Raw genomic sequence first — 64,470 nt, 5'->3', positions numbered from 1 at the left:
TCATGAGACAGACTTACGTTTTGACTGTGTTGAGCCCATGGTGACCGAACCTAGCTGGAATTGGCACCACATTTGAGTGCACCCGGGTCAAACCTACTTGGATTAAGTAGGTTAGGTGAGTTTGACCAGTCTAGTAATTGCTTCCTTGAAAATGATTTTTTTCTTTAAGGAGGATCTGGTTAAAGAAGAGAGAGAGACATAAATGTCTCTCTTTTCCTAGGTTTCTCCTTTATTTCTTCTTGAAAATGACTTTTCTTCAATTAATTTGAGAGAAAATATTTATTTATTATTTTTTTGACATGGAGGGGGGCATGGCCCCTGGGAGGGCTCTTGACCACACGGGCTAGGTGGGGCCCACACGTGGGTCCCACGTAGCATTTTAGACTGAATTAGATCCAATTCTTGGATCTAAGTCAAAATTTGCATTTTGCAATTGGATTTGGATTTCAAATGACATTTGCAATTGAATTTGGACTCGTAATCCTGCATTGGGATTCGTGTATCGGGTTAAATTCACGATTTGAATCTAATTGTTCTTTAGATTCGAAATTGGCTTTGAAATTGCAAATTTTCACAATTCTTTTGTGAAATTTTCACATTGCTTCAATTTTGATGTGGAAAAATTTGGGGTGTTAACAGATGCCCCTCTTTGTTGTTAAGCAAATTGAATAATTTGCTTAATAGCAAAGATTCACGCACCAAATTTTTGCAAATCGTTTGGAAAATCCATTTTTCAAATGATGTTGAACCATCCTCGCTCGAGGGGAAATGCTAGGCATAGACCTGAAATAAGAAGATTTCTCCATCTCATTGGAGACTTTGTAGAGGAATTAATGTTGGTTGAAAAATTTTGTAATTGTGAAAGTTTTTGCATTTGATGCTTTGAGAAATTTGCCTTCGATGCCTTCTAAACCATTGGCAAGTGCTTTTTCTCTTCTTTTACTTAGTTTTTCACATACTCTCTTTTGCTTTTGAATTTTGATTTTCTTTTTGAGCCACCCTTCACTCTTGGGAGAAATTCCTCACCACCCCAAAAGCTACTACGGAGTTCCACCGCTTTGGCGGTTTTGTGTAGTTTGCTTTGTGTAATATCAAGTCTATCGGGCTTTCTTCTGAACCCTTGTAACAAGCTTTGGGCCGGTAACTCCTAGACCAGTTGGCCTCAGGGTACCAAATGTAAAACACTCCCCGGGCTTACTTGCTCGAATTCAGAAGGCTTTAGGAGACTTAATATAAGCAAAATGTTCATGGATTGCTTTTTAGCTTCACGGCGTAAGCATAGGTCATATGCCCACCCGCGCCTGCTGAGCTTTGAACCAGAGGAACAACTACACTCACCCCGAGCTCATTGCTCAACTCATTTCGCTTGATAGCTTTTCTAGCATCTTGCCAAGGTCTTTTAGGTGACAAGACTTTTTCTTATGGCATCTCATGCTAGACCTTTACAAATGCCGATTGTCGGGACCAACATTAATTACTATCTATAAGTCCCTCAATGTCTGTGAAATTTCTTGCCTATTTCAAGACGATGCCCTTGCAATTGTCTTCAAGACATGGGTTGAGTTTGAAAATTTTGATGCATTTTTGAAACTTTTCCCTAAGGATACCATGCCCCTTAGTTGGTTTGAAAATTGTTACAAACGTGCTTATCAAAGCACAACTATTTGAATTTTTTTTTTTTGAATTGCAAATTCAAGTATTAGAATTTTTTGAGATGCAAAGCATTAATTGGATCGGGGATTTCAACCCCATCGGCATCAATCAGTCGATAAGAATTGTGAGGTAGAACCTCTTTGACAACATATGGTCCTTCCCAGTTCGGCGCCCATTTTCCTTTGGGTCTACTCCTGAGTGGAACTATGGATCTTAAAACAAGATCATTTACCTGAAATTTTCTTTCAATGACTGATTTGGCATAATGTCGGGCGACTCTCTTACGATAGACTTCGGCATGCTCTGCCGCTTGTAGTCTTTTCTCGTCTAAGAGGTCTAATTGAGCAAGTCTCTTTTTTTGATATTTGTTAATTGGGAGTTCAATGAGAGCAGCAAATTTCATTGCTGGTTTTTGGACATGTAATGGAAGGACAATTTCCGTTCCATATACTAATTCTGCTGGTGTAGCATTGGTGAGTGTCCGAATTGTGGTTCGATACGCCCAAAGTGCATTGTGCATTTTCTCGTGCCAATCTCGGCCTGTTTCAACTGTCCTTTCTAAGACACGAATCAAAATCTTGTTGGTTGCTTCTGCCTGACCATTACCTTGAGGGTAATATGGGGCAGAAAAGTGATGTTGTATTTTGTGTTTATGACAAAGATTGCGCATTTTCTCATTTTGAAATGAGTACCGTTATCAGAAACGATATCATGCGGGATGCCAAATCTACACAAAAGATTTTTATGAATGAAGGACACTACGTGTTGTCCTTCGACTGTTTTTAAAGTGATCGCTTCCACCCATTTGGTGAAGTAATCTGTAGCTGCAAGAAAATACCTGTGTCCATTTGAGGCAGGTGGATTGATTGGACCGACTACGTCGAAGGCCCACATGGAGAATGGCCATGGTGAGCTGACCGAATGAAGGTACGCTGCTGGAGCATGAATTGATGGTGCATGCAACTGACATTTGATGCATTTCTTGACAAATTGGTGACAGTCTCTTTGCATTGTGGGCCAATAGTACCCTGCTCTGACTATCTGCTTGACGAGGGTCTGATACCCTACATGTCCCCCATAAATTCCTTCATGGGCTTCTTGAATGACTTCTAGTGCCTCATTTGCATCGAGACATCTAGCATATTCTGTGCTGAATCCTCTTCTGTATAGGATGTCGGCTAGAATGAAATATCTTGAAGACATGTGTCTCAAAACTCTTTGCTCTTTTCGAGACATTTCTGGTGGAAGTGTTCCAGTTTGGAGAAAATCCTTGATGTTCTGATACCATGGTGTTTCTCTACTTTCTGCTTGCAACACCTGCTCTGGTATGACAAAAGATGGTTGTTCGAGTCTTCCAACTTCAAAAGATCTGATAGATTCTCCAGGTTTGAAGGCAATGGTAGAGCCTAAACTGGCTAAACCGTTTGCTATTGGGTTAAATTCTCTTTTGACATGTAAGAGTTGACATTCCTCGAACTGTCTTAAGAGGGAAGCTGCTAACTCTTGATATGGATCAATTTTTGATCTTTGACTTGCCAATCTCCATTGACCTGACTGACAGCTAAGAGAGAATCTCCAAAATTGCGAACTCTCTGCACTTTAAATTTGAGCAACATTTTGAGTCCTTGGATTAGGGCCTCGTACTCTGCCATATTATGCGTGCAGGAAAAATTCAATTTGAGAGAGTAAGGAATCATTTCCCTTTCTGGTGTAATGAAAAGTATCCCAATGCCTGCCCCAGCTGTGCTCTTAGATCCATCAAAGTACATCTCCCAAATCGGCTCTGGTTCAGTTGTCAGGATTTGCTCATCTGGAAAATCATCATTTGTTCTAATTTCTTCATATAGAGGAAAATCTGCCAATTGGTCTGCAATGGCTTGCCCCTTGATTGATTTTTGTGACACATATTCCAAATCATATTGCATCAGCAAAACCTGCCACTTTGCTATCCTTCCATTCAGAAATGGCTGTTCGAGGATATATTTGAGTGGATTAAGTTTGGATAAAATTTTAACTTCACAAGCCAATAGATAATGCCTTAATTTTTGACACATCCACACCAAGGCTAAGCAAGTTTTTTCCATGTGCGAGTAATTCTTTTCATACTGCACAAATGTCTTACTGATGTAATAAATGGCATGTTCTATTCGGCATCCTTCTTCATATTGAGCCAGAAATCCACCACAGGCTGAATCGTTAACTGTGATGTAAAGGAGTAGAGGTTCCCCTAAAATTGGAGGTTTTAAAATTGGTGGGCAAAGAAGATACTTCTTGATCTTTTCGAATGAGGCTTGACATTCATGCCCCCATTCAAATTTGACTCCTTTCTGCAGTAAATGGTTGAAGGGTTCGCATCTCATGGCGAGATTAGATATAAACCTTCTGATTGATTGAATTCTGCCTTGCAAGCTGCGTAGCTCCTAAAGATTTGTTGGGGGTGACATTTCGATGATCGCCTTTGCTTTGGAAGGATCCATCTCGATTCCCTTTTGGCTGACCATAAATCCCAAAAGCTTACCGGATTCCACACCAAATACACATTTTTGTGGATTCAATCTAAGTTTGTATTGTAAGAGTCTATCAAAAACTTGAGAGAGAATGTTGATGTGATTCTCCCTTGTTTTTGACTTAATTAGTAGATCATCTACATATGCATCCATGATTTGATGCATTTGGTCATGAAAAATAGCTGCCATAGCCCTTTGATATGTTGCCCCAGCGTTCTTCAAACCAAATGGCATTACTGTATAGCAGAAGGTACCCCATGGGGTTGTAAATGATGTTTTGGCTTGATCTTGAGCTGCCAACTTAATTTGGTTATAACCAGAATATCCATCCATAAAGGAGAACATAGCGTGACCTGCGGTACTGTCTACCAACAAGTCAATGTTTGGAAGTGGGTAGTCATCCTTTGGTGTAGCCTTATTCAAATCTCTGAAATCGATGCAGAGCCGAATTTTGCTATTTTTCTTTGGGACTACCACAATGTTTGCTAACCATTCAGGATAGTCGATTGTTCGGATGAACCCTGCCTTTAGTAGGTCTTCCAGGCCTTCCTTAACTTGCCCCTCAAGATGAGGGTCTAGTTTCCTCAATTTTTGTTTGATTGGCTTGCATTCTGGTTTCAATGGTAGTCGATGCTCGACTAATTTTGTATCAAGCCCTGGCATGTCCTCATAAGTCCACGCAAAGGCTTCTTGATGCTTTTTGAGGAAGTCTATCAACTCTTTTCTTTCTTCTGCTGAGAGACTTGTTCCAATTTGCAAAATCTTTGGACTCTCTTCCGTGCCAATGTTAATTTCCTCAATCGGATCATTAATCAGAGGTGACGGTTGATCTTGCTTTCTCATTTGGATGAACTCTGGACATTCGGCCTCAGTGAGTTCTGGATTTATCTCCTTAAAAGCTTTTGATGTTTGATCCTCAAATGCCATCCTAAAGATTGTAAAGAAGTTAGATGAAATTTGAGACATTGTATATGGAAGTAATTTGCATTTGTCATTGTATTTTTGAAGGTATTACAAAATGAAGACACTTGGTCTATTTGAGTACAATGACGACAAAATGACAAAATGATGGCGGATTTGTTGATTCAAATTGATGGTGAACATCCGCCTATGGTATTGCTCTTGACGAAAGGTACTGGCTTGAATTCTTCCTCAACATCCACTTTTTCATAGCTTTGGCACCCCAAGGCTTGAGTGCCTCGTTGTCCTGTCAAGGTAACTGGTTCCAAGATTCCATTTTCATGTTTGCCAAGGCCAGTAAATGGCTGGTAGCCATGGCGTATGAGTAAATCCAATCCTTTCTCATTCTGGCAGAATTTCTTGAACAACGGATGACTTTTGTAACTTGTTTCAAGTTTGGTACCCCTTTTCACCCATACCTGTTTCTTTGGTTTCTGAATGGCCAACCTGCTAAGACTTTGAGATATTTCTTCTCCTTTGCAGACTCGAATACTGGGTACCTCAATTGTATATGTTGGTACCGGAATCATTGGGTGTACAAGCCGACTTTCCCTATCCTCTGCATAGATGGTTATAGAATTCCCGTTGTAAGTCCATTTGACACACTGATGTAGAGTGGAGGGAACTGCATTGGTAGCATGGATCCATGGCCTGCCAAGCAACAAGTTGAAGGAGGGTTCTATATCCACCACATGAAATAAAACCCAATGATACGTCTCAGAAATATTTAAATCCAGACATATGCATCCTAGGCATGGTTGTCCTGTCCCGTCATATCCATGGATGAAAATTTTGGATGGAGTATAGTCAGCCTGTCTTATGCCCAACTCACGAGCTGTTTGTTGTGGACAGATGTTCAGGCTTGCTCCACCATCAATTAAAACGTGGGAAACTCTGGTGCCCCTTGTCTCTATCACTATGTGCAAGGCGTCATTGTGCGATGCACCTCCAGTTGGTAGATCTTTATCAGAGAATATGATCGGACTATTTTCACATAATTCAAAAGCCCATTCATTCCCCCTGTTAGGGCTAAACCCTCCCTTCTTGACTTCAGGTAAGGGGTCCAATTCATTGAAAATGGATTCCAATGGTTCAGGGTCGCACACTTGTGACTTCTGATCAATCTCTGTCAGATGGTCTTGTTTAACCAGTCCGGTTTGTGCATTGATGGATCCTTTATCATGTTTGAAAAGCAATCCAAAGAAATCCAGGGACGCTGTATCCCTTTTGTTTGTCACCATAATTTGACGACCTGTTGAAAATCTGACCATCGAAACTATTCCTTTGCCATGTTTAGGAAAAGGATTCTTGAGAATGTCCGGCTGTTCACTGACCTCTTTGATTATTTCTTTGTCAACTGCATCTTGCACAATATTTTTAAGTACAAGGCAGTCTTCTGTATCATGTCCTGGAGCGCGATGAAATTTGCAGAATTGCTCTTTGTTTTTCCCCATCATTGGTGGGGGGTTGGAGACTTTTGGGAGAAACAGAGTACCTCTTTCGATTAGCATATGCATGACCTCTTCATAACTTTGTTGTAATGGGGTAAATTTTCTATCGTACCCCCATCCAGGATGTTTGTTTTTGGTGCCACTACTACTGCCACTAGCTTTGTCCATTACCCCTTTATTCTTAGGATATTCGGACTTTTCTTTCTTGAAGGCTGCAGCGTTGGCCACGATGTTGGCTGGAGCATTCTGACTTCTGCTATTCTTTTTTGTATCTTCCCTTACTTTTACCGAGATGACAGCATCAAAAGCTCCATTCTCAATTCCTGCTTCAATGCATTCTGCCCTCTCAGTGAGATCGATGAAAGACTTGATTGGAGCATTGGAAATGAGGCTCCTTAATGGTTGTGTCAAATTGTTTACGATCAATCCCAGTGCATGGGATTGAGAGATTGGGTCTCTCATCTTGTTGCAAGAAGACCTCCACCTCTGAATAAAATCTCTCACCTTTTCACCTGGCCTCTGTTTTAGATAGCATAATGTGGTGATCGTTGGTGCAGTTTCAACGTTTTGAATGAACCTTTCGATGAAAAGGTTGATTAACATGTCAAAATTTTTCAATTCCACTGGGTTGATGTGTTCCCGATACCATTGTGCTGCAATTCCTTCTAGGCTTCTAGGGAAACATCGAAAGAGGGCCCTATGATTGTGGCGGAATTTGTAGCATTCAGCAAAGAACATGGCCAAATGTGCCTTTGGGTCTCCATGGCCATCAAATTTGATAAATTTCTTGGGCAAGTTTTTATGTGTTTGTCATTTTCGAAGCTTTCGTAGAAATCTTCGCAAGTGAAATTCCTCTTGTTCTTGCCTTTAAGTTGTACTGCATTTAACTTTTTTTCAACTTCCTGGATTTTTGTTTTCCAGGATTCTCCCTTCTTCTTTTTCTTGGGAGTTTTCGGTTCTTCCTCACTACTAGATTCTGTTGTAGCGTCTTCAGAAGAGTCTGAACTGCTTGATGAGTACTTTCTTGTTTTCTTCCCTTTCTTTTTGGCTTTTTCTGCCTGCGCTTGTTCTTCATTGAACATGATCATGTATTTCCGGAATCTTCTGTATTCCTCAAATTCTGGGTCATTTATTTCCAGCTTGGGAGGTGTTTCTGAGGAGGATTCTTCTCCCCTGTCTCCTATAAAAGGTTGATCAAGCTCCATTTCACTCCTTCTCCTGATTTGGCTTCTGGTTTCAACCATAAAGCGGATGTTCACCTTGCAAGAAGAAAAATTGAAAATGTTAGGATGTGAATTGATGAGAGGTGACAAATTTTGATTACATATTAAAAGAAAGATGAGAATGACAAAACTTGACAAAGTTTAACATAACTTGACAAAACTTGACAAATTTTGGCTTAATGACAATGAACTAGACATGACAATCTAGGACAGAAGGATAGATGGGCGAACTTCATCCCACCATTTTACATATTCGGAACCCATTCCTGGACCAAGGACAAGATACAAGTGAGCAAATGATTCCCAACATTGCTGGGCATAGGTGTATATCCCGGACCACTCTTCAGTGTCTAGTTCACACTCCACAATGGCTCCTTCCGACTCAATTGGATATGCCTTCCTCTGACGCAGTGAGAATTGCCTGAGGCAACGCTCTGGATGATATTCAATTATGAAAAACGGTCCCAATAGAAGACTTCCTCTGACTGGGTTGTAAGTGTATCTTGACTTGATGACCTCTCGATCAAAGAAGTCCCAAATGATGGTGGAGTCATCAACTTCCTCCATCTTTCTGCGGTAGTGCTCCATACTAGATAACTGACCGTCTGTGTTTTGAAAATGACATGATTGTGGCCCCACATGTTTGTAGAACCATGCTTGCAGTGCAAAGACACATCCTTCTATCGAGTCTGCATCTCCAATTGAAAATTTGGCCAACCCTCTGTAAAGGAATGCCAAGGCTGCCATTGCTATGGAAATGTGACGGACTTGGACATGCCCCCATTTTCTGAAGAGGCGAGCTATGCGGAAATCCATTATGTGTTCTTCATTATTGAAGAAGATAAGACCCACGGTACAAGTCACTATGGAGTTTTTGTACTTGTCTGCAACAGTTCTAGATAGTGACGCAGGGTTGACAAATTGGGAGTATGTTTCACCAAGCTCTTGTAGTTGAAGATATTGATGTCCATCTTTCTCTAGAAAATGCCAACTCCTTTTCCCTGTGAGTTTACGAATCACTTCTAGAGTTTTGACTTGACCTTGGTTTACAAGGAACTGGTCTTCAATTGGACCTCTTGGGTCACCTTTTGGTTCTGGCAAACCCATAATGTTGGAGAACTCATCAAGAGTGATTGTCATTTCACCCCATGGAAACCAGAATGTGTTGGTCCTTGGGTTCCATCTTTCAGCAATTGCATGGATTAGATTGCCATTGATAGGCTGTATGGCAAGACTGACTGCTTCTTCAAGACCGCAATCCTCTAAGTGATCCGGGAACATACACCGAAAAGTTGGGTACCATGAAAGATACCACTGAGGTAGGTAGACTCCACTTGGGATGATGCGAAGTCCGGATCGGCCTTGACATGACCCGAATAGGATGTGGTCATATGGGAAGATACTTTCTGAGTCCATCTAGACAAGAGAAGGTATTAGACTTTGACATGAATTGACCCAATAGAGACTCGAGAAGAGTTTTGACATTGGGTTTGGACATGGACTTAGGGGCAAAGTAAAACATCACATGCGTCCAAACAAGCATTTAATGAAAAATTGATAATGCAATTCCTAGGACTCTTGCCTATATGCATTATTTTGAAAATTGGTCTTGGAACCTATGGAAAATAAATGGGTAAATGATTCTTTATTTATCCAAAATTTATGGTATACCTATATACCAAATTTATGGTACTAGCATTGACTCCTCCAAGGGTTTTCTAGATTTGGGCTCTCCATTTCTCCTTGTTCACCCATCGATATACCGGGACTATTGTCCGTTTCGGTACTAATGGGGGACTTCTCAGTCCAATTGGGTGGTCCAGTTGTAAGGCTATATCTTGGACTAATGTCCTAGAAATAGCCCGGCAACATGATGACCGTGATATGATATAGGTAAGGATTTGTTTTTCAAAATTCATGAGAAGATGCAAAATAGATGGCTCTATTGCATACATTCCTAAGAGATAGATTTGAAATTTTGAGAGCATACATGGGCTGCATACAATCCTTAAATTGAGGAGGGGTAGGATAAATTGAAATGAATGAGGTTCATGAAATCTCCTCAATGTACACTACATGATGTCGGTATGCATTTTTGTGAGTTTAATTTTTTTTTTTTTTTTTGTGCAATTGATGTCCGACATTGGTGAAAATAACCCATATATGATCCAAATAAGTCTTTAGACAAACAATGACGGGTCCCACCGGGCGTGCCATCTGTTCGCACCCCACTCCCTTTTCAAGAAGGTCGAAATGCGAGTCAGCAAAATTCTTTTAAAATTGGGGTTTTGAGAAAATTTTCAAGAGAAAGGGATCCGTTCGTCGGTACGAGGTCCAACCGTTCCTGCTGCCTTTAACAGGGGTAATTAGACCAAGGACTAAAGATCATTTGGATCATATACGAGTTATTGATGTAAGTCCTATATGCTTATGCATTGAGGTTTTGGATTCAAGAAACGAAATTCATTTTTTTGAATAAATGAATTTGAATATTGGGGGTTTTCAAGTTGGTTTAAAATCCTTTGTTTTGGTGTTATTTGAAACACATAATTCTTGAGGATTTTTGAAGATTTGGAATTGAGTTCTTTGTTGTGAACTCTAGATGATGATGATCATCTTATGATAAAAATTGATTTTGAACTCTTCTTTTGTCAAATCATGTGATTTGTAGAATTCATTCTTTTGAAAGAACATAGGTTCCAAATTGTTAGAAAACATGTTGTTTTTCAAATGCACTTTGGCCAAAAGATTATGAATGCATTGCTTGTGTTTTCTTTTGAAGTTAAGTGAAGTTTACAAATTCTCATTGCAATATGACTTGGTCACTTTTTGCAACTTAAATTTGAATCACTTAATTTCTTGAGAATGTGCATGTGGTGCCATTGATTTTGAGTGAAAGTGAATGCATGAAACGAGAATAGAAACTATATGGAACATTCATTCTTCTCTCTCTCGTAATCCATCAAGATTCATTCATATGAAACATACATTCTTCACTCCCTCATAATCTCTCAAAGTCCGTATTGCACGTCATACAATCTATACATGAAGATTGATTAAAATGTAGGACTTTCTCTATATGTGCTCATTATATGATTAAGCACATGAATTAGAGATGTAGTCCATAAGCTTGAGGCTTGACATAAAATTATCAAAATGATGAAAATATATAAATGATGTCAAGTTCAATCTTTGAAACGGATGGGAGACATGGATGACGTCCACTTTTGTCTCAAAATAGCTAAAAATCAGACCTTGTGTTGATTTAAATAGCTGAAAATTGTGGACATTGATTCCAATAAGGACTTGTTTCTTAGATAGAAACAATGAGTTTTTCAAATCTATTCAAATTCCAGATTTCGTAGTAATGAAATCATCAACTCCTTTGGATGATTCTAGGATGGTTGGTATTTCAAATACGTAAATTTTGATATTCTTAAACCAATTCCTATAAAACATGGTCTGATTTCAACAACATACATACATCTTACGTATGGGTTTGCTGAAATTAAGTAAAAATGAAATGAAAGTAATTTATAATCTTGCACTAGAAAAATCAATAAAATGGCCCATTTCCTTAAAGACCGGTTTGGAAACATGTTCCAACCTGATTTTAAGGGAGGAATGTAATTTTTGACAAGAAATCAGATGCATATATGTACATATATAACAATGTATACATATACGTACTTTACTTTTCAAAATGAAATTTTATCAAGGGACCGCATGACTCATGAATCATGATGATTCATGGCTGGGTTCTTTTATGTAGGAAGATTGAGAACTTGTTTCAAATCTTCCCTACTACCCTTGATTAATTAAATTGAAAGACATGAATCAAAATGACTGTGAATAAGAAAGAAAATAAAACAATACTCAAGCTTATTCGTCCATCATTTTGCCATGCAAGGGTGGATCACATTCATAAAAACGTATCCATCCCTTATAGGCATTTTCATCATACGTGATGTAGCAAAATCACTTTCTCACCGTGGGATTCTCTCATGGTAGGGAGTTCAAAATGGTATTAAGTTGGTTCCTTTGAAAGGGACGTGGCCTTGGGGCCCATTTCGAAATTTGATACTTGGGTTCATATTTAAGAAAAACCGACATATGCATGTATTATGCATTAACATGTACATTGAAGCATAGGTTTCCCTTAGCTGGACATCATTCCCAGCCGTAAGCAAATGAAAATAAACCCTCCCACGAATTTTTGGAATTAAAATAAATCAACAATAAGCTAAAGTAGAAGAGAAGTGAGTTAAGATCACCTACCTTGCGGTCGGTCTTGATGTTTGTCCTTCGTCTTCACTTGTTTTCTAACCCAAGCAATCCTAAGCAAGAATCCAACCGTGGATTCAAGCTTAGCAAAGCTAGAATAAGAAATAGCTTGCTTGCTGGAATTTGGAGTGGTAAAGAGGGCTTCTCACCACGAAAATCCTAAGTAAGGGTTCACTTAAGCACCCTAACTTAGCAAAATCAATGGGGAGAATAGAAGAAAGTGAAGAAGAGAATGGGAGAAAAAGGGGAAGGGGGCTTGGACGAACCTCTTCTCTCTTCCTTGGCTTCTCCCTCCTAGCTCCTTGGCTGCAGCAATTTGATAGAATGCTCCAAAATTTCGTCCCCCCCCTTAGTGGCCAAGGGGAGGTTTATATAGAGGAGGAGGTGGGTTCAACCACCTTCTTAACTCACCTTGGGAACTTACTTAAGACCTTGAGGACTTGTAAAATGAGTTAAATAGACTTTAAAGGCTCTAATTGACCATTTCTCAGCCCATTTCCACGAGCTAGGTGGGCTGGGCTAGGTTTGGTCAACTTGGGTTCAGACCTAGGTGACCATTTTGACTAAAATTTTGGACGAAAATGCCCTTGCACAGGGTTTTGCCCTTATTTTGTACTATTTATTTATTTTTTTGTTTGAAATCGAGCTTATAAGGTTAAAACCTAGTTACTAAGCTCCAAATGCCATTGAATTATGATAATTAAATTTAAATTTTAATAAAATTTAAAAATTTTATCAAATTTGGTTCGAAAAGGGTATTTTCGTCCAAAACTTGATTGAAAATGGATTTCAACTGAATCAAACTTTCACTTGAGAAATTCAATTTAAATTTGGTATTTGATTCATGCATTTGACAAATTCAAATGTTTATTTGTCTTTCATAAACCATTTTAGGCTTTTTAATCTTAAGTTGACCGTAGAAGGGCAAAATTGTCCAAATTGATCAATTTCGACCAATTGACCAAAGTCAAAGCTCATTTGCAAGTAGTTTGACTTTATTTGAGGTAATTTGATAAATTTGGGTCAAGAAAGCTGTTAATTGAGCTAAATTGTACTTTGACTGAGTTTAGTCAAAGTGGGTTTGGTTCGGTCAAAGTCTATTTTCGTCCATTAATTGGATCATGAGACAGACTTACGTTTTGACTGTGTTGAGCCCATGGTGACCGAACCTAGCTGGAATTGGCACAACATTTGAGTGCACCCGGGTCAAACCTACTTGGATTAAGTAGGTTAGGTGAGTTTGACCAGTCTAGTAATTGCTTCCTTGAAAATGATTTTTTTCTTTAAGGAGGACCTGGTTAAAGAAGAGAGAGAGACATAAATGTCTCTCTTTTCCTAGGTTTCTCCTTTATTTCTTCTTGAAAATGACTTTTCTTCAATTAATTTGAGAGAAAATATTTATTTATTATTTTTTTTGACATGGAGGGGGCATGGCCCCTGGGGGGCTCTTGACCACACGAGCTAGGTGGGGCCCACACGTAGGTCCCACGTAGCATTTTAGACTGAATTAGATCCAATTCTTGGATCTAAGTCAAAATTTGTATTTTGCAATTGGATTTGGATTTCAAATGACATTTACAATTGAATTTGGACTCGTAATCCTGCATTGGGATTCGTGTATCGGGTTAAATTCACGATTTGAATCTAATTGTTCTTTAAATTCGAAATTGGCTTTGAAATTGCAAATTTTCACAATTCTTTTGTGAAATTTTCACATTGCTTCAATTTTGATGTGGAAAAATTTGGGGTGTTAACAATAGGTAATGTGAACAAATTGCAAACATTTTTCTGCAATAAATCCTTTAGTAATTGAATCTTTAGGTTGACTTTTATTGCATACAAAGCCTTTTAACTTCAACAAATACCTAACATAAGAGTATGAAAATTGCTACAGATCATTCTCTTCAGATTTTGAAAGCATAGTGTATTAAAGATATAGAATTCATATGTAGACATACTGTTCAATTGGATACATACATCAAAATTGCACATGACCTTCCATGTGCACCTTATTACAAAGGTGTATTGTCAAACACACCATAACATACAAAAAACTTAGTGGAAATATTTTTTTTATTTGACATAAAATGATACTTATACATACTTGTAATAACCTTAATTCACTAGGAATCACTGTTATCAAATACAATTCTTTAAAAAATTTGCAAAACTTGATTAACATTGAAGCCACTTGACTAGGCAATGATATCCTTAATGCTAATGGAAGAATCTAGTGAAGCAGCATGTGCATGTGATAATTATGGCTTTTAAAACTGATAGTTGATGTTCTTTTAGATTGACATGATGAGAAATACTAATGCAAAACCATCCAAGACTTTCAAACCTTTCAATTCTTTATAAAACACAATTTTTTCTTCTTTGTTCAATCAAAAGGATGCAGCTGGTAAATATACTTTTCCTTCTTCATTTTGTGGATGAAATGTATGACTAACATTCAATTCTTTTATGCCCATACAAGCATTAAGGTGATTTTTTTTACTTTCCTTCAATATTTAGTAATGTTCCAATAATACTGTCACACACATTCTTTTCTATATGCAAGGCATCCAAATTATGTCACAACATTAGATCTTTCCGATATGATACTTCAAACAATATGCTCTTTTTTTTAATTATATATTAGACAATTCACCAATATCATCAATGGTGAATTCATTTATTAGATTTCTTTGGTTCAATACATCAATGTCAGATAAGAATAAAGGTGCATTTGCAACTCTATGCTCCCATTGAAAGATGATCTATCTATTCTAAATCTATAATAAGAAGGTAAGAAATGTCAATGCCTCATGTAGTACAATTTTCTACAGCATTTCAAATACATAGTGTGTGTGTCTTTGTGACAAACTGGACATGCTGATTTCCTTTCATGCTCCAGCCAGACAAATCTCCATAAGCAAGAATGTCATTTATTGTTCATAATAATGTTGCATGCATTTTAAAGTATTCATGCTTTAATGCATCATATGTTCTTACTCATTCATTTCATAACACTTTTAATTCATCAATCAATAGCTGCAAAAGAACACCAATTTTCATTCCAAGAGATTTTGGTCCAAAGGTCAATAATCTCAATATTATTGAAGGTTGGTGCATACATATCCAAGGAGGCAAATTGTATGCAACCATTAATACATGCCAGGATGCACTTAGGTTTTTTGAAAGGGTTCATCAATTACCAAACCAAGTATAACATTTTGACTATCTGTTACAAAGTTTGAATGTAAATCGTCAAATGATTTTCAAGCTTGGCCATTTGCAGGATGTCTTAAACTATCATCCCTTGTACGATCCTCGTCATGCCTTCTCATATCAGTAGCACTCATTATTAACATGAACAACCTTTTAAGTCTTGGTATTAAAGGAAAATGATGCAATATGTTTGCAGAAACTTTCTGACCTTTGGACTTGTTTTCACCTTCTCTCCATCTTGATGTCCCCCAAATGTCACATTTCTCTTTTTTTGCATGCCCTTTCCAAAACAATATACGGTTACTTGGACGAACGTCTATTTGTAGTCAACGCCTAATTCTGAAATAGCCTTCTTTGATTTATAATATGATTTAGTTAATTGAGATGTTTTGAAAATGCTTCAATTAATATCTACAACTGCATGTCAAAAGATTTAATTCTCCAACTTTTCAGACACTTAATATGAATTAAATGTAGTAACGATGACGACTTTGTATATTGTTGACATCAAAGATATAATTATCCATCATTGAAATTTTGAGGCGAGTTATCTCTATTCATATCATCCACTTTATTATTCATTCCAAGTTGCCAAAATCACCTAAAACAACTGCAAGCAATTCGCCGACCTCATCAAGTTGCTCTTCTTTCTCGTTAACAACATGATTGACTGTTGGCATCAATGTCTCACCATGATGGTACCAACATGTATATGTCTTTGATAAACGATGGCATATTATAGATCAAACACATTTGACGGTGTGTGTGAAATGATATTTGAGCATTTTTAACAAGGACACTTTAGTCTACCATCAACAATTGTTTTGTTTTCTTCAATGAACTTGAAGAAACTCTTTACACCATTTATGATACACATAAAACTCAGATTATGTCATAATTTAGAAATCCCGATTGCACTAGAATAATCAAGGAAAATATGGTTATGATATGAAACAAGTGACTTATGGGATATCAATTGAATTTTGAACAAGTGGAACTAGTATGACTCCAATAGTTACCAACTCATTGTTGACAAAATTACCATTAGAAATCAAAGAAAACAGTTAAATTTACTATTAATGTACGCCATGGGTAATGGTGATGCTTCAAAGCACCCCCTGGTAAGACGTATTGGTGGGTGAATATTGCATAATCTGAACCCTCGATTGCTTTTCATACTCCCCATTTTGGATGGTAGCTAATGTGGGGGTATTTTTCTTTCCATATATGCTTGTGATGGTTTTTAATATAAAAATAATAAATAAATGCTTTAGAATATTTAGTAGAAAAATGCTTAACATTGTAATATGTTAGTTGATCATAACTGCTTTAGTTTGCATTTGATAATTATAATGTTTATTGGCCAATAAGATATACAGTGTTTGAATGCAGTCCAGAGTTTATGTCTACAGAGCAAGGCCATTGAGTGGTCTCATCCTTGACCGAGGCTTTTTCAGTTCTTTGAAAACAAAATCTTAGATGTAAACAATGTTGTAAAAATCAGTTTGTGAATTGGGAAAAATATTTAAGAATTTTATTTTGAAAAAATAAATAAAAACACATAATAATTGATTTAAAATATAAAAATTAAAGTATTGTAAAAAGATTTGACATATGGTACCTTTGAATCGGCCACAGATTCAAAACATATAGTTTGCCATCCATAAACTACTGGCCAATCTAAAATGAATAGAAAAAATAAACTTTGCTAGTCAAACTTTCAACTTTAAATAATAATAATAATAAGAATATTCAAACTAAAGAAGTGTCGCAACCCTTACTGACATTCAATTCTTTTATAACCCAAAAAAAAAAAAGACTTTGTTTAACTATCGCAACAACAAAATGTTATAAGAATGATGGTAGTACCTAAGAAAGTATAGTGGTAAAAAAATATTTGCTTCTCGAACTTACCAGCATAATATGCTAAAGCTATGTGCTGGACTATAAATCCAAACAGAAGTATTGCTGTAAGGTAGGAGCAAAGTTCCTTCACGGCTTCCCCAATAGCCCATCGAGAACTTCAAACCACAATCAATCAAAAGGTGTTGTTGGAAAGTAGCTACCAGATAAAGTCATTGCCTTTATCTATTGTGCACAACTCGTTTGGATTAGGACAATACGTTAGCAGGGATTGGCTACAAACAACCACGATCTTCTAATTCTTTATATTGTATTAAGTTGAAAGAAATGTGAGACGGAGTCACAGACTGCAGAAATTAATCAACAACTACAACAAGTATTCATCAAGAACAAGACTGAAGTTAGAGGAGACTAGAGAAATAATTTCACTGGCAGTGTGAATCAATTCAATTTATAAGCGCAACCAGATTTTGTCTTCACCACAGTAAAATATTGACAAACAATGAGCTTTACAAATGAACTCCGATCAACAATAATGAGCTGGCTCAATATGGTGTGACAAGTACAAAAAATTGCATGTTCACCTGAACTCATTATGCTGTTTAATTTAAATGTTTTAGTTAATAAGCTTGTCTGCCTTGTAATCATTAATAAAAGAACCATATGTATATGCAAGGAACAAGCCTTGGCTACCATTGTATGTCAGAGATCTTTTGTTTGAAGCCCATATTTTTAAGTTTGAAAATGTATCATGGACGTATCATCTTTGTCAATAAACTAACTCAAAATCTTGTGTTCTTATCTGCAAATATGGTTTCATGAGTCAAAAAGGTTCATAGGTTTTTGAACTCTTAAAGGCATCAAGATTTGAGTCAACTTTTGGTCAGCTCATTACGCTGACAGAATATGTGAATTAAAAGTCTTAGTTTTTAACAATTGAGAGACTTATTATTATTATTTTTTTCAATTTGTAATATTGAATTGAGACATCAAATCGTTATAAATAGCTGACCTATCTTTTCACTTACTTTATTTCTCATTTATTGTTGTAGTTTTTTTCAACTTGTAATATTGATTTGCTAGATGAAATTTTTATAAATATGTAGTCGTCGCTTTCTTTCTTTCTCATTTATTGTTGCTTCCATGTTTCTCATATATTCTTATTATTGAGTACCTCAATAATTTGAGCTTCTGTGTATATCAAGTTGAGTTTTTAAGATTCTTATTGAAACATTTGTGCAATTGATGGTTAAAGTTTGAAAAAAAAAATGCCACAAACAAACCTAGCTTAACAGTATCAATTATTGCAACGAAGTTTTTAGAGGCGGTATAGCAAGAACCAATTGTACAATGCTATGTAAAAGACGTTAGGACAGGTCAATTTGACAAGAAATTCTTTACGTGTAAAAATTATTAAGACTTCACATGTATTTTAAATTGTTTTCATCATGATTTTGTTTTAGTTGTTTATTTGTGAACGTTAGTATTACATGACAATTGAGGATTTGATTTATTTTATATTCATTGTACACTTGAACCATGCGTAGAAGCCTTGGCTAGGACAAGTTGCGGCAATTGACGTTTTGGATTATTTTATTATCAATTGTACACTTGAACTACACTAAAATTGTATTTTGGGCAAACTGAATTGACGAGATTTTCATGCTAGGACCGATCGACTTGGAAACGAATTGCTTGCAATATGATTTTTTAATTGTCTATATTTATTTTATATTCTATTGTACATACAACTTGATACTATGGACAAAAATTATTAACAAGAGCTCATCTTACTTTTCAACTCGTTGCCTGTTATTTTATTTTTTATTAAAAGACTTTTTCATTGCTTTCTATAAAATATTTATATATTTCATCATTCTGATCATAGAACTTGTACTTCAACGCCTTAAGGCCTATGCGAAACATCAGACAAAATTGGAAGGAACGCCTGATAATAGACTCAATGCCTCCGCGCCTCATAATAGACTGAATGTCTCATATACATTATTTCTATCGAAATTTTAGCAGGTATTTCTTGTGCATGACGGAGGGAAAAAAGCGGCAACAAAATTGTATAACTAAATAAAGCAGAGAAGACTAGCGCCATCCGATTACATGCTTGTGCTCACAAGTTGCCATTCCAAGGCACTGCAAGAAAAGGCACAAAGAACAGAAAAAATCCCAACAAGAACACGGGTTTTATACAAACGATTCCAAAAACAATGAATTGGCTATCAACCCAATTTTCACTCTGTAATCCCTACATTTGCATTTTCAACGTCAATCTCTCCCATTCCTGTATCTTCCTCGTCTTCATCATCTCCATCGACCTCTTCATTATCCAAAGCCAACTTCGTGAATTGCTCCAGATGCCGCTTATCCTCATGTTCACTCACCTATTGGAAAGAAGATATCATGGCTTTGTTTTGTTAAGAGGCAAATGGCTAATTAAAGACATGGAAAGATAAACGGAACGAATGAAGAACTTAAAACTGCAGAACCTCCACCTTAAACATGAGAATATTTAATCAGAGAAATGTCTTAGACATCCTACAATTCCCATAGCAAAACTAAAAAAAACATAGAACAAGAGTCCTCATGCATTGACACGACTTTTGTCAGAAAATTAGAAAGCATGCAGAGATTAGACGCACTTGAGTTATGGCTTCAGTAACAAGCTATGTCACTTGAGTGTGGGGTGCAGCAAATTCCAAAAAAATTTCAGTAAAGGTGTGGATATATATATATATATATATATATATATATATATATAGTCTCCCCTTACGACAAGCTATTTGCGTATGATGGTAAGGGGAGGTGCCATCACCTCCCTGGCAGCTCCAGTGATGCCCGCTGGGGCCTCACCAGCAGCCAGGCACTCGATGGTGGGTGCCTTGCCTCCAGAGAGGCCCCAGCAAACATCGCCGGAGCCGCCATGGGAGGTGACGGCACCTCCCCACTGCAAAAGGAATTCCAGTGGGAAGGCTATGCCACTCTCCGCCTTTCAGAAAAACAATTTGCCCCTGGGGCAAATTGTTTTGGGGGAGGCCATCGACTCCCCTTCCTGGTGCTGGCAACGCCTGGCAAAGCGTTGCCAGCTGCCCAGAACTGCCAGCGACTCCTTGCCAGGCGTCACCAGGGGAGGCGACGGCCTCCCCTCTCCCTGCACATTGCAGTGTATCGGACACTCCCGATGCCTTTTTTTTTTTTCTTTTTAATGTACAGTGAGAATCCGATCTAAAAGATCGGATGCTTCCTGTGAAGCATACCCCTTATGCCAAGTTAGGATATACATACATATATATAATTTCAACCAAAAGTACATAACAACATTATAAGTTACAAGTATAGTTTTGCTAGTTTCCTACATGTGCAGTGAATTGCAAGGCCGCTAGATAATACTCAAAAGAGTAAAACACAAAAACAGCATTCGGTAATAACTAATATATATCTTAGCTGCACACGTAGGAACTAATATAATGTAACTCAAAAACAGCATCTCACATGACTTTCTTAGCTGCACAGCTGCTAGATTTAAAAGTTAAAAACTCCAACAAGCACAAACAAAAAAGCTAATAACTAAGATATAACTAATAACTAATATATAACTAAGAACAAAAATGACTCAACAGAAAAAGCATGGCTCGGACAGCATAACTCAACAGAAAAAGCATCTCTGGAACAGAAATACTGAAATAGATTAATATTGTATGAAATAAAGAAGCAAAAGAATATAAAATACCTTAATAAAAGACATATAACAACAATGAACAAGTGAAGAACTTAAGAAACAAAACAAAACAAAAATCATCATCGCCAGTCACTTCTCATTGTCAAGCACTGCTGTCGCAGATTTTTTTTGTCTGTCGTTGAACACTGATGTTGCCAGGTGATGGAGGAAGGAGGGCCCCTGGAAAAACCAGATTCTCACGGAGTAATTGTTTGAGGAATCGCCGAATGAAAGGAGGAGGTCGAGGGAGGTGGGTGGCTCTCCAATGCCTCACACGTAAACCCTTTCACTCGTGAGCTTTAGGGTCTATACTTTAAAACATAAAAGTAAAGTTAAACAAGAAAATGTCCTCTGCGCATGCTGACCGCACCAACTTGCCGTTGACCGAAGTCGAGTGTGTGCCGAAAAGGCGACAATTTTAATCCCGTGCGGCTGACCACATGGGACTTGTCTGGTGCCGCGTCCGAGACGAATCCGCACCCGCACCTGCACCTGCATGACGTCCATGCGGGTACGGGCACCAAAATGACACATGCAGGTGACTTAGGTAATAAGTCTGATTAGGTAATAAGTCTGAAATTTGTTTCTCCATGCCAAAACAGAAATGCATCTGTCATACCTAATGTTACCCAGTTTGACCTAACAACAAATCTGAAATTTGTGCCCCATGCCAAAGCAGAAATGCATCTGCCATACCTAACGTCACCCAGTTCAACCTGACAATCACAAAAGGCCAGAGCCAATCCTCGACAAACCTACTCAGGTAAGAAACATGTTTCACAAACTAAATATGAACCCAGGCATTTACATTTTAAGTCCTCGCCAATAATCAACAGGTTAAACCCGACAATGGACTTGCTTCATAAGACACGAGTTGCACATAAGGGTGTTCCTACCACCTGACATATGATTATCAGTTTAACTGTGCTCAACCATGCACTTCAGGAAGAAAAACATTAAGGACACATATTGGACGTGGCAGGTTTAGACATAATTGGATAAACTGTAGCTTCTTTTCGCATAAAGTTTAGTTGGGTGTACTAGTTTAAGAACAAATACAAGTGTCATACCTATGTTTTGCATAGAACAAGTAAAATAATGAAGCTATACTAAAATGCTTAATAAGATGGTGGCATGGTATTGAGTGTGATGCATATCAACCATAAAATGAGAAAATGTATGCAGTAACTGCATCTAAAATCAAACAAAAAAAAACTAAGTATTTCAAAGCCTGACATTCGCTTCAAAATTGTGGCAGGAATGAGCTTGCATACTTTCAAGAATACAAAAAGAAATACTTAGATTTTGTGTGCCTAAATATCCGTCCTAAAATCATAGTTAGAGCTTAGAAGCTTACAGCTCTAGGGGCTTCCTTCACACCAAGTTTTCCTTTCTTGCTTTCAATTGCTTCTGTGCAAGCTTTGATTGCTGCATTTAAGACTGATATACCTTGCTCCTGCTCAACAGCCACATTAACATCAAAAGCTTGCAATGAAAGCATTAAGTAATGCAACACAATGATATTTTTGGAAACTTCAGCTGAAAAAAATCATGGGTCTATATCATTTAATCAAAAAATCACACAAGAAAAAGTCCATCACAAGTTGCAGGATCTGGAATCTATAGACAAGCAGTCAAAACAACAGATTTTACTGCCTGACATTTTCAAATGACTAGCATACTATGTTTTCTTCCTACAGTTTTGGATCATTTTACTTATTCTTAGATTCACAAATTACACCATTACTTGGGTAGAACAACCTTCTGATCTATCTATATGTTTTGACCTAATCTACACCCCCCCCCCCCCCCCATTTTCTCCTCTACAAATATAAATGTGGGTGTTAAGTGTCCCAGTTCTCCTGTTTCTAATAGACACCTGTGAGAAATTAAAGCTTATCTCAGCTGCAATTTTTTTGGTGCACTGTTTTAAAAAGAAAAATAATTTGTTGATCTCCCATGTGGTCATATTTTAATTTTGCCATCAACTACCATGGTATTTGCACGCCCATCAGCAGCACAAGAACTTATCAGGAAATTAGTTGACGAGGAGATTTTTTTGGTATACCTTGTTAAGGGTCTGTGTAGTGAGAACATAAAGAGGTGGTGCAACCAGCTTGATTTTTACTGGGCAGTCAGCATTGCCAGCTGCTTCAGCTTTTCTCATGGCTTCCTGTAGGAGAGAAGGAAAATAAATGTGGAAATATTTCTCCACCTAAAACATTTCAAAATACTATGAAAACAGAAGATCCTATTAAAAAGAGAAAGGGCAAGACAAAACTGAACCTTAATATGGAGGACACCATCAAATTGAAAGCACTTCATCTCAACATCAGCAGAAATCTTGAGAGGCTGAGGAGTCATCCTCCTCCTGATATTCTTAACCAAAGCATCTTTGACATCTTCTGATAATGCTGGAATTGTTTTTGTCAACTTGAACAAGAACAAGGACAGGAATTACAAAAGGCAGCAAAGTTTAACTGAATGTAGGGAAAAAAGTTCAGGATTGCTTACTTCCTGCCCATCAGGTCCTATTTCTTTAACTTCCCTAGTAAGGGAATCTAAAATTGAATCAGGGTCGGTCACTATCAACTTGAATGCCTGCATATAGGGAAAACCAAGAAAGACAGAAGTTAATCCCACAATGTCATCATTACACTTAATCATTTCATAATGTGGTGCTTACCTCAAAAGCATGCCCATATTTTCTGTACAATGGCCACCCAACATGAATGTAAAGATCCTGCAAAATGAAAGAGCAATTAAACCTCAAGGTTTCTTAACTGGACAATAAAAAAGTGTTTCACATTCAAAAAACAAGGTTTTGAGACTTGACATATATAATGACATCAATAAACTCCTTTGACCTTTGCGCCAATGTTAAAAAACACGTATTCTAAGCCGTATTGGTTAGGTGAATCAGTATTATCCGTATCGTGCGATACGTATTGTATAGGTTTGAAAAACCTATATGATACGCCTACGATACACGATACGCTTGTGTATCGTAGGCATATCAGTTGTATCGTGCGATATGGGGGGCGTATCGTACGATACACCCGATACAACCCTGTATCGTATGATACAAGTACGAAATGATTTTTTTTTGTGGTTTTTTACAAAAGAACCTCTCTCCCTCTTTCTAAACATGTTTAAAAGTTGTGATAAGGGAAAGTTTTACCAGTCACCCATTTATGTAATAAATCGTCGATTTAGAGCAGAACTCGCTTGTGGATAAGAAGGTTTACTCATGGCCCGTGGGGATGATGGGATCTTGATTGTTGATAATCATAATATATTATTTGTTGTAAACTTGTAATGTAATATAAAACACTTTAAAGTTTAAACTTTAATGTTGTGATGGATGTTTATTGTGTTATTATGAATTTCTTATTTGTCATTTCTAAATGTGTTGTTAATACATTATGGCTTATGAATGATGTGATGAGCTTTGTTTTATATATAGAACACGTTGTTGTCAATTTCTTTTTTGTTTTTCATAATTTTATCGATTTTTTCTCTATTTTTTCTAATTTTTAAAATTTTTTATGGATTAAAAAATTAATTTATAATATGTTACGCTACGTTTACGACACGTTACGGTACAGTGTATAGGTAGTGTATAGGTCGGCCCTACCGATACACGTTACGATACGCCTTTTACAATATTGTGGTGAATAGATACGTTGTATCGTAAAGTATCGTAAGTGTCTCATAAAATTATTTTTTAATTTAAAAAATAAAAAATAGCGAAAAATCAGGAAAAATAATATATATATATATATATATTATAGGAAGGAACTAGGAAGTTACTTCACAATCATTAAGAAGTCATAAAATCATATAGGAGCACAACATGATCTAAGGCATCAAGAAACATAATTTATAACATGATCTACATAATAAGTAAATCATAAGATCCATAACACATCAAAAAAGTTTTAAGTGTTACACACTAAGTCCCACGGGTGCGCCAAAATTGGTGAAGCATCCCGCACCCCACACTCATGTGACATAGGTCAAACCGAGTCAGGTGCCATGTCGAGCCAAACCCGCACTTAAATTTTTTATCAGGATTACCTTTAGCTCATACAAAATTCAAAGTTTTATTAAATAAAATACGGAAGAAAGAGAAAAGAGGGAACAAAGATAACTGAAAAGATAGGAGAAGAAAAAAAAAAAAAAAAAAGTAGGTGTGGTCATATGATACACATACAATACACCACATGTTTGCGCTACACGTGGTGTATTGTATCGCAAATTCAAAAAGTGATGGTATGTATCATACAAAAAGGCTCCGTATTGTATGAAACGTACAACCTACATTGTGCTCTTGACACTATCAAAGTAACACAAAGAATTATAAAGGGGAAAAAAGTGGCTGAAATGTAGAGATTTAGACACAAGCAGCAACATCAGAAAGAATTAAAAGAGGGGGAAAAAGCTGCTGAAATGTAGAGACTTAGAGGCAACCCGAACTTTGTAACAATATGATTGCAGGTCCACAGAAATTCTTCAGTTCTCAATGTGCAAATGACAATTGATACTCACATAGAACAACCTAAACAGAACCAAAAACAAATGTGTGTGTGTGTGTGCACAAGAGAGAGAGAGAGAGAGAGAGACAGAGAGAGAGAGAGAGACAGAGAGAGAGAGAGAAAGACACATAGCCTTTTGCAAATATGAACAACAACCAATTGACCTGTAGCTCTCTATGTACATCACTATTTAAAGAATGTCAGGAGTTTCAGCTTTGACCAGGTACATTACTAAATCATACCATCAATATATGAAGACTAGACAACTCCATTGTTTAAATATCAAATTAAATGTAGTGAGAAAAGAGGAACCTTAAGCTTGGAAGTTGAAGTTAAACAAATGAAAAATAAGTACCTTAAAAAACTAGTGCCAAATTCCACAAATCAATACGTAGTGCCATTTTCTTCACACTTCTATGTTGAAAACTTGTCCATGGAATGACAAACAGTGTTTGTGTTGTCATCAATGTTTGCAAGTATTAAATTGACACCTTGGCCCTTAAGAAGTTCCATTGCTCCTAATGATATTTAAGTATACATCGCAAAGTGGCAACTTGATCCAGTTCAATTATCTTATTACACATGGTCATTGAAGTTTCAAACAACTCATATTTTCTTTTTTCTCTACACAAGCAGTAATTAGGCATTCATTACCTAATTGCTAAGATACCAGTACCAGCCCAAGGTATTGAACCCTTGACCTCCTCTAACTTGAAGTTCATAAGTCTGACTACCTAGCCAGGTGCACAGGGATCTCCTAAGAACTTGGCAGGAATTTTCTTCTTCTTGATCCAATAAATATGAATCCAAAATTCGAGGGGGAAGAAAGGAAATCATAAGAACCAAAATTCTTGCCCTAAGCATGCATGTCCCTACTCCCAAATCCGAAGTAATATTAGTATTAGATAATATCAATAAAATGTAACATGTACATTAGATAAGGTATGTTAACTGTCTAGACCATGTTTAACAAACAGGAAATTGCATCCCAAACCTACTCACAGAGCAAGGAAATCCAGCATACAAGAGCGAAACTGGAAAACCACCTTCAACAGGAATCAACATCAATTTCTAACAAGATCTAGCTGAAGCAAGAAAAATAAACCTAAAAAAATGACTTATTCGAGTCGCAGGACAATGTCGAACACCAAATCAAGCAACAAACACAAAATTCATTGCCCATCCAACAAAAAATAAGAGCAAAAAAAGCAGGAACACAAAATGATAAGGCAATAAACAACTCAAAACCCGTGAATAGAGTGCTCTTGAAAAGTAGATTGGTACAAGTTCACCAGAATTACAATCACTACTATACTTCAGAACAAATATGCAGCCCGTTAGCGCCAAAAATTAAATCACGAATACCAAGTATAATCCAGACAACAACTAAACAATAAATGAGCTAAAATTATATCCTTAGCAAAAGTATGCCCATTAAAATATACCAAATCAACAATCTCCTCTGCACAGTAAAACAAAATGACTTCGGTTGTCTCCAAACAACCTCAACATAGGAACGACACATGAGTACAAGAATACGGTAGAAAGTAATCAACTAATAGGCGGTCAAAAACAAAAAAAACACAAAAAGTATACCACTGAAATTTATCTCCATGAAATTTCACCAAATTCCAACAGATGCCTGGAAGAAAGAACAGAAAAAAGGAAACGAATTTGGTGCACCTCCAAATCCATTTGCATCGTCTCGGCGACGTGCCGCATGATCGAGTGGACGAGCTTGCTCTTGTTGTACCGCTCTTCGCAGGCCTGGATGTCCTCCTCCGAGACTCTCCTCTTGCTGAGATCAATGTAGCCCTTCTCCTTGTCGACCCTGAGGACCATGACGGGCTCCTGGCGGCCCACCCTGATAAGGCTGCTGACGCTTCGAATCCGGCGGCGAGAAAGCTCGGAGAAGAGGATCATTCCCTCTATGTTGTTGTACTCGAGGAGAGAGACGTAGGCGCCCATATCCGCTATGTCCTTCACCTGGATCATCACCGCCTGGTCAACCTCCGGGTACCTCGCCTCGTACATCCTGCACTCCAGATTCGGAGTGCTCGTCGCCATTGATCTTCTCCTCCTTCTCTCTGCTCCCGAATGGAATGAGGGCTACTTCGGTGCTTCAGAGAGGCTAGGGTTTATTCCGAATGGGGGCAAAAATTTGCAGAGGATTATTGGACCGATGGCCACTTCTACATATCACAGCCCCTTTCACACCGATATTCTGAAATTATCGCCCATTTTGCGTCTTTTCATATTAAGCACGTTATTCTCTCCATATCATCTCCATATTTACGTCCAATAACGCCGGCCTTAGAAGTTGCAGGCCCACAAGCACATAATTCACTCATTTGTTGAGGGGCTAATTTTGGAATTGTAGAATTAATTTTTTTTATGAATTGAAAACTATGTCATCTAACAAAGAACTTTAATTTCAAAATGATAATCTCATTCTTAAAATCAAAATTCGAGAATTATGGTTCTACCCTAGGGGATGACAACTATGATTTTGAAATTTTAGAATTTTTTATTTCTTTTTAAAACTATGTCATGATGGTTTTTAGTTTATCAATTCTAACATTTTAATTCATATTTTACAAAACATGTCATTTTCAATTATGAAATCAAAATTCCAAATTACCAAATACATTGGAAAACCAGAACTGAAATTTTCATTTCAATTCAAGTTTGATGTGGTATTTTGTTTATATAATTAAAATTCAAGGCCATTAAATGCCTCTTTAGAGGACATATAAGTGGTACCCTTAAAACACGTTGTCTGCGCCTAAAATGTCTGTTTGAAGCATCTTTGGGTAATAGTGAAAGTTTCGACTAACCAACGCTTTTAAAGGATTGTGATTCGTGAACAACTAGCCCTATCTCCCCCTTGGTTTTTTACATGTAACTTTATATTTCTTTTGTCAATCAAGCGCATAAATTAAGTTTCATGTACCGATAAAAAAAATCAACTAGTCTTAAAATTTAGTTTTCACAAAGCATCTTTTTTTAAAGTGCCATTGAAGCACAACCTTCGACTTTTGCTCAGAAATTTTTAGTTTTTCCACATTAGTCTCTTTTTCACATTCGATAAATGTTGGTTGATCGTGCATTTCGCATGATTTAGTTTATTACCATGATATGAATTCCTCATATTAGTTTTGGATATTGATTTATACTTGTTTTTTCCACTTCATAAGTTGTTGATATTTAATTTCGGTTTTCATGTCATTAGCCAATGCTCCAAAGAAATATAAAATTCATGCTTAGATTCTTCATAAAAATAATTAAAATCTAACAAAGACTTTATCATTTTCTCAAATCACTAATTTTTTCACTATATGCACTAGACTTTAATTTTGTGAGTATTTATGACTTTAAAACTATATTGAAAGATTTACTATTGACCTTAAAGTGAATTTTAATACTTCATTAGCAACTAAATAGCAATAACAATTTGTGTTGTATGAAATTGTTTGCATTTTAAAATTGATATTGGTTTTTAGAGTGCTTTAGAAAAAGATGTTTTTTGGTTTTAAATGAGATAAAAAAGATTCACTCGTTGGTTTGGTATGAGGTTTGACCATTCTCAACACTTTTATTAAGAGTAACTGAGTAACAATTAGCCTCCTTTGTTTGCACATTCCAACATCTTTAAGTGTCATCCTAAGATCCCAATATATATATATATATATTCTTGTTTATTAAATTTTCAAAAGATTGAGAAAGATTTTGAAGATATTTAGATAAGGTTTAGCTTAAAATGTAATGTTCTATCACACCTCGACCTTTTTAAACTCAATTTTTTTTAAATATAACACGTCGAGGTGCGACGACACAACAATTTAAAATAAAGCTATGCAAATCAAAATGATAATGGGGCAAACATTCCATTATATAGCAAACTCAATTCATAAAAAATGATTTCATATTTATCAATAACACACATAACAAAAATGCTCCCAAAACCTCAACATCGATATCTAACAAAAAAAAACATGACATCAATGAGACAAAATGTGACTCGTTGGCACGACTGTAGACCAAAAATCTCCCTAATAGAATGTGAGTAGAGCCATCTGATCAACCTACTGCTTTAGATCCGCCAAATTTTGAAGAAGCTGAACAATAGATGACTTAGCCTTCACAATATGGCGACAAATCAGATAAATCCTAAGCCTCTTAGCCTCCAATGTAAGAGCTCAAATATGGAGCCTAACATATAAAGACTTAATCACTATCGTGATAAATGCATGCAATCATATGACTTGTCATGAGAGTCTCTCACATATTCCACAATATGTAGGAATCTCTCAATAACCACAATCCACACATTATATTCAATTTAAGTGCATTCACTTCATTTACATTCATTTCATTTGTATTTGATTCAATGAATTGATAGCTCATGTGAGTGCAAACACAGACGTATGTACACTACGGGTGACCTACAGTTGTGAGACAACCCTCGTGGTGACCCAAAACGATACGGATCCGTTCATGCAGTAGTGATAGAGCAATCATCCATAGATGTGTGAATTTTAAGGAGAATTGCTAAGTCTTCTCTAGGACACCTAGGTTGGAAAGGTAGAAGCCCAACGCTCCAAGCACATCACACAACAATATCATGGGTCTTGCATTGAGTGGTGAGAGCAAGACATATCACAAACATATTGTCATAACCCTGGCCTCCCATCAATTTTTTTTTGTACTTATTATTATGAGAATACATTTGCAATAAAACCGGCTAGCACACAGGTTGGTTCACTTTACAAGTGCACCCATACCTCAACTCACCTCCATAAGAGGGACACATATACAATCAATACTTTAGCTAGTCAGATCATACTTTATGGGCACTTTTACCCGCTAAGTTCATTCAATTGAATCATTGACAATGCAAACAAAAATCTTATAGCATTCACATTGATCAAACATAACAATCACATCATACAAAAACTTAGACGAACCATGAAGAGTAGTCTCGAACCATGAAAACTTAGCAAATATCATGTTAAGATGCTCATTAATGCACAATCGGGGTCGAGGGGATACTCGACTTAATATTCCACCAAATTTGCCTTGAGCATTTATAACTTCTAGCATGCATATGTCATCGAGTAATAATTTAAAAACAATAAATCAATATCATAATCAGTCAATCTCACACATGCAACTACAATGCAATGAGTACATTATACCACACATCATTCAAATAAAACACAATCATAGGATTCAATGATCCCAAAAAATACACACTTGAAAACTTAATACACACTCTATATTTCATCCCAAGTAGGGATTTGCTTGGAATACAGCCATACCTATTGCATATCTCTACAAACACTAAAAATCACCTCGAACTTTGAATCATGTCGCTCAAGGTCTACTAAACATGTCCAGTGCACACACAAAAATTCAAAGCGATAAGTTCTTTATTTCTTTTGCTCTAAAATTTGTTTCGGTAAGAAATAGGACCATTGAGACATAGGTCATCAATTCAAGCATATGCCGATATGTTGAATCAGCCTATAAAATATTTCTTTAAGTATTTCCTATATTTGAAAGGTCATTAAGGGTGAACCTTATCAAATGCATCCTTAGATGCATCATCAATAAATTAGACACTCAATAGATGCTTAACATCATGTTGATGCATCACCATTTGCAATTTTACTTCTCCATTAGCAATTTGAAGATTATACTCTACTATTTCACTAGCAATAGCATGTATCAAACAAATCATTCAAAAAAGAGTGTTTCTTTCGCACTCTTGTGTACATCTAGATGTTAATAACTTAAATGTTATGTCTTTCCTCCAAGCTGTAAATTTAACCTACAAGGTAACATTGATGCTCCCTCCCACATGTGTCGTAATATCGAACAAAATATATATAGATCATCACCCCTTCAAAGCAGTCATAGACCTTCTCCCATGTAATAAAATCTCTATTATGCATCATATATCATTCAATCTTGAATCTAGCATGCTCAAATAATAATTATTCATGCACTTAAGAAAAACATTAGACAAAATAGGCTCGATTAGGCCTCGGTCAACCCTTTTTTAGAGTCCTAGCTGCTGTAGTGTCCTCGACAGCCACACCAGACTCTCGACTAACCACTAACACCAAAGATTATTTGTTGCCATTGCCAACAACACGACCTATTTGCTAATATAAAGGGAAAGACGTGTTCCCCTAGCTGCATTCCAACCCAATGACATCAAAGACAGTGAGAATGAGCAAAAGAGAAAGCGAAAGAGAAATTTAATGAGAGAAGAGAGCATTCGATTGAGAGAGAAATGGTTCAGCTAAGGGAAGACAAATGCATGGGAGAGAGAAACAAACAGGGCAAGACAAACAAAAACAAAGAAAGGGAGAGCGTGCGTGAGAGAATGCTCGGTTGAAGGGGGATACAACGAGAGAGTGAGGGTGAGACACGGTGAGGGTGAAAGAACACTGGCAAGAGAGAGACAGCAGAGGGTGAAATTGAGAGATGGTAAGGGCCAAAGGAGGCTTGTGGGAGAGAGAGTAGAGGGCAAGGGACGATGAGAGTGAGCCACGCAAGAACTTAGGACAGAGAGGGAGAAGAACAAAGATGCAATAAACGGCAAGAAAGAAGGAGAAGACAGAAGAAACAGAGAGAAATCGAGGGGGGCTTACCTCGGAACCTCCGCCCTTCACCTCTGCACCGCCACTGCTTCTTTTGCCTCATGTTCCTCTGCGCCACGTTCGAAACAGTGAGAGAGACGAAGAGGGTGAGCCCAGCATCGGGCCTTCCTCTTCACGCGGGTGGATTTTGCAGGCTGGACTCTGATCCCGACCCGACATGCCAAAAATGCTGAACTTTAAATTCTCTTAATCAACTATGGGCTTAAAAGTATTTTAATAAACTCCGAATGATAGTCATCTTAGAAAGAGGAACTTGAAATGTGTAAAGCTTAAATCAAATAAATTGTTCAAAGGGAGATACTTTAAAATGAATTGATCACTTCTAATATTATCATTAGAAATCAAGTATAAAAGAGAATATATGCTTGAAGATAGTTTTGAAAATCAAAATTTTCAACTTATTTTGTTTTGAAACAATATGATTACAAATTTACAAGTTACTTGTTTTGTAAAGTAAGACTTCAACTTATCATCATTTATAAAAGCATGATTTTCAAGTCTTATTTTGGAAAATAAGATCTTAAAATAAATGGATGATGACCGTAATTTGTATTCATCATAGAGCCAAAAGAGGATACATTTTATAATATTGCAAAAGTTTGAAAAGAACGTGATTTTGAAAAAGAAATGTTGTATTTGTAAAAAGCGAGGTTTTGAAATAGAAAAGGAAACACTGATTTGAGAAAGTGTTTCTCATGAATTTTAAAGAAATGTTAAGACTTGACCATACTTTGGTATCTACCTAGATAGAATTTATTAAAAACTTCTTTAGGATTCAATGGGATGTGCACTCATCATCACATTCATATTTTGCGAAGTGATGGTGTGTATATACTTGTGCATATTTACACAAAATGGATAGACAATTCTAAAAGAAAAACATTCATGTGAATGTTCCAAAGTTTAATTTCCGTTCATATCGAGAAGTAAAACTATCATCGGTTTTGTTTAAAAGTTTATTTAGGTTATTGGAAGCCTAAAAAGATATCAAAGAGTGAAAGATGTTGAAGGATGGTTTTCCATTTTAAAAATAAAAAATGATATGCTCATGTAAAGTTCAATGTACATATTTGTGTAGGGCGTTTCTCGGGACCTTTACTAACATTCAACACCATTAAATTCCATTGATGCCACTAAGTCAAGAAAAGGAAGAGACGAGAGAAAAAGAGATACAGAAGAGGGAGAAAGAGAAATAGGGATATAAATAAAGAGAGAAAGAAAAACAATAAAAAGAGATAATGAAAAAGAGAGACAAAAATAAAAGGAAAATGAGAGATTAGTTAAGAGAGAGAAAGTGAAATAGGAAAAGAAAAAGAAAGACAAAAGAGAGAGAGAGAGAGAGAGAGAGAAAAGAGAGAAGAGGGAGAAAGAGAAACATTAAAATGAGAAAATAAAAAAGTCAAAATGGGAGAGAGAAAAGTTAAAAATAAGTGAGAGAGAAGTTAAAAATATGAAAGAAAAACTAGTTAAAAGAGAGAAATGAGATAAAAAAAGATGATGAGTTAAAAAGAGACCGACAAAGATTCTAATCAAAATAGAGAATGAAGGAAAAAACTTGCTTTATTCATGCTCCCGGAGCTCTAAGGAAGACCATTAGCTCTGGGGAGACTCTAAGACCTTCACCTACTCACCATGAAAGGGAAAGATAACAAAAATGTGGAAAAAATAAAGATCTACGTACCTTCAAGGTAAGGATTTGGTGTAGATGAGGCTCTTTAGCTCTTCGAGGCAAAATGCTCCTTAGTGCTAGTTACAGCATGATCGTGCCAATTTTCAGCCTTCCACATCAACTGTGGGCCATTTGGAGAGAGAAAATAGTATTTTGAATTTTTTTTATAAAAATAAGGGTACTTTTGAAAAAATAAAGGATATTTGAAGAAAAACAATGGCATTTTGGAAAATTCAAGGATATCTTAGAAAATTCAACAGTATTTTGAGAATTTTGAACAAAAAATCAAAGGTGTTTTAGAAAATGACCATAATGTCTTGATCTTTGGGCTTGGAAAAGGTTTGTGACTTGGATTTGTATCCACAACAAGATCTAAATATCAAAGCATGTCAATGTTGGAACTTTGGAGCTAGAAATGTGTATAAGCAATGAATGTGGATCTCAAATATGGACTTGGATTTGGAAATAGATCTAGGGCTCATATCTGGATTTGGATCAAAAGGTCAGAATGGATCTAGAAGCACATGTTTGGATTTGAATTGTAACGCTCGTTGGTTCGGCGGGTCGGGTCGAGTTAGGGTCCAGACCCGGACCCGACCCCCACTCGCGTAAGGAGCTCGACGCGAGGCCCTTCTCCCTCGCCTTTCCCTTCCTTCTTCGTCGTCTCCTGGTGGTCTCCCATGACAGCGCAGAGGGAGGAGAGTGGCGGTCGGTGTGGTGGTGGCTGGATCGGCGACGACGACGGAGGTGGCAGCGGCGACGGCGGCTGAGGCAGCGGCGCTTGGGTAAAACTCTCTCCCTCTCTCGTTCTTTGTTTCCCTTCTCCACCACTCTCATGTTCCTTTGCCCTCCCTATCGAATGCTCTCTCTCTCTCTCTCTCTTCCTCTCCCTCGCCCCTCTCTTTCCCCTTTCCGATAGCCCTCTCCCGCACGATCCCTCTCCTTACTCTCCCACCGACTCTCTCTTCTCTCCCGTCCTCTCCCCTCACTGCCCTTCTTCCCTTTTTCTGTCCGAACCTCTCTCTCTCTATCTTCCCTTGCCTCACGTACCCTAAGTGAGCTCGTTCTCCCCATTTTTTTTCTAATTGTTTTTCCCCTTATCCCGATCGAGCACTCCCTCACGGTTTTCAGCTTTGTTTGTTAGGATTCTAGCTTGGGAAACGTGTTTTTCCCCTCCTAGCAGCGAGTAGGCAGTGTTGGTGGTGGAGGTTTAGCACGATTTTTGCCGTTCGGGGACCGATTGATCGTTTGAGGTGACTGTCGGAGGCGTTGCAGCAGTTCAGATTTTTGATTTAGGGTGAGCGAGACCTAATCAAGCCCAAATTATTGAATATTATCTTTTAGAGCATGTATAATTATTGTTTGTGCATGCTAGGGCTTAGAATTGATGTTTTGGGATGCATGTTAGCGATTTTGCTTTTGGGGACAATGGGGGGGTTATGATGGAGAAACGATGATTCATGTGTGTGATGATCGTTTGAGCATGATGGATTAATTTTCGAAGCTTTAAGGAAACATTGTAGAGATTGTGAGGTTGTGGGGAAGTTTTGGAACCGTCTTAGGGAGTGTAGCACAAACTTCGGTGAACGGGTGTATCGTGAAGTTAATTAGGGAAATATACGTATTGGGACGTGACTTGGGGTTGATGTCTTACTTAAAGAACGTTATTGAGGAAGGAATTAGTGATGGATTGATTGATGGTTGAAAGCTTTGATTTTTCGAGGCAACGTCAAGACGTAAAGGAGGAGGCCTATTGGAGAGCTTGTTAGTCGACACTACCTGTCGACACCCTCTTGAGGCGACGACACGTGCCTCAAGGATTTTATTTTTGTATCTGTTCGTTTCTATTTGAATGGTGTAGGTATCTAGTAGAAACCTTATTCTTGTTTATGTTTGCAGGTGCACCGGGCACATCCCGTCGACCTTGAGTTCGAAGCTTGAGGTATTTTGAAGAATTTGGTGAGCGCGCCACAGGTATGGCAACTTTCTAGGCCAATTCCTGCCTGGGGCAAATGTGTGATTGGGTGCTCCTAGGATCAAGGGATCCTAGGATTGTGATGTTAATTGATTGACTGTTTTGTGAATGAGTATATGTATGTTGCTTACATGATATGAATGGGTTAGAAAGATTATTAGTCATTCGTTTTGAAATTGCTATGCATTGGCATGTGCATGCTAGAATTGATATCTGTTTAGGACAAATGAGGCGGGATATCGAGTCGAGTGTCTCCTCGACCCCAATTGTGCATTAAAAAGCATCATAGAATGATAATTGCATAGGACAGCTATGAGCCAACCGCAGATTGAGACTACTCTCTGTGGATTGGCTAAGTTTTTCAAAGAGGTGATTGACGTGATTGATGTGAGGATAGATGTGATGATTGATATGAATGTGTATGTTGTTGCATATCCATTGCCATGGGCAATGATGCGAATGGATGTTTTGGAGGGTAGTTGTACCCGTATGATATGACGGCTAGCAATGATTGTTACTGTATGTATAGACCTCATGTGGAGGTAATCGGAGGTGTGGGTGCACTCGTGAAGTGTACTAGCCTCATGTGCTAGTCAGTCATCTTGTGAATGTGTAACTATAATGATAAGAATGAATAACTAAGAGATGTGAGGCCCGTGGGATGTGGCTATGTGTTTGGGAGACGTCCCCCTTGTTTGCTACTGGTCTCGCCTGTCAGAGCGCAGGCGGTGCAAGGCCCCAGGGTTCTGTTGTGTGTTGTGCTTGGAGCGTTGGGCTCCCGCCTTCCCAACCTGGGTGTCCTAGGGAAGGCTGAGTATCTCACCTTGGACTTCACACATCCAGGGATGAGTGCTCTACCGCTACAGCGGGTGAAATGGATCCATACTGTTATGGGCCACCATGGGGATTGTCTCTCGGCTATAGGCCGCCCGCGGTGTGCACGTGCCTGTGTTGCACCCACAGGAACTGTTAATGCACTAAAGTTAATGAAAATGTAATGTGTTTGATAGAATGCATGTGACTGACGTATACGTGATTGATATGAATGCAAGTGTTATGTTTAAGCATGCTTCGCATGTGACCGATGTTGTGTTAGTGTGACCATCAAGTGGCTTTTACGTGTCGTCGTACTCAGCCACGACATGACGATAGATGGGTTGACATTTGTTCTTTTATTTGAGCCTTACTTGAGAAGGTTTGGCATTTTTCTGGCTGGTTGCCATACTGCGAAGGCTGAGCCTTCAGTTGTTTTCTTTTTCAGGTTTTGGCGGACCCGGGGCAACAGGTTGAGCAGATGGATTCACTCACGTCCTATTGGGGAGGTTATGGGATTGTCGTTTGTAGTGCCGACGCGTCATGTTTTGGTTTTATTGATGTCTTCTTTTGTTAGGCATCAATGTTATGATTTTGAGGCATTTTGGTCATGCACATAGATGTAAATTTGTATGAAACAAAATGGTTATATAAATGAAAGTTCACCTCATTGTTTTGAATTGCTTGGCTCATCATCTTTTTGAATTGTTGGGTAGTCACACCTCGATGCTTTATGTTTAGAAAAAAAAAGAGTTTGTGGGTCAAAAGATCGGGGTGTGACAGTTTTGGTATCAAAGCCATGGCAAACCCCATTATGGATGTGAGTTAAAACCTATCTGTGAAGCCGTGTTGCCCAGGTACGCATTTGTTTGATTAGTTGGTTATTGTAGTTTTGATTTTTCAAGTATAAGTATGTAATGTGATCTATGTTTTGAACTTCGTGCTAATGCACGTTGTGATTTGACTTGTGAGTTTGGTATTGGTCATGATTTGAGAATAAAGGATCTTGTTTGTACAGATGGAATATCATCGTAGGGGTAAGAAGCGAGCTGGGCCGTCTTCAGAGGCACATAGAGAATCTAGCCCAACCCATTCTGATGCGCATACTCCGCGGGGTGACAGTGCGTCAGAGCCCCAGTATGCCTAGCTAGGTGGGGGTGCCCAAACCCCACCGAGACAGACTCCGCCAGTGGATCAGCAGACTATATTGCTGACCATGTTGCAGACGCTGACCACGTTAATGCAGTCTATGGTCGGTAATCAGAGGAGTAATGCATATCCTTCGGGGGACACCAGTGCTCCAGTTCGGGAGAAGGCAACGACAGTGTCTTATCAGCAGTTTATGACGATGCAGCCGCATATCTTTTCAGGAGGGGGCAGTCATGACAAGGCAAAGGACTGGATTGAAGAGGTTGAACGTATTTTTGGGCTTTTGAAGGTGCCAAAAGAAGATAGAGTGAACTATGACTCCTATTCGTTGAAGGGTGATGCCAAGAATTGGTGGCAATCAACTAGTGAGATTCGGTTTGCTGGCCAAGGGTCAATCTCATGGAAGCAGTTTAGAGATTCCTTCTTCAGCACATACTTTCCAGTGTATGCCAGAGACAAGAAAATGCAAGAATTTCTAGATTTGCAGCATAATCAGTCGAGCTTAGAAGAGTACATTACGAGATATCGGCACTTGGAGGTGTATTGCCCACACCTTTACACTACAGATGAGGCCAGAGCGGGCAAGTTTGTGCGTGGGCTGCGAGATGGACTACGAAGCAAAGTGTTGACAAGCAGACCTCGTGACTTGGATGAGGCAGTTACAATGGCACGATGCATATAAGAAGATTGGGTAAGGACACAGAAGGATCATCAGAAGAAAGCAGGCCAGCATTCACAAGGTGGACGGACACAGGTAAAGCGCCAACACTTTGCGGGCAGGACAAGGCCTTATGAGAGGCGGGATGACCGAACTTTCAGAGGGAACCAGCCTACCCATAGTGAGGCCACACAGGGTTCAGTGGCCACTCCGACTTCTCAGAAGTGCCCCACTTGTTCCCGTGTCCACCCCGGGAAGCCGTGCTATTGGGTGACTGGGGCTTGTTTACACTGCGGAGGTATGAGACACTTTATCAAGGATTGCCCGTTGAAGAAAGAAAGAGAATTGAAGAAGCCTGAAGCCGGTTCTTCTAGCGCATGACAGACGTCTGGACGTGTCTACGCTACTACTGTGGAGGAGCTTCAGGCACACGACCTCGTTGAAGGTACTTTACTTGTCAGTTCTCATATTGCTAGAGTGTTATTTGAAGCAGGAGCAACACATTCTTTTATATCTAGTTGATTTGCTACCTCACTAGAAGTGTCGGCTAGAAGAATGCCGTATGTTTTAAAAGTTGTTAGCCCGATGCATGCTCAAGAGTCGTGTCGTGAGTATCTTCCTGATGTGGACGTGGAAATCCATCAACTTCACCTACCCGCACAGTTGGTGATCCTAGGTCTCAGTGAGTTTGATGTGATTTTGGGTATGGATTGGTTGTATGCGCATTATGCCATGATAGATTGCAGGAAGAAGCAGATACAGATGTTGACTAATGAGATGCAGCCTGTGGAATTTCATGCTCGTAGGGCCAATCGAACTGATAAGATATTGGTGTCTGCATTGAAGGCTAAGCGATGGATAGAAAGTGGAAGCGTTGCCTTCTTGGTCAATGTGTTGATCAATGAGGCTGAACGGATGAAATTGCAGGATGTTGCCGTGGTGAGTGAGTATCCTGATGTGTTTCCTGAGGAATTGTCGAGTTTGCCTCCAACTCGAGAAGTGGAGTTCAAGATAGAGTTGTTACTAGGGACAACTCCTATTTCTAAGGCACCCTACCGTATGGCACCAGCAGAGTTAGAAGAGTTGAAGAAGCAACTGCAGGAACTCTTAGATAAGGGCTTCATTCGACCTAGTGTGTCTCCTTGGGGAGCACCTGTATTGTTTGTGAAAAAGAAAGATGGGACTATGCACTTGTGTATAGATTATCGTATGTTGAATCAAGTCACCATCAAGAATAAGTATCCACTTCCAAGAATTGAAGACTTGTTTGATCAGCTTAAGAATGCAAAGGTTTTCTCTAAGATCGATCTGAGGACAGACTACCATCAACTATTGATACGGGAGGAAGATGTTTCTAAGACTGCTTTTCGAACAAGGTATGGACATTATGAATTCAGGGTCATGCCTTTTGGGTTGACTAATGCTCCCGCAGCGTTCATGGACCTCATGAATCGGGTTTTCCAAGAGTTCTTGGATCGTTTTGTTATTGTGTTTGTTGATGATATTTTGGTGTACTCAGAGAGTGAGGCGGAGCACAGAGACCACTTGAGAAGTGTGTTGGGTCTTTTGCACAAGCATAAGCTTTATGCCAAATACTCAAAATATGAATTTTGGTTAGAGAAGGTAAACTTTCTGGGTCATGTGATCTCGAAGGATGGAGTATCCGTCGATCCGGCTAAGGTGTCAGCTGTTCAGGACTGGAGAACACCCTGCAGTGTAACTGAGGTTAGAAGCTTTTTAGGATTGGCATGATACTATCGCAGGTTCATACAAGACTTTTCGAAAATAGCTACGCCCATGACTAAGCTATTGAGAAAAGGAGTGAAGTTTGTGTGGAATGAAGAGTGTGAGAAGAGTTTTCAAACTCTGAAGGTCAAGCTTACTACTGCCTCTATTTTGACGCTTCCATCAGGTCATTCTGGTTTTGTGGTGTACACTGATGCTTCGGGGATCAGATATGGTTGTGTGTTGATGCATCATGGCCGTGTAGTGGCTTATGCATCAAGGCAGTTGAAGGCCCATAAGCAACACTATCCCACTCATGATTTGGAGTTGGGAGTAGTTGTGTTCGCATTGAAGATGTGGAGACACTATCTTTATGGTGCAACATTCGAGGTGTTTACAGATCACAAGTCCTTGAAGTATATATCCTCGCAAAGAGATCTCAACTTGAGGCAAAAAAGATGGACCGAATATTTAAAGGATTATGATTTCACCATATCGTATCATCCAGGCAAGGGGAATGTGGTGGCAGATGCGTTGAGCAGGCATGCCAAGGCGACAATGTGCAGTATGTTGACTCGTTCTTGGACATTATTGCAAGATGTGATAGCTTAGCAGCCTTACATTTGTGATGAGAACAAGGCAATGATGATGGCCTTGATTCGGCATCCTTCGATGGAAGAACTTGTAATAAAACAAAAGGAAGATCCAGAGTTTGCTAAGAACATGGAAGAAAGCAAGAAGACAGGTTCTCATTGGCATCAAGATGAAGATGGGTCATTGCGGTTTCGCCAGAGATTATGGGTTCCTAGAGATGAAGGGGTGAAGCGTCTGTTGCTTGATGAAGCTCACAAATCTAAGTTTTCTATTCACCCGGGCAGTACAAAGATGTTTCAAGATATGAGAAGAAATTTTTGGTGGCTCGAAATGAAGCGTGAAATTGTAGAATATGTGGCAAAGTGCTTAATTTGCCAACAGGTAAAAGCAGAGCATCAGCGGCCAGGAGGCTTGTTGCAAAAAATTGATATTCCAGTGTGGAAATGGGAAGACATTACGATGGATTTTGTGGTTGGGTTGCCTCGTACCAAAAGACAATAGAATGCCATATGGGTGTTTGTTGATCAACTTACGAAGTCTGCTCACTTTCTGCCTATCAGAATCAGTCAATCATTGGAAAGTCTCGCAGAGTTGTATATTGGCGAGATAGTGAGGTTGCATGGAGTGCCAAAGTCTATCATTTCGGATCGAGATCCGCGTTTTACCTCTAGGTTTTGGGGGCAATTACAGAGAGCTTTGGGTACCAAGCTTAAGATGAGCACAGCATTCTATCCCCAAACTGATGGGCAATCAGAGAGGACTATTCAGACCTTAGAAGACATGTTGCGTGCATGTGTCTTAGAGTGGAAAGGAGAATGAGACAAACATGTGAAACTAGCAGAATTTGCTTACAATAACAGTTACCACTCTAGTATTGGGATGACACCTTTTGAGGCTTTGTATGGAAGACCGTGCAGATCACCAGCTTGTTGGACCGAATTAGGTGATGGTAAGATCGAAAACCCTTAGGTATTGCAGCACTACACCGACCAAGTGAAATTGATACGGAAAAAGTTGTTGACTGCTCAGAGTAGAAAGAAAAGTTATGCTAACATTCGTCATAGAGAATTGGCTTTTAAGGTGGGTGATCATGTGTTTTTAAAGATTTCTCCTACTAAGGGTGTTTTTCGCTTTGGTGCGAAGGGAAAATTGAGCCCGAGGTTCGTAGGACCTTTTGAGATATTAGAGAAGATTGGAGTGGTGGCATACAGATTGGCACTACCACCTGACTTGGGTCATGTTCATGACGTTTTCCATGTTTCCATGCTTCAAAAATACGTACCCGATCCAACACATGTGATTGATTTTCAAGGTATTCTAGTACAAGATGATTTGACAATGGAAGAACAGCCCATTAGAATTGTGGATCATCGAGAGCAAGTGCTTCGCACTAAGAGGATTCCTTTAGTGAAAGTGGAATGGCAGTACCATGGGTTGAAGGAGAGTACATGGGAGCATGAGGAGGACATGCCAAAGCAATATCCACACTTGTTCTTGCATTGAGGTATGAGCTAAATTTCGAGGACGAAATTTTCTTTTTAGGAGGGTAGGATGTAACGCTCGTTGGTTTGGTGGGTCGAGTCGAGTTAGGGTCCAGACCCGGACCCGACCCCCACTCGCGTAAGGAGCCCGACGCGAGGCCCTTCTCCCTCACCTTTCCCTTCCTTCTTCGTCATCTCCTGGTAGTCTCCCGTGACAGCGCAGAGGGAGGAGAGTGGCGGTCGGTGTGGTGGTGGCTAGATCGGCGACGGTGACGGAGGTGGCAGCGGCGACGGCGGCGCTTGGGTAAAACTCTCTCCCTCTCTCGTTCTTTGTTTCCCTTCTCCACCACTCTCATGTTCCTTTGCCCTCCCTATCGAATGCTCTCTCTCTCTCTCTCTCTCTCTCTCTTCCTCTCCCTCGCCCCTCTCTTTCCCCTTTCCGATAGCCCTCTCCCGCACGATCCCTCTCCTTACTCTCCCACCGACTCTCTCTTCTCTCCCGTCCTCTCCCCTCACTGCCCTTCTTCCCTTTTTCTGTCCGAACCTCTCTCTCTCTATCTTCCCTTGCCTCACGTACCCTAAGTGAGCTCGTTCTCCCCATTTTTTTTCTAATTGTTTTTCCCCTTATCCCGATCGAGCACTCCCTCACGGTTTTCAGCTTTGTTTGTTAGGATTCTAGCTTGGGAAACGTGTTTTTCCCCTCCTAGCAGCGAGTAGGCAGTGTTGGTGGTGGAGGTTTAGCACGATTTTTGCCGTTCGGGGACCGATTGATCGTTTGAGGTGACTGTCGGAGGCGTTGCAGCAGTTCAGATTTTTGATTTAGGGTGAGCGAGACCTAATCAAGCCCAAATTATTGAATATTATCTTTTAGAGCATGTATAATTATTGTTTGTGCATGCTAGGGCTTAGAATTGATGTTTTGGGATGCATGTTAGCGATTTTGCTTTTGGGGACAATGGGGGGGTTATGATGGAGAAACGATGATTCATGTGTGTGATGATCGTTTGAGCATGATGGATTAATTTTCGAAGCTTTAAGGAAACATTGTAGAGATTGTGAGGTTGTGGGGAAGTTTTGGAACCGTCTTAGGGAGTGTAGCACAAACTTCGGTGAACGGGTGTATCGTGAAGTTAATTAGGGAAATATACATATTGGGACGTGACTTGGGGTTGATGTCTTACTTAAAGAACGTTATTGAGGAAGGAATTAGTGATGGATTGATTGATGGTTGAAAGCTTTGATTTTTCGAGGCAACGTCAAGACGTAAAGGAGGAGGCCTATTGGAGAGCTTGTTAGTCGACACTACCTGTCGACACCCTCTTGAGGCGACGACACGTGCCTCAAGGATTTTATTTTTGTATCTGTTCGTTTCTATTTGAATGGTGTAGGTATCTAGTAGAAACCTTATTCTTGTTTATGTTTGCAGGTGCACCGGGCACATCCCGTCGACCTTGAGTTCGAAGCTTGAGGTATTTTGAAGAATTTGGTGAGCGCGCCACAGGTATGGCAACTTTCTAGGCCAATTCCTGCCTGGGGCAAATGTGTGATTGGGTGCTCCTAGGATCAAGGGATCCTAGGATTGTGATGTTAATTGATTGACTGTTTTGTGAATGAGTATATGTATGTTGCTTACATGATATGAATGGGTTAGAAAGATTATTAGTCATTCGTTTTGAAATTGCTATGCATTGGCATGTGCATGCTAGAATTGATATCTGTTTAGGACAGATGAGGCGGGGTATCAAGTCGAGTGTCTCCTCGACCCCACTTGTGCGTTAGAAAGCATCATAGAATGATAATTGCATAGGACAGCTACGAGCCAATCGCAGATTGAGACTACTCTCTGTGGATTGGCTAAGTTTTTCAAAGAGGTGATTGACGTGCCTGTGTTGCACCCACAGGAACTGTTAATGCACTAAAGTTAATGAAAATGTAATGTGTTTGATAGAATGCATGTGATTTACGTATATGTGATTGATATGAATGCAAGTGTTATGTTTAAGCATGCTTCGCATGTGACCGATGTTGTGTTAGTGTGACCATCAAGTGGCTTTTACGTGTCGCCGTACTCAACCACGACATGACGATAGATGGGTTGACATTTGTTCTTTTATTTGAGCCTTACTTGAGAGAGTTTGTCATTTTCCTGGCTGGTTGCCATACTGCGAAGGCTGAGCTTTCAGTTGTTTTCTTTTTCAGGTTTTGGCAGACCTGGGGCAACAGGTTGAGCAGATGGCTTCACTCACGTCCTATTGGGGAGGTTTTGATATTGTCGTTTGTAGTGTCGGCGCGTCATGTTTTGGTTTTACTGATGTCTTCTTTTTGTTAGGCATCAATGTTATGATTTTGGGGCATTTTGGTCATGCACATAGATGTGAATTTGTATGAAACAAAATGGTTATATAAATGAAAGTTCGCCCCATTGTTTTGAATTGCTTGGCTCATCGTCTTTTTGAATTGTTGGGTAGTCACACTTCGATGCTTTATGTTTAGAAAAAAAAAAAGGGTTTGTGGGTTAAAAGGTTGGGGTGTGACATGAATAACATAGTTGGATCTAGATCTCGTAGTTGGATCTGGATTGAGATAGAAACATTGAATTAGATCTAGTTTATGATTCCTGCAAGGACATGGATCTAAATTTTGGATTTTCGACGTGGACTGGAGCTAAAATGGATCAAGACTTGGATTTGAATCAAATGGGTTTGAAATTGGGAATTGGATCAAGGTTTTGATTTAAAATTCTATATTTTTTTTCTGAATTATAAAATATGTCTAAATTATAGTCTGGCTTGGGTCCAAGGTCTAAAATTTAATCATAATGTGTGTCATATATAATTGGACAATCAAAATAGAGGAAAAATTAATCAAAATCAAGGGAAATTCAAGCATTTGAGGCAAAAAATCCTTTAAATTTGTTGTAAATTCATCATAAAATGTTTAAAATATATTGAATGTAATCGTTTTGAAAATTTTGGGGTGATTATGGAAACATTGTTGAAAATTTGTGAATTCAAAATACTTCAAAGTAATGTCATCATCAACATGATAGAAATTCCAATAGTCATCTATTACCATATTGACTAGTGCAATTTTTAACATTCTTTATTCTTTTTACTGTGATTACCAGAAGCAAAATGTATTTCTAAAACTTTTAGCAGCTTCATATCAACATTCTTATTATAAAATGAAAATGCATGCTGATGGTTAAATATGAAGTTTCCAATGTTGCTAACATCTTTTTCGAAGCCTTCAAACTATGAACACAATTCATAAGCATAAAAATCTTGCTTATTGTTTGGCAGATTGGTTATACTTTTTACTGTCAAATTTTATCTATGAACTACACACAATGTCCAGAAGATGTGTGGATATTCCTATTCCTTTACAATACCAGCAGCTCTATATACATGTGTAATGTTTGTAACTATTTGGACAACATTATTCTTTCCAAATTCTTCAATCAACTTTACAAATAGTCATTTCAAATACTTGACATTTTTATATTTGATTAATACTTTTATTGCTCTTAAAAAAATTGGTCCATTGGTTGAAGTTGCAATGAAACTAAGAAGTGGGCATCTTTGAATATATATCCAACCATAAGATACAATTGAAATTTCATGTTGTTCCTATGCAAACTTCTGATATTCTTACAATTTTTCTACACAATTCTTCTCTTGTTGAAGTATGATAATTCAAACATTTTCTGAACTTGGTGGAACATATTTTGACAAGTTGCAATTTGTAAGAGAAGTGACCAAATCCTTCACCCTTCCTAACTGCATTAAATGTTATGCAACTAGAAAAAAATGTTCTTACTTTTTTATTTAATTCTAGCTAGCCTTTGCTGCAAACCTAATGACTTCTTAATTGTTTTCTGATGTCTAGCTAGTGTACACCTCACTATCACATGAAAGTATGAGCAGAATATTAATATAACCAGATGAGGGAATACTTTTTTTATAAGAGTCACATGAAAGTATGAGCGGAATATTAATGTAACCAGATGAGGGAATACTTTTTTTTTATAAACTCTTGTTCCTTCTTCTATTGGTTCAAATTTTCATGTGTAATATCCTTGCACACATGAACACGGTGGCCTTCAATTTTAAGTGTAATTTCCCTCTTTGTATGTGATCCTTTGAATTTTTTACTACAAAAGAACTCACAAATGCAACATTTCCACCACCACCAGTAGTTTTTGCTTTCTTTTATATGTAAGCGCATCAAATGTCATTACTGATGCATAAGTAGAACTTGTTTATGCAAGAGAATTAGCAATTCCCTTTCCTTTATTTACCATACTATAAACATTAAATAAAAATAGCATTGATCAATAGGCAATAACTCCCAAAAACATAATGAGAAATGAGTTGAAGAGGTAATCATATATTCCAACTGAGCATTCATTATGAAACTTTAAAAAGTAATAATTATTGATAATTAAAATAAAGGAATTAATCTAAATATGATTAGAAAAAAGGTCATTAGATCCACCATGAATGATGAAACTCATCTGAATCAGTTAGTCAATAGTCACTTAGCTGAATATGCTAAATGGGTTATTGGTTATGTAGTAAAAATTCAAGAAGGATTACCTAAAAGGTGTTAAATCCAACAAACCCAAACATAGAAAACAAGTTATTTCAATCTGCATGAGTACATCAACAGCAACAATATTCTTCACGTCATTCTCTTCTTGTGTAAAAGAGAAAGTTTTTAGCAATAGGGAACAAAACCCTAACTAATACTCTTCTAAAGACAGTAAAATACACGACTACCCTTAGTTAATAAAAGACTAACCTCACTTTTGAGGGTAAAACTACAAACTAAGTTAAACCATATTACAATAAGGACAACATAAATAGACTTTGACTGATATGAGCAGAATTAGACCTATAAACTTTAACACTCCCCCTCAAACTTGGCATGATTAAGAGAGATCATAGCAAGTTCGCCAACAAAATTTCTAAACTTAGATGGTGACAGGTTTTTTGTAACTATATCAACAACTTAATCTTCAGTCCTTATATGTTCTAGAGATATTAATCCTTCTTCATATGCTTTTTCTGTAAAATGACAATCAATCTCAATATGTTTAGCTCTTTCATTAAACTCTTTATTTTTGGCAATATGAACAACACTTATAATGACACACATCAACATAGTCTTGTTGACAACCGAAACCCCAATCTCATTTAGCAGCCACCTTATCCAGATCATGTCACTTGTCATTTGAGCCATAGCCCTATATTTAGCTTCAGCTGTAGATAAAGCCACTCTTTGTTGTTTTTTGCTCTTTCAAGAGATCTAGAATTGTCAAGAAAAATGCAAAATCATATTGTGGATACTCTGTCATGAATTGATCCACCAAAATCGGCATCACAATAAGCCCATAAGGTCTTCAAATTTAGATGATGAAAAAAACATGCCATAGTCCATAATATCTCTTATATATCTCCTCAAGAAGGCAACTAAATGTATTGATCTGAGTGCATTCATAAACTGACTAACCACATAAACTGCATATCTTATGTCAAACCTAAAAATAGTGACATAAATCAGACTGCCAACAAGTTGTCTATAAACAGTTGAGTCTTTCAATTCATTCCCTTCACAAGGCTTTAGTTTCACATTTGCCTTTATAGGTGAAGCTATTTTCTTCTTTTCATCATATAGTCTAGCCTTAGTCACCACATCAATTGCATATTATGTTGGGATAGAAACAAACCCCTTTTTGAGTAGGCAACCTCAAGACCCAAGAAGTACCTTAGAAATCTCATATCCTTCATTTCAAAGATTTATGCTAATTTCTTCTTTGTTTCATTAATAAGTTTGAAATCATTGCCTGCAATAATTATACCATTAACATCACAAAATAACAACATTTTCCTTTTCCTGTGGGAGATACAAACAAAGCTAGATCATGAAAACTTTGACTAACTCCAATTTCTTTAATTGTTGAACTAAACTTTTCAAACCAAGCCCTTGAGGCTTGTTTTAGCCCATATAGAGCTCTCTTCAAATTTACACACTTTGAAGAAGCTGCATAGAGACTTCTTTATCTAAATCTCCAATCAAAAACACATTATTTACATCAAGCTACCATAGATTCCCTTGTCTAGCTAAAGCAACTGCAAAAAGAGTTACAATAATGGTCATATGAGCAGTTGGAGCAAATGTCTTTAAATATCTATTCCAAATTATTTGTTGCAGCTTTTTGCAACTAATTTTGCCTTGTAATGTATAATTGATCCATCTGCCTTTGTCTTAATTTTAAATACCCACTTACAACCCACAACATTCTTCTATGGAAAAAGTTTCACCAAGTCCCAAACTTTCATTCTTTTTAGGGCATTCAATTCCTCAAACATAGCAAGTTGCCATTCCTCCTTAGATGTTGCTTCCTCATAAGACTCAAGCTCATCATAAGAATGAACCAAGACAAGGTGACGACGATGTTTGGGAGAAAAAGAATCATAAGAAACCAAGCAAGAGGGAGGAATTGAGACTCTTGCACTATGACATACTTGAGAAGGAAAAGGAGCCATGTGGGATGAGGATGAGGAGGAATTTTCTCCATGAATCGGAGGTTCAAGATCAATAGAAGAAGTCAGATCAGAATTGGTCTCATTGGGTCCTTCTTCAAATGGTTTAGATTGTTCAAGAAAAGGCACATGAATAATGTATTTTTTTCTTCTTTGATAGACTTGGCTTATGTCATTGCCTTTTTTAGAATTATCATGAGAGCTTCCTCTTATACTTTTTGGCTGACTTTCTTCATTTTCAATCTTATACTCTTAAGGGATTTGTCATTAGAAAGGATAGATCTACATCACAATTCTTTATCTTTTCATTTCTTGTATAAAATATGGCTCATACTCATGAAATATTACATGCCTTGAAACACACACTTTTCTTTCAATTGGATCATAACATTTGTAACTTTTTTTATTTTTTGAGAACCTCAAAAAAAAAAAAATACTTTGCAGCTCTAGGTGAAAGCTTGTCTTTTAATTACTTTGGTACAAGTTCAAAGCAAGTTAATCCAAAAACTTTCATCATGTTCTAATTTGGCTTATGTCCAAACAATGTTTTATAAGGAGACATTCCACTTAAGACTTCTGATGACATATGATTTATTTGATATATTGCCATACAAACTACATCAGCCCAATAGCTCTTCAGAACATTATAGCAAAAAGAAGAAATTTAATAGCCTCAAGTATGTGTCTATTTTTCTTTCAGCATCTTCATTTTGTTCAGGTGTATAAGAACAAGATTTTTGACATGACATACATTGCTTCTACAAATTATTTTCAAATATCTGACTAATGTATTCTCCCTCTAAATATGAACGTAAGATTTTGATATTAGTTGAGAACTGAGTTTCAACCATAGCACAGTACCTTTCAAATATATCATAAAGTTCATTTCTATTTCTCATAAAAAATATCCAAGTAAACCTAGTACAATAATCTATAAAGGTTACAAAATAAACCGATTCCTCCTTTGACAAAATGGGAGATGGCTCCAAATGTCTGATTGTATCAAGTCAAATGGTTTTACTAATTCAATTTCTCTCGGACAAAAAGGTAATGCATGAGTCTTTGCAAGTCTACAATTTGACAATTTTTCACATCAGACACAATCCTGGAATCATCAAAAAGTTCCAAAATATGTTTCAATCTAGATGTTGAGACATTTCTTAGTCATTGATGCCATAGCATTGATTCAACTCTTACTGATACATATACCCCATTCTTGTCTCTCATAATCGAACTCATGTCTAGCCAAATCAAGATAGCATAAATCACATCTTCTATGGTTAATTCTAATTTTCTTTTCAGACTGTTGGTCCTGCACAACACAATCCACTGGAGAAAAAGTGACAATATGGTTTTGCTTAGTAATTTGACCAATAGAAATTAAGTTCACAATAAGTGAGAGAACATGATACACATCATCAACCTGTAGTTTGCTCTTAGGATAAGAATTGGGAGTGATTGAACCTGATTTGATTATAGACATGAAAGAACCATTCACAATCTTAAAAAATGCAGAACAAGGATGACAATTACTTCGAATGGCCCCATTTGATGTCATGTGAGACACCATAATCTAGAAGCCAAGTTAGAGTTGCAGAAGGTATACCTGCAAATGCATCATCGAAAGAAGATATACAGGAAGGGGGAACAATGAACTCATTAGGTGCAAGAATTTGCTGAGTGCTTTGTAGAATGTTAGCATGAGACATATGATCCTTATCTCCAGCAAAAGAATTTTCCTTTGGTTGCACTCTAGATGTCAACACTCCATGATTTTCATTTTTATTTCCAAGGCCCCGTTTGATTGCAGGGGGAAAAAGGGTGGAGCGGGTGAAATTCGTACGACTGTGGTAAATTTACCACATTAAGTGTTGAGTGCATCAAACGTAGAGAAATTTACCACGCAAGATTTGTACGATCATGGTAAATTTCACTAAAAAAAAGTCCAAGGTGAGAGCTCGGACTTTTTACCGGGGTAAATTCCTCTCCTCTCTCGCTCTCTCCATCCTATCTCATTTTCTCTCCTCTTTCCCCTCTGTCGCCTCTTCTCCTCTCCTCTGTCGGTCTCTCGTTCCTCTCTCTCTCACTCTCTCCTTCCTCTACACCGATCATTGCGGCAGCTATTGCGCTCCACCACCACTGAATCTCCAAGAACCACCAACGCAAGGTAGTCTCGTTGCTCTTTGCTCTCTCTCTCTCTCTCTCTCTCTCTCTCTTTTGGGGAAACCAAACAATCGCCGCCCCTTCTCTTTCCCATCGGTGGGCTCTCCCTCCCTCCCTCCCTCCCACCGGTTTTAGATTTCAACTTCATCGTGTGGCGATGGCATCTTTGCTCCCTTGTTTTAGCGTGAGGAAGGAGGAGTTCGGTGTATGATTAACACACAGTTAAACGCACGGCAGTAGACTGAAAGGGTTGGAGCCAAATATCTCCAAAATGGTTCTTGTTTTTAGAGATTGTTGCATATTGGCAGCTATCCAAGAGCACAAACAAGTTCAGGGGTGTCAATCCACAATGGGTACTCATCTACTTTGTCCATCAAGAATTCATTGCTGAACTTTTTCGCAAAATGTGGCAGTGTCGGAGATGCAATTAATTGGGCAGTAGAATTTTTTCGATTAAATGCTTGAGAGAGATGTCATCACTTGGAGCACGATAATTACCAGTTGAATAGTGAATGGGCAAACTCATTTCGAATTGCAGATGCACGAGGAAATGTGGGATTGGAGATGATATTAATCCAACTGGTCTCATAATGGTCGATGAAATTTGAGTTTGTTCAAGCTTAGGTGATGTAAGTGAACTAAAAATGGTGCACAGCTGCGTTGTCAAGACGGATTTTGAATCTGACGTGTTTGTGGGTAATTCTCTAGTAGATGATTACTGAACATAAGGTGGCATTGATGAAGCACGTTTGGTATTTTTCAATATGAAATGTAGGAACAAGGTTTTGTGGAATTCCATAATTTCTAGCTTATTTTATACTGAGCGCTATATTTGAGCATTTCAGCAGGAAAGAGTTTTTGTTCTTTTTCTTTGTGTTTATACTGTATTGCATTCCAAATGCATTGAGATTCCTTTGTTGTGAATTTGTGTCTCTGCAAGAAATAGCAGCAATTATTGTATGGAATGAAGCTAGGAATTGCAACGATCAAAATTTCTTGTTTGCACAATTTTTGTCTGTGTTGCATTCAAATAGAGTGAGACATTGCCATGGACAAATGTCTGTGCAATTCTGACATTGCCAACGATATGTTTTGCTGTTAGTTGAGGTGGAAGCATTGAAATTGCAACTAGGTATGAAGTATGTTTAAGTGTAAACTTCAACATTTTGTTGTTTTGGAAGATCATCTTCCAATTTGTTTCCATGTGAAATTGGAGGAAAAAAAAAAAACACTACTACTACTAAGGTTCTGAAAAAAGTCTTTCATATATTTCACCCTCCGCATCAAATAAGGTTATTTTACCCTGTGCATCAAACATGGTTAATTTTACCATGTAAAAAACTATGTTGTCATCAAACAGGGCCTGAGATTGGAAGAGGCAAAAATTTCATCTTGTAATTTTTTCCAGCATTTTTTTCCATGGTAAATTTACCACGTTAAATTCTTCCTTGTCATCAAATGGGGCCCAAGTGATCAGAAACATATACTCCTTTATTCTTCTTTAGGATAGGACAATTAAAGTTCATATGTTCTAGTTCCTTACAATAATGACATTGTATATTATTCATATTTTTTTTTCTTGTCAAACATTCTATCATTGTTTTCATTTCCACCAAAAGACTTAGTCACATCTAACACCTGCAACACTTTTTCCTTATCCATATTTTACAGTCCAGCAAACAAAATAATCCCAACCACAATGGATAATAACTGATAACTGTAAAAACAAACTGATAACAATGCCGATAACTGACTACAATCAGCCAGCCTTCCAACATGTACGACTGACACGCAAGCCAAAATTGTTAACGCCTAAACAGTATGCAGCAACAGCACATTCATGAAGAAATAAATACTTGATAATATTCAGCAGCACAACACTTTCCAAAGCTGTCCGAGAACAAACTTTAATTCAATCCCTCAAAACTACTGCAAACAGGACTCTTTCTTCTCCAACGATCAAGTCTTCATTAACTTTAAAGCTGCTTGTATGGTAGTAGCAACCACATGTGTATCAGTCACTGCTAATAGTGGACATTCATGGTAATTTATTCAAGACTATTCCAGTGTACCAGGCAAACAAATAAGCATCACACGATGGATGAAACTACCATAACCTTCAAAGCACCTGATGCAACCCAGCCTCACCATCAAAAAACAAAAAAAATTGCTACTGGCTCACGTCAGCTAGCAAGGTTCAGAAACCAGCCACCCAAGACACAAAAATGGGCACAACCATCAGCTAACATCAACCCATAAACGTACCTTCAACACACAATATTCATGTGCCAATCAGTAGAGGGCTTCCACCGAAGGAATACGAACAGTCACTTCAACAAAACACACAGCAAATGGCTAATCTAAACAAAACTGCATCTTCTAGTTCTGTTACCATGTTAAATCCAACAAACTAGAACATAAAAAACAAGAACATTCAACGTTATTTCGATATACATGAGAGTACATCAGCAGCAGCAACACTACTCACGTCATTCTCTACTTGTATAGAAGAGAAAGTTTTTAGCAATGGGGAACAAACCTAACTAATACTCTACTAAAGACAGTAAAATACATGACCGCCCTAAGTTAAATAAAAGACTGACCTCACTTACAAGGAATAAAACTGTAAACTAAGTTAAAACATATTATAATAAGTAGGGCATAAATAGACTGCGAGTGATATTGAGCAGAATTAGACTTATTAACTTTAACAAAAGGCATGTGAACAGACACTATATGAAGTCACCCTCTCACACCTTTCCTTCTTAATAAATATCAAGTCATGTTCCATTATGCTGTTCTAAAATTAAAAGTAGGCCACGCTAATAAGGACTTTACAGGCCTACGACTTACCAAGTTTTCAGAAAATCACTTCAGTTTAGGCTTTTTATTTAGGTAATGCCATTCTTAATCCACACGGAACACCTCTCTACTTAGGACTAGTTGACATAATTCACATAGATAAGTAGTTACCGTAATCTATTAATGTAGCTCTCTCTCTCTCTCTCTCTCTCTCTCTCTCTCTCTCTCTCTCTCTCTCTCTCTCTGTGTGTGTGTGTGTGTGTGAGAGAGAGAGAGAGAGAGAGAGAGCTATAGAGTGATCGTCTCCACGAGCCGTAAAGCTTTGCTTCAATGGATCTGGTCCGACCTGAAACCAATGCAGAACATATCCATATATGCTGCCGTGTATCCTCCCCACACCCCTATATTGACCCGACGATTTAGCTGCATCTGTGTGACTTTGGAATCTTCTAGTTTGCATTGTGGCAGTAATGGAGGGGATGCAAAAAGAAATGTTAGCTATCAAAATCCAAATTTACCTTTAAACTAGTCATTTTTTATGTTTAAACATTTGCTGCATATATGACAATTGGTTTTTGTCTTTTTAAAATCATTGTATGCTTTGGTTACCCACCTACACTTGTTGCTTGCGTGCTGAGTTATGTATGTAGAGCAAATATTGAACCTAAGGCAAATTGCTTTTCGTATCCTCGTCTGCTTCTTACTTGCTAATTATCTTTCTTTTCGCTTTGAGAAGTTATAACTAATATGTGCAGAAATTATTTTTCACTTCATCCCACGCGAATGCTATCATCACGGGACCTTTGTGTTGTGGCGTAGAGTTGACTTAACGGTGAGAGATGCTTTTGTTACTATTAGCAAAGGAATGTTCAAGGGTTCTTGGACGTACGGAAGATTCTAAAGTGGAAGTAGTTCACATGTAGATAATAACTATTTTTTTCTTTTATTATTCAGGAAATCTATACCAATTAGAGTCTAGCCTCTAACTTCTATTACATGATTTTTTTGTACCCTACTACAATTAGTTGGACGTTAATATATATTTTCAAAATTTCATTATAGACAATGGATCTCTATATTACCACGAAAATTTGCCATTTTTGTGTTTTTTAACTTTTTGTGCAATAGTTGTTCGACTGCCACTAAAGATCTTCAGTGACATCTTTAATTAACATGACGTAGAATTTAAATAATGGCATCTGAATTTATGCCACTAAAAGATCTTCTGTGGCAATTTAATTTCGTCTACCATCGAATGTTAACAATGAAATGTGATGTGTGTTAATGAACAACATTTAGTGGGCGTTCTCAACTTGCCATAAAATATCAGTAATGACACCTGAATATGTGCCATTGAAAGATCTTTAGTGGCAATTCTCTTCTGCCATTGGATGTCCTTTTAGTGGCACGTACAATCTGCCATAGACCATCGACAATGGCATAACGAATGTGTGTCATTGATAGCTTTCAGCGGCATTTAATGGCTGCCACTATGTTTATGTTGGTGTTATCCTCTGTTATGGCAAACCAACCATGACATATTGGACATTAATAAAAGCGACTTCAATGAGATATGTATACATCCATATAAAATCAAGAAAGACATTTTTTTGAGTGTCACTAGAAGGTCATCAATGATACTTTATCTTTGTCATAAAAAGTCTAATGGCACTGAGAGACAGGTATGAGGAACAATATTATGTGAGTATTTCATAAATCTTCTCCAAATATTTAACTATTTTTATGAACTACTTGAACAAGTGTTTCCAAACGGTCTCTTAAAGAGACGGTACCAGGATCATGTGAGTATTTCATAAATCTTCTCCAAATATTTAACTATTTTTATGAACTACTTGAACAACTGTTCCCAAACATATTCTTAATGAGCGTCACTGAAAACTAATGTCCTTCATGGGCTGGAATTACTGAATCGGCCCAACTCATATGATAGCGGCACGGCATGTGGCAGCCACGTAGACCCTCAAACAACATATAACCTGCTCCTCTTACTTTATAATCTTTTTGTAATATACGCCTAATATTTGTGAAACTATACACCTAGCTAATACGTAGTTTCGTGAAATACTGTTATCCTGACACTGTTTTTGGTGTCATTAACTTAAATACCTTTCAAGTTAGCCATCCAGGCAACAACCAAGGACAATATTTTCTTTTCATATACAAATATAGAATGACCAATATATCTTTGACTCATTTTTTTAAAGGGTAAATAAGTTGAAAAATAATACATGCCCTCCAAAAAACTACAAGTTGATGCATAGAAAAGGTATATTTGGTGTATGCATGTGAGTGTTGCTATTAAGCTTAGGCATCGGGTAGGTTAGGCCCAATAAAAGTCAGGCTTATGCCAGTCCGGCACGATAAAAGTCGGGCTTGGGCCAGCCAGATGCCCGACACCTGAACCGGGGCTCGACACCCAAACTCGGGCCCGACTGGATGCCCGAACGCTGAGCCTGGATTCGGCCCAGTTAAAAAAAAAATATTTTTTAAAATATAAAATAAAATTTTATAAATATAAAATATATATTATTAATAGATTACAAATAATATTAAATAACTTACCAGGCCGAATCGAACCCTATTGGGCCGACCCGGACTGGCCCAATACATTATGGGCCCGGTCCGGGCCAGTTTTTTTGGGCTAGATTGGGCTGGGTATCGGGTACTCGTTGGGTACCAGGCCCGATGCCCACCCACGTCAGCCCATTGGGTACCAGGCCCGATGCCCACCCACGTCAGCCCAAAACTTTGTAATATTGATGCCTGTTAAAGTATGTCAATTTTGAAATAGTGCAGCTCAGCCCAAAACTTTTCTGCCTAAATAGGCATGTCTCTTTTTGGCGAGAATAATCAATAGCTAGTTTATACTTTAAGAGTAAACATCGGCATCACATAAACTTACCTTCTTTCTTTTCCAGGTTTAAGCGGCGGTGAGGGTAATTAAGTCGTATCGTTGGCCAATTACATCCCAATGTTGTACCCAGACGATGACAGGAAAAGCTTTCGGCGTTAAAGAACTTGAATGTACACAAGGATGAAACTTGAAAGCTTTATTAAAATTTTGAAACGTAAATCTGATGTAGTCGGTAACTACTCTGTGAATGTGCATAATTTTGTTGTCATAAGTTGTTCAAATAAAAAAAGAAAAAAAGTAACGACATGCGATTTAAATTATTAAACTTGTACAGTCGACTTTCACATGGTGATCATTCAATTTTGAAATATGTTGTCGAAATCTCCAATTTTCGTCATTTTGGACGACAATAACTACGTATGAAGTTATAAACGCGCCAACAATACATTATATTGACATGAAATTAAATTTATTTCGCCAGATTCCGTATAAGAGCGAAATCCCAAAACTATTAGGACTCAAGATATGGATACAGTTTTAAGTGGCAAAATCTAAAATGGAGACCATAGGATCAAATTATATGTAAAAGATCAAACCTATTGGTCCTGATTTGGTTTAGAAATTTAAGTGAGTGCGACTAAGGGTCCAAATCTGATTTGGGGAGATCTGATTAGGCCAGGTCTGGTAGATGTTGGAATAGATGCATGGACCGTTTACTATTGTCACAAATGTCGTTTACAAGTTTAAAATGGCAAAGTTTTTGTTGGGTATAATATTGTAAAATTAAAAATTTCGAGAGAGTGTCAGCAAATTTTTAAAAAAATTTAAAAAGAAGAAAATCTGAAAAAAATAGAAAAATGTGAAAATAAAATGCAGTAATAAGAAAGCCAAAAAACACGGAAAAATGTTGTTTCTTCATGTATTTAGGATTTTTTTTTTCATTTTTATTGTCTTTTCATAAAGACGGTTTTTTTGCTGACCAATTTTTGAAGTATAAAACGGTTTTTTTTGCAAAAAAGATGGGTTCCCTATGAAAGCGACTGTGTCATTCACATCCCTAATTGGGTTAACAGGTACTTTATCCAGCCGTTCAAAAACAAACTACACGGCACATTTACACTTATTTTTTTTATTATAATTATTTCAAATGAAGAAGAACGTCCAAACTCCAAAGAGCAATAACATTCTCCAGATATCAAGGTGCAGTTCTTTATGGCAAAAGTACCATTTTTATTAGAGCAGTACACATAATTAATGTTACATGAACCATTCAAGAAGATGTACAACACAAGGGAAATACATGAACATTTGAATCTACTTCAAGCTGACAATACGCAGCAGGTCCAGCGGGAAAAACATAAAAAGAACGCATTTTAGACATGACCAAAACTGGGTTGCATCTAGCTCGGCTTGGCTATGATGGACTTCACCAGCTGATCAGCTAACGGGCAGGTGTTTTGGTTAATGGCGAGAAATGGCTGCACAGGTTTGTTGTTTTCCATGTCTTCTTCTCGCAGGTCGTCCCATCAGTGTGAAAACGAAATTCCTGGAGTACCTTGCTTTTGTTTTATACCTAAAAAGAAAGAAGCAAGGGATGCACACCCAAGTGTCAATTTCTTGACCTCTGCTGACTTGAAGGCCTTAAACTAACCTACAAAAGCAGGTGCTCAGAGCAGAGCCCTTGTGCACCAACTTGTGGATATTCAACAAATTAATTGGTTAACCTGCAAGATGTTTTGACAGCTTTATAAAGCTTTAATGGCCCCCTCCAGAGCATTGGGTTACCTCTTCAAATACTGGCAAAAGCAGCAGGTCTTCCCTCCTCTATAAAGCTCTCCTCCCTATCATGGACGTTGACGTGCTTGAAAGGCTCTTTATGGATGACTCGTTTGTAAACCCAGATGAAATAGATTCACTGATCACTTCCTGCAACAAAAAGAAGCAGCTTTGAATGATAAATCCTGCTGCATAAAAACTCTGACGGATGATAAATTCATGTTTCCCATGTCCAGCAATTATGCTTCATATGAGAAAGCATCACTCTGTTTGGTGAACATGTATATCGAGCTCTGCAGCATTACATGTTCGGTACCATACACGTAAAGATACATATGTGGTTCATATCCTCCTGCCATTTACAGTGCACACGCGTATATATTACCTGAGCTAAATAAATATGATGGTTGTAATTAATTATGAGTCGGGCAATCCACTATAATATTAATAGTACTTTTTCAAAACAGAGAGGGAGAGAGAATCTGTGGTGCTTTTGCCCATAAATCCCTTTCTTTTCAAACAGATTAATTGTTTTGTGAATTATAAGTTATGGTGAGTCTTAAACATACCCATTCCAAAACACATGTAAGCAGGTTGTTCAAGAGCTTCAAAGTTTGGTAGCGGTGACTCCTAAAACCAAATCTTACATCAGAAGAGCATGATTAAGTTTTTTTCTACTTGGAAAATAAGCCATGCAGAATATTTCATGTTTTCTGAACCAGTTGATACGACTTCCATGGGCTACTGTGCCTTAAATAGTTTTCTCTTTTCTCCAAAGGAGAAAGAGGCGTACATACACATGTATAATGAAGGAATGAATTCAATGGGAAGAGTTGTTTACCTGGCGCATCATAGCAAGGCTGTGGTTCGGAGAAGCATTTGTACTCCCACCCAACATATAAGGTAATGACATGTTTTCTTCTCCTAAGACCCTTAGCTTTTCAAGCTGTGGTAAGACCTCAGTGCCAAGATCAGGTCTATCTTTCCTCCTCAGTTCTGCACATTTTAGGGCCAACTTAGCAAATAACATAGTTTCTTGCATAGGCCAATCTGTAACAGCTGGATCCAGAAACTCTTTCAATGTGCCTTTGTCTATGGCTCGTTCAACGTGATGTGTTAGACCCATTGGTGGTTTTGCTGTGATGATCTGAAGCAGCATGATGCCAAGGGAATATATATCTGACTTGATGCCAAGCATCCCGGTCTGCTGATATTCAGGATCTATGTAACAGAAAGTACCAGCTGTGGATGTCATCCTATACTGAGTCACGTCGTTAACTACATTGGGAGGGACAAGTCTAGCAAGTCCAACATCACTGATCTTGGCAACAAAGTTTCTGTCAAGCAAGATGTTTGCTGGCTTAAGATCCCGATGGACCAGAGGCTCTGGTTTGGTCTGATGGAGGAAAAGTAGACCGGTTGCAATCTCTGCTGCAATCCGGAACCGAAGCTGCCATGAAAGAGGAGTGTTTCCTCGCCTGAAAAGACAGTCATCCAAGCTGCCATTGGCCATGTACTCATAAACAAGGCAACCATACTCTGGGCAGGCACCAAGGAGCAACACCATGTTGGGATGCCTTATACAGCTCAGAACTTCAACCTGCACAAGTTTGATAGTGACAAACTTGACTTGATAAACTGCACATACGTTTGATGGCTTCAAAATTTAGTGGCTGTAATTGGAATGCACATGCACGAGAGCACGTTTCTGTCTAACAAAGACAAAAAACACTATGTTCACTTGAAAAATGATATGGTCATCTGATGCATCTAATTCATGGTTGCAAGTAGTGCTACATGGCGTGACAGTTGTCTCATATATTGTATATGAGTATTATACTGTGAGAAATTCATCAGGTATAATACACCAAAGTTGTATATCTCTAGAAAATCTGGCAAATTTTAAAAAATTCAAAGAAAATCATAAAAATTATATATAGTAAAATAAATAATAAATTAAAAAACATTGAAAAATGACTAGATAAGCAACAAGTTAAAACTAGAAAATGAAAACTAATAATGTAGCAAATACATAACTAACAAAAGTTTATAGCCCTCATGGCTTTACGTCCCATATTGCATAAAAAAGAGCACGACGAAATATACAACAACATATTAGTTATAGATGAATAAAACAGTAACCATCACTCAACACAGCAAAAGTGAATAAAATGAAGAGACGAACCGTCGAAGTGATACAACATACTTAATCCCTCTTTTTTACCGAAAAGTACCTTTTTGCCATTAAAAAGGGAAGGTCAAGTTAAAAAGAGAATCAACTTTTCTTCAATATTGCATGCATTGCCATTATTTAAAAAAAAGGTTTGCCGTTGTTTGAACAACGTGAAAAAACACATAATACACGTTTTGTTCATGTTTTTTATTTTCTAACATTTTTTTTAAAAGACACGTCTAATTGCTGCTTAAGTCGGTTGGCTGTTTTTTTTTTTGCATATTTAACACATTTTTTCCAATTAATACATGTTTTCTGTGACAATGCTTGACACACCTTTCGACACACAACTTGTATAAGAAAAAAGATCTGTAATTGTCTTAATGTTCAGTTTGCCGTCAAAAGTGCTTAAAGGACTTTTACATTGCTTTCTCTAGCTGAACCAAGCTACCAAAAGGTTCCATCTTTTTCCAATTACATTGAATTACCTCATTAACTATCTATAAGTAATACGTCAGTATACTTGAAAATGCAAAGAAACTTTTTCGAAGGTAAGCATCAGATGTAGGTAGGTAACTGGCATGTGAAACTTGGTCCTATGATATTGGCTACAAGAGAAGAATAGGAAGTCCAAATGACGAAGGGAAGAAGAAGAAAAAATGAAATCGTTAGAGTGAAAGCCGTGTACCTCTTGTTGAAACTGCATCCGCCCTTGCGCTGCATCAGGCCTCAAGACCTTGATTGCAACTGGCGTATGGTCCAGGTAGGAACTATATACAGGTCCATATCCACCCTCACCTATCTTTCTCTTCTCTGAAAAGAAGTCCGTAGCAATTTCAATCTCTTGAATTGTATACTTTCTGTATCTAACATCATTCTGTGCTAATGCGTCCAATGCCTTCTTCTTTTCTTCTGCTTCCTTGAGTGCCTTCATCTCTGCACTTATTCTCTTTTGTGCTTCAATCTCTGCTATTCTTTGGGCTGCCTCTGCTGCCTCCATAGCTGCTTTACATTTTTGCTTCTCCTTCTCTGCTAAGGCCAGTGCTGCCTCCTCAGCTAGCCTCGCTTCTTCCAGCCTTTGTTCTTCCTCTACTTTCCAACGATGCAGCTCAATCGCCTACAACATGCATGTCACGTGAATACCCAGGATGCCTATTCATCAACTTCTTTCATTTTACCATTCGTCTTCTTTAGACATTATTGAATGAGGTAAATTAATGATCTGTTGTCATTATTAACAGCACATTGGTATAAAAGATTCAAGGATAAAAATAAAAGTTACTATTTGAAGTAAAGTGTTTCAACAATATTCTTGAAGACATCAAAGTTAAGAAATCTTGTTTACATTTGAAACATAGTTGGCATTTTCTTATACAGCACTTGAAGATAAGAACACAGCTAAATGCTTTGAAGAACATACTATTGACACTGGTACTGACAAAAAATTATTGTTTTGTACTCAAGTTTGAACTTTGAAGTAACAAATGCAGCCACCCAGTTTTTTATGAACGTCCAATAGAAACTTAGAAATATAAATAATTAGTTGCAATCTGGAGTCCCAAAAGAATGAGAACTGAATTAATTTTTATGATGAAATGTAAATAAAGAGTTATATATGGTAGAAACATGGTTGGGCACACTACTTTTGAGATTGGTCATACATAAGCTACATTTTTATGCAAATGCCATAATTGGATACCATAGAAATTGACCTTTTCAGGCATATCAATGGTATATAGCGCAAGCAAAGTTCATTTTCTTTCCTATCAATGCGTAGTCTATTGCTATCCAAAGATCAGTTGTTATTTTCTTAAGATCATCTCCTTTCCTATTACTGCATAGTCTATTATTATCCAAAATTCAGTTGTTATTTTCTTTCTTGTGCTACTTTAGAATTGCTTGTCTAGTCCACTGCTTGTTTGGGGTATTGAACCCCCTGTTAAAACACCTTCTGCTTTGATAAAAAGCTTAAAATACCTTTTGTTTCGCAGAAAGGGCTTCTTTACATGCATTGCTGTACATATCCATTGTTTGCTTCAACTCAAGCTTCAATCTCCTCATTTCAGCTTCGAGGTCCTCCTATAACAAAGAAAAACAGAAAATGTAAAGCAAGGGGCGTATGAGAAAGAAGTAGATCCCTTGCTTTTTCTACATTTGTTCCTGTCACGGTTCACTTACCCCTGTCTGTGATGACCATGATCCACCACTGCCAAAGGAAGTAGAGGAATGCTCCATCTCGTTGGAATGAAGGTCCATGGACTTCTGTGTATAGTGAAGTGGTGACTGAAAGCTTCTGTTGTTGCCAGAGGCTAAAATATCCTCATCCATACTTTGCCCAAATGAGAGCCTTGGAGGTCTTCCTGATTCACTATAATCACGCGAGGGAAATGGTCTTTCTATGTTCTGCCGACTACTGGGGTTAACAAAGGATATGTCAGTTTCATGCATATTCAGCTCGATGCTATTCCGGGCACCTGATCCTCTTCCTGGTCTGTTAAATGGAGACCTGATTACACCAAAACAAAAATCATGTACTTACCAAGCACTTCGCTATTCATTTATCTTCTAAGTTCAGAAAACTACTGAACTCGTTCTAAACACTCCATGGCCAGAAACAAACCAACAACATGAGGGATCAAGCCCATGTGCTACTTGTCCACCTTCACAGTGTGGTTTTCATTTGCTGATCAAACTTAATGTATGATCACTTCATCCACTGAAATTAATGATTTGATTGGCTCATGCAAAACAACTGCCAAAGTCAATTGAAGCTTACTCTACTGGCTTCCTCTGTTTAAGTCAAAACCATTGCTGTTCTGTTCTAAGACCTCAAAGCTTGTCATACTCTGCACTGTTTAAGTCACACAAAAATCAACAGTATCACAAGGTCGGTGTGTTTACTTACTTGATTGTGTCCATGCCATCACTCTCAGCTGTAAATTCCAATGCAACACAAAGTTAAGAACTAAAAAATAAAACAAACGAAGGGATAAAAAAAAAGAAAAGAAAAAAGCTGATCGTAAAAGCATGCTGCTGCTAATTAGAGAACTTGAGAAAGCAGAATTAAAAGTGACCTTTTAAGCTAGGTTGGAAGCTTGGTTCCACAGGCTCCACCCTAGTACTTGGTTGGATATTGGTGGGTGGGCGGGACGACATCATCGTCACAGGTGCTGCACGAGTAGCTGATCTGACTGAAGTTATCTTGCCTTTGGAAATAGTATACACCGTGCAATATTCTGGTGCGCCTTTGGATATGCTAGAAGCAATGTCCTGGCTCTTAAATCTTCTGCCACGAAAGATTTACTTTATAAAATAACAAGCGAATTGAGCGTAAACCATGAAAGCATCTAACCAGAAACTAGGACTTTTAATCATCATCCTCTCAAGAAAATGTCCTGGCTCTTGAATCCTCATAAGTGCATCTAATCCGAATATGTCCTGACAACACCAACTAACTGAACGAAGCAATACCTGAGGAATGAACTTCTGGAGGATGCACCAACTACAAGATTTTCAATTGTCGCCTGAGAGACATATTCGATGATAGCTTTAGTCACGTCATTGTCCTCTAAGATGACATCTTTACAGTTGATCTGAATTCAAAGACAAAAAAAAAAAAAGAGCAGTAAGTCTACACGTATACACCTAAATGAGCAGAAATAAGCCACTTCTAGCCCCGCACACATGGAAAGTGTACAAATGTATTTAGTTATGTGTGTATGAGGAGGCAAATAATGAATTAAACCATACGTCTTTGCGAGTACAATAGCATCGAAATGGAAGGATCAATTCCTTTATTTGCTCTTCCATCTGTGCAGAATCTTCACTACCATCTGCAGCAGTATGAATCAGTTAGAAATTTATGATCAAATGAAACAACGAAACCTCTTTGAGAATTTATGACATGAAACTTGACTGCGATCCGCTTAGGCTGAATATCTCAAAGGATTAAACATAGAAAGTTTTGCATTTGGTG

The 64,470-nt window shown here is 37.9% G+C and overlaps 2 protein-coding genes across 3 annotated transcripts in view; both read right to left on the bottom strand.

Annotated features, from left to right (window-relative positions):
- Positions 1 to 19,204: 19,204 nt before the first annotated feature.
- LOC116267901 (eukaryotic translation initiation factor 2 subunit alpha homolog) lies at positions 19,205 to 27,624 on the bottom strand. The gene is made up of 7 exons (XM_031649829.1): positions 27,106 to 27,624; positions 23,571 to 23,627; positions 23,399 to 23,485; positions 23,171 to 23,317; positions 22,953 to 23,057; positions 22,242 to 22,340; positions 19,205 to 19,550 (listed from the first exon to the last, which is right to left on the bottom strand). Exons 1-7 carry the CDS (start codon positions 27,487 to 27,489, stop codon positions 19,401 to 19,403), a joined length of 1,029 nt encoding a protein of 342 aa, XP_031505689.1. The 5' UTR covers positions 27,490 to 27,624; the 3' UTR covers positions 19,205 to 19,400.
- A 30,140-nt stretch (positions 27,625 to 57,764) lies between these two features.
- LOC116267836 (U-box domain-containing protein 35-like) overlaps positions 57,765 to 64,470 on the bottom strand; it is a 9,580-nt gene continuing 2,874 nt past the window's right edge. Inside the window, exons 2-11 of one of the 2 annotated variants that reach the window (XR_004175679.2) lie at positions 64,245 to 64,327; positions 63,966 to 64,087; positions 63,569 to 63,777; positions 63,400 to 63,427; positions 62,673 to 63,000; positions 62,472 to 62,573; positions 61,183 to 61,611; positions 59,163 to 59,921; positions 58,270 to 58,471; positions 57,765 to 58,118 (exon numbers count right to left, since the gene is read on the bottom strand). Coding sequence is in view for 1 of the 2 variants with exons in the window: in XM_031649758.2 (XP_031505618.1) it covers positions 58,370 to 58,471; positions 59,163 to 59,921; positions 61,183 to 61,611; positions 62,472 to 62,573; positions 62,673 to 63,000; positions 63,400 to 63,427; positions 63,569 to 63,777; positions 63,966 to 64,087; positions 64,245 to 64,327 (2,162 nt within the window). In the remaining variant the exon portion in view is untranslated. The remainder of the gene's footprint in view (positions 58,119 to 58,269; positions 58,472 to 59,162; positions 59,922 to 61,182; positions 61,612 to 62,471; positions 62,574 to 62,672; positions 63,001 to 63,399; positions 63,428 to 63,568; positions 63,778 to 63,965; positions 64,088 to 64,244; positions 64,328 to 64,470) is intronic. The other variant, XM_031649758.2, reaches the window with a different exon arrangement.

This window comes from Nymphaea colorata, unplaced genomic scaffold, assembly GCF_008831285.2.
Source record: "Nymphaea colorata isolate Beijing-Zhang1983 unplaced genomic scaffold, ASM883128v2 scaffold0001, whole genome shotgun sequence".
Lineage (NCBI taxonomy): Eukaryota > Viridiplantae > Streptophyta > Magnoliopsida > Nymphaeales > Nymphaeaceae > Nymphaea > Nymphaea colorata.
Note: the sequence above shows the minus strand (reverse complement) of the source record. Positions and strands in the feature narration are given on the sequence as shown.

Coding starts and splice junctions, on each gene's coding strand:
- LOC116267901 (XM_031649829.1), bottom strand. CDS start 27,489: ATGGCGACGAGCACTCCGAATCTGGAGTGCAGGATGTACGAGGCGAGG. Junction 23,318..23,398: donor TAGGACCTGATGGGCAGGAA/GTAAGCAATCCT, acceptor TTCTTGTTCAAG/TTGACAAAAACAATTCCAGC. Junction 23,058..23,170: donor ATGGTGTCCTCCATATTAAG/GTTCAGTTTTGT, acceptor TCTCTCCTACAG/GAAGCCATGAGAAAAGCTGA.